This window comes from Danio aesculapii, chromosome 13 (assembly GCF_903798145.1).
Source record: "Danio aesculapii chromosome 13, fDanAes4.1, whole genome shotgun sequence".
Classification (NCBI taxonomy): domain Eukaryota; kingdom Metazoa; phylum Chordata; class Actinopteri; order Cypriniformes; family Danionidae; genus Danio; species Danio aesculapii.
Window position 1 is genome coordinate 52,834,630 of NC_079447.1, and position 60,948 is coordinate 52,895,577.

Consider the following 60,948-nt stretch of genomic DNA (forward strand, 5'->3'; position numbering starts at 1 on the left):
ATAAAAAAGAATGAAAGACTGCTCATCATTACCCTTACACCTTTACATTGGTGTGCGATTTGCAGAGAGCCATGCCAGTACAGTGCTTGTGTTTTGAGAATATATTGCCACACTTTAAAGCATCACTTTCACTGACACATTTAACTATTAACAATTTAAAGATTACCATATATTATGTTCATATAGCATTATTAATCAATAGTTTAGCTCTTCATGAGTTATACATTATCTCTTGATTATCTATGCATTAGTTAAGGATTAATAAATGAACATTAGTGCACTCGCATTATAAAGCGTTACCAATAAATCTAATGCCATGTTAAAATGATGAACTATAAACTGAGAACAACTGGTTTGCATGACTGTTAGTTAAAGTATTGCAGCTCAGTCGTTGATAACTCACAATAAACAGGTTAATTTTGATATTCATTGTGTTGCCATGCTTCCAATGTTGTCATCTAGTAGTTATGCTTATTGCTTTTCTGTTGTGTGCAATGAATAGCGATTGCATTACATTGCTTCTTGAATGGCAATGGGACATAGTTGTGTTCAGAATGTAAGGATGGACGCATGTTAAAAAAAAGACACAAACAAGACAAAGTACTATAAAGTATACAATTATTTTGTATACCGCAGTTCACATAGTCTTGGAGGAATTTAATAAGAAATGTTCTGTCTCATATCGAGAGGCTTTTACTGCAGACCTTGGTGTTGTGGATGTTACAGCTAATATGAGCAGAGGACACATAATGATAATAATAATAGAGCTCTTGAAGAAACAACACAAGAACATTGCACTACACTAAATGCTTTTCTTACTTAGAGGTTTTGTCTTGTTTCTAGTCCAAATATCTACAAATTATTAATCAATACGCATTTTTAGACAAGCAATAATTATAGTCTTGTTTTAAGAAAATAATACGACAAAAATTAAGTGGGTTTTTCCTTGGATAAGAGAAATAATCTAGTTTTTTTATTAGATTTAAGATTATTTTGCTTACAACATTGGCAGATTCTTTTGCTTGTTTTAAGGAAAAACATTTGGCAAATTTTCGGATATTTTTTTCTTAAAACAAGACAGTATTTTTGCTTGTCTAGAAAATGCTTCTTGATTTAAAAGTTTTTAGATATTTGGACTAGAAACAAGATAAGAACTCTAAATAATACATATAAGCTTATGTTTGCAATGCGGAAACAGTTTCACAAGTGTATTTTATTTCCCTGATTGTATTTTTTTTCCCTGTAAAACCATAATATCTTGCTATTGCTGGTTGGTAACAGGTGGCAGAGAGTTTAATATGTATGTATGACATTAGCAAATGTTCCTGATTACTGTGATGTTGGTACATTTGCCATTTTGAAAAGGTCAATATCCGCCCATAAACAACAATAAATCAACAGACAGTCTGCATTGAGCGCCAATAATCTTTGCAGATGATTTTCATATACATCGTTTGGCACATCCGGCTCAGTCATTTGTGTATTGATATTATAAAAAAGCTCTTATAAATAATTCTGGCAATCAAAACACCATGTACGCTTGTTTTAGTCTTAAAATAGTCCTTCTCCATGCATTTGAAGTCACGTCTTCTGTTTTGTATATCGTGCATAATGTTGAGCAGGTGGCATGGTGGCTCAGTGGTTAGCACTGTGGCCTCACAGCAAGAAGGTGCTTAGGAACTGTGTTGTTCAAACAGCTCCATTACTGATTCTCTGCAACATTATTCTGTAGTTTTTACCTCAGAATCAATAAATCAAAGTTAATACAATTAATGTTCACCACAACACAGAATAACCATCCAAATATGATTAGATCATTTATAAGGGATCTATAAAGCATAAACACTCCTCACTTTAGATTAGGTCATTGTCACGGTTGATGGGTTTGTGTGTTCTTTCTGTATGTTATGTGTCATGCCTTGTGTGTTGTCGTGTGCGAGGGTGTGTTATTTGTTTACCTTTGGTGTGGACGGCGTGCTTTCTATCAGCTGACTCGTCAGCTGACTTGATCATCCTCCAGCTGATCCTTGTTTGCTGACTATATATTTCAGCCTGTGGTATCTGCTGGTTATCAGTCCGTTGTTTGTCCTTGTCTATTGTTCCCCAGATTCCTTTGATGTTCGTTGAAATCTTCGTGGTTTCCTGTAGTATCCTTTGAGACTTTTTCCCTTTGTTCTTCATTAAAAACTTGCATTTGGATCCTTTGTCTAAGAGTCGTGACAGTCACAAAACTGGATGAGTTGAGAATAAGGCATTTATTAACTTACAAATTAACTATTAGTATATGCCTAAATAATAAGAGTTATAAATGTTAATTTGAATAGTTTATTAATTATTAACTAACTCATTCTGACTGATCTTAAAAAAACGCCAACTACTCTTAAATATCTGGTTTGTAAATAATGCAATACTTAATTTAGTAATAAAAAATAAATCATTTACAGTGTATGAAAATACATATATGAAGCACACTATAAATGTGCTTAGATTAGATTAGATTAGATTAGATTCAACTTTATTGTCATTACACATGTACAAGTACAAGGCAACGAAATGCAAGTCAAATGTTTATCAAGTCAAGAGTAGAGCATTTGCTTCTGCAGTTATAAACTGCTTACTAACGTTTAATTAGTAGATTGGTTTATGTAGAGATAATGCTTAACAGATAGTCAATTCACTATTTGCTAATGCTTAATAGATGATTCATAGTGTGTAGTTATTATAGAGTGTTACCCAAAACGCTTCTTGTTTTAAGAGCTTTTAGATGTTTGGACTAGAAACAATAAAAAAATCTAAGTACACTTTTTTTTGCAGTGAACTGAGAGAAGTTCATGTATGCATTCATTCATTTTTCAGACACTTTAATCCAGACATTACAGAAACACTCTTATATAATTGATCAGCATGTAGACTCGGCACGTCTGTCTCGACCCATTGAGTTTATTTTAAAAAGACTGTTGAGAAAAGGATAAGTAAAAGCTGACAGGAGAGTGCCTGTCTGATTTCACGGCTGCCAGTGTTTTCTGACAAGTGTGAATGTACTTGAGACGAGACGCTTTGAAACTCATGCAGACCATCTGTGCAGTACAAACAACATACAGTGAATACATATTACATGAGAAATGCTTTTAGCTAAGCAGCAGCGGACTTCTGCAGTCCCAGTGTCTGCTTGTGACTGTCTTGAACTTTAAAGGACAGTTTAAAAATAATAATAACAATAATAAATAAATAAAACAAAGATAATAAAACAAACAAAGTAAACAAATAAACAAGCATGCAAACAAGCAAGCAAACAAACAAACAAACATACAAACAAAAACATAAAACAAGCAAGAAAACAGACATGCAAGCAAACAAACACACAAACAAACAAACATACAAGCAAACAAAAATACAAACAAATGTGCAAACAGACATTCAAGCAAACAAACATACAAACAAACAAACAAACATGCAAGCAAACAAACATGCAAGCAAACAAACATACAAACAAACAAACATACAAGCAAACAAACAAACAAACATGCAAACAAACATGCAAGCAAACAAACATACAAACAAACAAACATACAAACAAACAAACAAACAAACAAACATGCAAACAAACATGCAAGCAAACAAACATTCAAGCAAACAAACATACAAACAAACAAACAAACATGCAAACAAACATACAAACAAACAAACATGCAAACAAACATGCAAACAAACATACAAACAAACAAACATACAAACAAACAAACAAACAAACAAACAAACAAACAAACATGCAAACAAACATACAAACAAACAACCATGCAAACAAACATGCAAGCAAACAAACATACAAACAAACAAACATGAAAACAAGCAAACATGCAAACAAACAAACAAACAAACAAGCAATCAAACAAACTTGCAAACAATCAAGCAAACAAACAAGCAAACAAACATAAAACAAGCAAGAAAACAGTTAAAAAAAATAAAAAAATTAAAAATAAATAAAAAAAAAATAAAAACAAAAATAAATAAATAAATAAATAAAAGTTTGTTATCATTTATTCACCGTGTACTTGTTTCCAACCTGCTTGAGTCTTATGTTAAACACTAAAAATGCTGGGTTCCACACAGTTCTTTCCTGATGATCTCTAATTGAGGGGTCGTCACAGCGGAATGAACCGCCAACTATTCCAGCATATGTTTTGCACAGCGGATGTCCTTCCAGCTGCAACCCAGTACTTGGAAACACCCATACACACTCATTTACAAACACAGTCATACACTACAGCCAATTTAGTTCATCAATTCCCCTATAGCGCATGTGTTTGGACTGTGGGAGAAACCGGAGCACCCGGAGGAAAGCCACGCCAACACGGGCAGAACATGCAAACTCCACACAGAAACTGGCCCAGCCGGGACTCAAACCAGCAACCTTCTTGCTGTGAGGCCACAGTGCTAACCACTGAGCCACCGTGCCACCTCTAACTTTGTGGTTTGAACAAGTGATTTTTTGTAAACAAATTTCAGGAGGAGCACGCGCAGAAGTTTTAGTATCAAATTCATCATTGACAATTATTCTATTATCCAATCAGTTCTTGACCAAACCCCTATATATACCAAAGCTGTCTTACCTGCAGCATCTCACGACTTTAGCATCCCTCCACCACCCTGTCACCTCACCACTTAAGCATTACAATCCCGGGTGGAGCGTTCTGGGGCCGGGCTAGATACTTCGCTCGAATCCCAATTCCTGATAAGGTGAATAACACGAGTTGGGGTGTCTTCCTCGAGCTCAGAGCCCTCTCAACGGACAGCACACCAAATACACTTTATTCTGAAACTAATGCAAGTGTGAACTCGTGAAACAACATATTTTTGAACGCATGCATGTGGTATTCATTTCCACATTTGTTTCTGTATTTTTGGTGCCACATTTACTTAGAGTATTTTGATATATACTTTAATAAACTGTATTACAGAGCAATAAGATGTTTTTTGTAGTTCTTGATCTAAAACTACATGCTGAACGCTGTGAGTTACATCATACACCCGGCGCAATAGGGCGCAAGACGTGTTTGCCCCTATGTGTTGCTTTTTTCAGACCAGCACAACCTTAATTTTCCTGTTTTCAGCCAAGTTGTTTAAGTAGCAAATCCATTTGTGCCACTTTATGGAGGTGTGTTAAGGTGGATTGTTTTGAGGAACTAAAATAGACTGCAAATATAAAACCCACTGCCTCCATGCCTTCATCTCAGGGGGCTTTTTTCAATGTATTCATGACAACTTTCTTTTGTATAATGTTATCATTATCAGCAGTATTATTTATTATCTGCATATTTATATTTGTTTTATTAAAAACAAGCTTAGATTTGTCCACCTGTCGGGTTTTGGACCATATGGGGCATCAGAACAGGACGTGTGTTTGGATATAACTCAATGTTTTGTCCACACTTCATTATTATTGTTCATTTATTCCTCTGCTGGAGATTAGAACTGAATTTAGAAATAGTTTTGACACAAATCTTTGTGCTTAACAAAGAAAATTAAACATGTGGGCTAATGGATGTGTTCAGTGGAGGGAGTACAACAGCATTTCCTTATCCATGAAAGAGAGAAAGTGAAAGTAACGAGGCTGAATGGAAGAGGCTCGTTCTTTATCCTCGCTCTGCAGATGCTCAGTTTAACTCTGTTTTCTCTTTTGAGAATTTACACTTATAAAGTCCGCCATCTAAATACCAAATGCTCTATGGCGCAGCACAACTGACTCTTAAAGGGAATAGGAGGCGAGACTCTGACTGGTTTATTCTCAAAAACACACCCAGAACTCATTAAGAGAATAAGCACAACCCTGTTAGACCATGCGCCGAGGCGCAGAGCGCATTTTCCCATCCTTAAAATAGCAAAAGTGGATACGAACACGCCCTTAATGCTTTTGCGCTCTGAGCTTCAGACTTTGCGCCTAGATCAGGGCTGGGCAAACTCGGTCCTGGAGGGCTGGTGTCCTGCACAGTTTAGCTCCAACTCTAATCAAACACACCTCAACAAGCTAATCAGTGTCTTCAAGATCACTAGAAATCTAAAAGCAGGTGTGTTTGATTAGAGTTGAAACTAAACTGTGCAGGACACCAGCCTTCCAGGACCGAGTTTGCCCACCCCTGGCCGTAAAAATAGAGGCCTTGGAGTTTTGAGTAAATTCTGAGTAAGTTTTCATTAATTTTCAAACTTTATTCATAGGATTTTCCACAAATCAGTCATTTTTAGAATATTATTGTACATTTTTGCATGTAGAGAGTGAAGGAAAGTAAACAAGGATCTAAAACGATTGTGGTAGAAGTCTTTATTTTTGTCAGTACTGTCCCTTTAAAGAGCAGACAGTAGGTGATTCAGAAAAACACTTCAATCAAAGCAATCTGTAATCACCCAGTGAGTAATGAGTATTAATTATCTTCACTGCTGTGAAAAAATAATATTACACTAATTTGCTTCACACTTGTCCTTTGCTGGTCACACTGGTTTTATGCCCTGTCCATATGAATACGAGGATTTTCTATGACAGTAGGATTCATTTCAAGATTCAGTTTTGTATTTTTTATTTCACATTTACTTACAATATTATAGTGTATAGTGTATCGTTATTCTCTATTACAGTTGAATTAGATGTCTTGTCAAATACATTCTCAATACAAAAGTAAATAAAATACTTGTGGTGGCGAAGTGGGTAGCACGATCGCCTCACAGCAAGAAGGTTGCTGGTTCGAGCCTCGGCTGAGTCAGTTGGCATTTCTGTGTGGAGTTTGCATGTTCTCCCCGTGTTCGCATGGGTTTCCTTCAGGTGCTTCGGTTTCTCCACCGAAGTCCAAACACGAAAAGTAAGCCAAATTGTGTGTAGTGTATGTGTGTGAATGAGTGTGTATGGGTGTTTCCCAGTGATAGGTTGCAGCGTAAAACACATGCTGGAATAGTTGGCGTAATTAGTACTTCATTCCGCTGTGGTGACCCCTGATTAATAAAGGGACTAAGCTGAGAAGAAAATAAAAGAATTAATGAATGTCTTTTAAGAGTTCACATGCTGTCCTGGGAGAACTCCAGAACTCCCCTGATTGCTATGGGCAAATATGCTACTGACTAAAAGCTGACTAAGACATATAAACTCTGCATAGAAATGTCAACTGGCCTGGTAAGGACTTGAACCAGTGACATTCTTGCTATGAGGCAACAGTGCTAACCACTGGGCCACCGTGCCGCCCTATCGAGGAGGAAGAGAGGAGGAGTAGGGGTGGAAGGGGGATTCTTCAAGATGAAGATAACCGAGCTAAGAAACTCTGGTTATTTATGGTGAGCTGGAATCCATCCATCCATCCATCCATCCATCCATCCATCCATCCATCCATCTATCTATCTATCCATCCATCTATCTATCTATCCATCCATCCGTCCATCCATCCATCCTCCCGTCCATCCGTCCATCCTCCCATCCATCCATCCATCCATCCATCCATCCATCCATCCATCCATCCATCCATCCATCCATCCATCCATCCATCTATGGTTCTTTCTATCTATCTATCTATCTATCTATCTATCTATCTATCTATCTATCTATCTATCTATCTATCTATCTATCTATCTATCTATCTATCTATCTATCTATCCATCCATCCATCCATCCATCCATCCATCCATCCATCCATCCATCCATTCATCCAAAATGATTATTATTATTTATTATTATCAGTTTTTTGTTTTCATTTATTTGGTAAATAATTAGTTAATATATTTGATATTATTGTTAATGATTTGCTTTTCCAGCACATTTGGACTATATCCTGGTGGTTTGTACATTATTTGTAAAACTTGCCTCTGGTTATATTTCTGGAAGCACATTGTACATTCATCCTGATAACTTTAAATTAATGTCAAAAATAAATAAATACATAAATAAATAAATAAATAAATAAATAATTACTTTGAAGGCTTTAAAGGCATTAATTTTTCTCTCTTTTTTTGATAGACATTAACATTCTTACTTTCCAAACATGAGCAAGAAAATCAGATTTATTAAATACCCCCATGTACATTCATATCGATTACTGCAGTGAAAATAAAATAAATGAGTTCAGTTAATGAAGCTATTTTGTCTGCTTGTCTGTCACTCTTCTGACCCGAGTGAGGAGATACTTAAACCTGTCATTTAAAGCAAAGTAAAGCCAATTTGTGCAAATGTTCACTAGTTGACTTTCAAGTCATTGTGTCATCACGTGCCATTACCTAAGACATTACTGTAGGCATTAACCAAGAAGTGCATTACATAAAATAATATCATTATTTTTCATCTCAGTCTCTTTTAATAAGCTCCATAACCACTCCATTCAGTGAAATGCAATCAATGCAGCATGTTTGCACATTTTCATCATTGTCCATTAACCAGAGCTTGTGCACATTAAACTTTTATTACCACCAAGTAAATAAAGCGGAAAGAAGCCAGACGTTGCATAATGTTACAAAACCTTTTACGCATAATGTTTTTAAACACCGTACAGTGAGGAAAAGCACATTATGCATGTCACTGAAATGCCACAGTTTTAAAATTTGCTGTTTTTTTTACTTCTGTTTCTGCACTTTTGCATTAAATGGACATATTAGCATTTAAAAGCTACTTTGCATTCCAGGCACACTCACAGTCTACAAACAGCTCAGCTCTGAACACTCATTTCCCCAAACCTGGACCTTTAATATGACAGATAACATGAACAAATACACACAAATCACCACTCATCAAGTGCCAGATTCGTGCTACAGCGAGTGCGTGATTAAATTTGAGCAATGCATGAAAAGTTGACAAGTATTTGTGTAATTATTCACTTTAAGAAATTGTGTTTAATTCCATATATAATGGGAAGTGGGGCAGCACAGTGGTCCAAACACGTGTGCTATAAGTGAATTGAATAAACTAAACTGGCTGTAATAAATTAGTTTTGTGTGTGAATGAGTGTGTTTGGGTGTTTCACAGTACTGGATTGAGACTGGAAGGGTATCCATTGTGTAAAACTTATGCCGGAGTAGTTGGCAGATCATTCCGATGTGGTGACCCCTGATAAATAAGGGACTAAGACGAAGGAAAATGAATGAATGAATCATGCAAAAAAAAATATATATATATGTATAATAATAATAATAATAATATATTCCCAGAGATGGGTTGCAGCTGGAAGGGCATTCGCTGCGTAAAACATATGCTGGATAAGTTGGTGGTTCATTCCACTGTGGCGACCCCGGATTAATAAAGGGGCTAAGCCGAAAAAAACAAATGAATGAAAAATAATAATAATAATTAGTAGTAGTAATTTTATGAATTTTACGCAATCACAAAGTATTATACTGATAATATTAATAATAATTTAAAATGTAATAATTATTATATGATGATTGTAAACAGTATTGTTTGTAATGTCATCATTTGTTCACCGTCACTTCTATTTTAGTTTCCCCTTTCACATAACATGAGTTTTGCTGCTTGTTCAAACTACTCAAATAAAATGAGCTGAATTAACACAGTTCTTGAGGTTTTTTTTCCAACAGCTTTTTTTTTCAACTTAATTGTTTTATGTTCAATCAACTTAAATATGTAAAAACAATTAAGTTAACTTAATCTATTTGTGTTGGGACAACATGAACTATTTGCGTGGAATCCTCCATTGAACATTCACTTTTTTTTCTGAAATGTGCAGCATGTAAATTTGACACCCAGTGGTTGAACTTGGTATTGCATTCCTGGATTAAGACACACGCAGATGCAGGATGCCAGATTGATGACACCAACAGGAGCATGCCTGACTATCGAGCCTAAAGGCTGATTTAAAGCTAATTTCAATTGTGTTCTAAATAAAAGCAACGGCACAAGTATTTTCTATATTAAAGAAGTTTTTGTCCTAACCAACACCTGAAATTTATGTTTTATATTTATTTATTTATTTATTTATTTATTTATTTATTTATTATTTATTTATTTATTTATTTATTTATTTATTTATTTATTTATTTATTATTTATTATTTATTTTTCTTGCAGCTCAACAACAGACAACTGACAATGATCACCTCAGGTACACCTCGTGTGCTTTCTTCAGTGGTAAATGCTAATAATGTGAGTTCAAATGCCATTTTACATGACATTTAAAGCAGCAGCAGATCTTGAAAATAAAATAAACCATTTGAGATGAAACCTTAGAACTGTGACTCAAAACCAACACATATCAGTGATTCAGCATCTACATTTAATAGTGTTAAAGAGATTTAATATGTATTAATGAGATTATTAACCTTAGCATTTCTCTGGAGTGCAGTGAGTGCACTATTCTGTGCTTCTGTTTTTACATTTCTGTTGCGTTTCGTCTGGTGCAAATAGCCAAATTTCTCATCACTGCAAATATCATCACATCGCGTGTTGTTAGGACCCGCGGTTACAATCTAACCTGCTCACCTAATGTTTACATTTGTAAAAATATATGTTTGTAATTATTTGCTAATTAAAAACCACCTGGAACTCTGCATCTTATTTTGGAGTCTGCTACTGTCCACCGGAGGTCACAGACACATGCTTTCAGAGTCTTCCTGACTGAATGAATGAAATACACTGTTTTCCACCAAGGCAACCCGGGTGCTGAGATATAATTGGCTTAACTAGCATTGGATAGGTTAAAGGGACCAAAACAAATACAGACGGCACAGAAAACACGTTTTCAAAGCAGAATATCTGACTTCAGCATTGTTTTTCAGATAAACAAGAATGTTCACTGAGCATGTTTCTGAAATATCTGCAAACATATCATGGTGTATTTATAATTTAGAAGAGTTAAAAACTGACGTACAGCCGCTTTAAAAACAAATCTTGTAGAGTAAGACAACAGATCAAGCAATGCCATCATTACACTGTGATGAGGTTGCTGGATCAATATGATTAAAATCTTCATATCACCATTTCTCATCCATCTGTGTGTGTTTTTAATGAGAGCATATAATGCTGTTCATTTCTGTCCTGCAAGTGTGGCTCTACAGAAAGCCCATGCTCAGTGTAAAAGCTGCCAACAATGATCCAGACAGACAGAGAGCGTTGAATGCCCACATCTGTCAGATAAAATACACTCAGCCTCGCAAAACGGCCAGAAGAAATGAAGCTGGCTGACACTTCAGGAGACACAGGCGAGAAATATCACTGACACCAATCAGGCTGGAGATGAGCACAATCACACAAGTCTGATCTACAGTCTGCAATCTGAACCAACACACTCGAGTCGTATCGCTTTAGATCTGTTCTTGATTTGCAGTGTACACGGGGAGAAACTCTCGGAGAAATCGCGCCACAAGTTAAGTAGATTTGATCGCACACATCAGCTCATTTACTCACGCAATTGACCATACTGTGAAAAAAAAGTCAACTTTGAACCGACTTTAAAAAGTCGTTTGAATCATTATTTCATTTTCCTTCGGCTTAGTCCCTTATTTATCAGGGGTCGCCACAGCAGAATGAACCGCCAACTATTCCGGCATATGTTTTACGCAGCAGATGCCCTTCCAGCTGCAACCCAGTACTGGGAAACACCCATACACACACACTCAGGCCCTGTTTACACTAATGCGGTTATGCCGGAGTTTTCGAGCGCCGAAAATGAAGTGTTTTGGAAACGGTGATCAGGCCGTTTTGGTTTTAAATCGATGCTGCTCGTGTCAGTGTGGATGGGGATGCAGACATTCACCTGACTGGGGCTTTTTCTCAATATTCACTCTTGCATCCTTCCCCTAAGTTCAGACTTCACAAGTTTGACATGGAAAACAAACTCCAGAGGACAAGTCAGGTGAATCTTCAAAGGGAACAGTGTACTCTATAACCTCATTCACATCACCCAGGGTATGCTGTTTCACTATCTTTACAATAAAATAAAACATGATATAAGGAACTGCCTATTTTCATTTTGATATTAACACCATAACAGACACTAAAATGTTGAAGCGTCGTGTAGCTACATGTTTATACGATCGTCATCTTCACTGTATATAACAAAACTGAGCCTATACATAGGCAAGAGATCAGTCAAATGTGCAGAATCAGTGTACGTGGTTACATAAATTAATAAATTAACTTATCTTTGCTCAGCCAAAACATAGAGAACAAGTAACAGATTCAAAACACCAAAGAGTCGTTAGATAGAGACATCACGAATTAAATATCACGTTTAACAACTATAGTGAGATGAGATCCAGGGGTATATCCTGCTCTCATCTGGGGAGGTGTCTCACCTGCTGTCTGCCTGGAGCTCAGACGTGTGCATGCGCTGCAGCGCTTCCCAGAATGTGTGTGTGGTCATGTGATGTGCATTTTCAGAGGTGCAGTATGGACGGAGAGCTGTTCAGTGAAACGCAAGTGGGGAAATGAATCGTTTTCATTATAAAACGCTGCTTTAAAACTAAAATGTATTAGTGTACACGGGGCCTCATACACTACGGCCAATTTAGTTAATGTCTGCGCATGTGTTTGGACTGTGAGGGAAACCGGAGCACCCGGAGGAAACACACGCCAACATGGGGAGAACATGCAAACTCCACACAGAAATGCCAACTGGGCCAGCCGGGACTCAAACCAGGGACCTTCTTGCTGTGAGGAAACAGTGCTAACCACTGAGCCACTGTGCCACCCCAACAAAATTTCTGATTTTAACCTGCTGTGGATTAAATAAAGAACAAACATTCAAACTCTACATATCATTCTTGCTCTAGAATTAGCTTTTTTCTGAAACATATTTTGCAATATTGCCATTTTCTTTCATATTGGGCCTGTTTTTAAAGACAATACGCCTCTCAGATCCATATAATCATGTGAGTTTACCACAGTTAAAGGTATTTTAGACTTTCCACATCTCACTGTGCATAACAAAACACCCTTAATAAAATAATCACAGCTGATTACATCTCATTTGTGCAACAGACTAATGTGTTAGCATTAGTATTATGTTACATTTTCATTTCAACCCGATAAGGATTGACCTTTTAAAGAATTGTCAAGCATTGAGTGTGCTAATGTTGCCGAACCATTTAGCTGTGTTTTTAACCTAATGGGGTTTGTAGCTCGTTATGCGGGAGATAATTGTGTAAATCTCTGAGCTGATCATTTGTTATTGTCGTAAGCGTCTGGTATTGCTCATGCCTGTCCTTCTTACTTTCAGTCATACTGCTAATTAACACAAAAATAGAGCTGATCGTGTTTTTGTTTTGTTTTGTTTGTTTTCATCCAGTCATGCGCTGACTCACAAAGCAACAGACTGATGTCAGAAGTAACTCTTGGCTAAGCTGGTGGGTCACAGAAAACTGCAAAAGCTTTGAATTATATATGAGTCTTGTGTTAATTATCATGCTCTTTTCAGACTCACTGACTGACTAAAAGTTCCCGGAGAAAAAAAGTTCACAGCTCTGACGGCGAGATGGGAAGGAGGATTTGTGAATTTTACGTGGAGCACAACAGTCGGGGTTTGAAAGTCAAAACTTCTCCATTTTCTCCAAAGAAAAATGGATCTTCATAAATCACAAAACACAAATATTATGCAAAAATGAGCACAACAATCTGAGACTGAAGAGGGGGAAATGATTGCTTGGCGAAGTTTTAAAAATAAACTGAATAGCAGAATTCCTGATGTAGAACAACACTGCACATAATGCTGCTCCTCAGAGAGGGTTACTGTTGCCATGGAGATGTCAAAATAGCCCAGCGGTGACCTGGTCGCTACCATAAAACACTGCACATGAGGTAATTGCTGTTCTTCACCCGTCCAGACTTGTAAGACTTATAATTTACCACACTTCAGTTTTACCTCATTGCAACAAAATGAACAAAAATGCCCCTGATTTTAAAGATAACATGCTAAAAAAATACCTTGACACTATTATACTAAATCAATCACAGCCATTGCAATTAAAACAAAATGTCAAAATATGTGCTGGGCAAAAATTAATCGCAAATAATTGCTCTAAATATGTATATTGGAATATAACAAAAACACAAAGCTGACAGTAACTAAAACAGCTGATGGAGTATACACTAACCTGAGCATTATTCAGACACTAGATGGCACCAAACAGTCAAAAACACAAAGCTGACAGAAACAGCTGATGGAGTATACACTAACCTGAGCATTATTCAGACACAAGATGGAGATAAACAGTCAAAAACACAAAGCTGACAGACACTAAAACAGCTGATGGAGTATACACTAACCTGAGCATTATTCAGACACAAGATGGCGCCAAACAGTCAAAAACACAAAGCTGACAGAAACAGCTGATGGAGTATATACTAACCTGCGCATTATTCAGACACTAGATGGCGCCAAACAGTCAAAAACACAAAGCTGACAGAAACAGCTGATGGAGTATACACTAACCTGCGCATTATTCAGACACAAGATGGCGCCAAACAGTCAAAAACACAAAGCTGACAGAAAAAGCTGATGGAGTATACACTAACCTGCGCATTATTTAGACACAAGATGGCGCCAAACAGTCAAAAACACAAAGCTGACAGAAACAGCTGATGGAGTATACACTAACCTGCGCATTATTCAGACACAAGATGGAGATAAACAGTCAAAAACACAAAGCTGACAGAAACTAAAACAGCTGATGGAGTATACACTAACCTGCGCATTATTCAGACACAAGATGGTGCCAAACAGTCAAAAACACAAAGCTGACAGAAACAGCTGATGGAGTATACACTAACCTGCGCATTATTCAGACACAAGATGGAGATAAACAGTCAAAAACACAAAGCTGACAGAAACTAAAACAGCTGATGGAGTATACACTAACCTGCGCATTATTCAGACACAAGATGGAGATAAACAGTCAAAAACACAAAGCTGACAGAAACTAAAACAGCTGATGGAGTATACACTAACCTGCGCATTATTCAGACACAAGATGGCGCCAAACAGTCAAAAACACAAAGCTGACTGAAACTAAAACAGCTGATGGAGTATTCACTAACCTGCGCATTATTCAGACACAAGATGGCGCCAAAGTTAAAAACACAAAGCTGACAGAAACTAAAACAGCTGATGGAGTATACACTAACCTGCACATTATTCAGACACTAGATGGCGCCAAACTGTCAAAAACACAAAGCTGACAGAAACTAAAACAGCTGATGGAGTAGTCTTCAGTCTTATACAAACGCTGCTGATAAACTTGTGGGGCTTTATTCTGCAAAACCAATTGGCTAGATGTATATTATCCCTTCTACAGGGAGAAAAAGTGTGAATTGTGTGAATACACAGTAGGGGAATGCTTTCTAACAATCCTTCCAAGCATGTTCACAAAAAGAGAGTAATCACAGCTCAGCAAAATAGGCATTCTTTGGACCATTAATGTTATTATTATGAATGTTTGTGGGCAGTTTAAGATGATGACTCTTCAGATGGCGCATTTACTGGATGCTGAAAAGGTCTTTGTGTTGAATAGCCTTGACTTTTCTTGGGTATTTATTTATTTATAAATTGAGAAACCATTCTATAACTATAGGGCTATAACTATAGGGCTGTGCAGACTGGAGTTGTTATATGTCTGGATTTGATGTTGGGCTGCAGAAGTGGTCAGCTCACTCATTTTCTTTTATAATGGTGTATGGTCAGGGTTTTAAAAGGATCTCAGAAAACCTGATAATGTCGTAGGGTGGCATGGTGGCTCAGTGGTTAGCACAGCAAGATGGTCGCTAGTTCGAGTCCCAGCTGAGTCATTTGGCATTTCCGTATGGAGTTTGCATGTTCTCCCGGTGTTGGCGTGGGTTTCCTCCGGGTGCTCCGGTTTCCCCCACAGGACTGTTTTAATTTTGGTCTGTCCTTTGTTTTGTGATTGTTTGCCGCCTGCCTAGACCTTTGCCTGTTTGTTGGTTTGACCAAATCCAATAGGAAATGAGACTGGTTTGATTAATGCTACGCCCAAAACACACCATAATAACTCATTAAGAGAATAAGGAGAACCATTTTAGACCATGCACCTGGTGCACAGACTGTTTTTCCCAATGTTAAAATAGCAAAAGTGGATCCGGACACTACCTTAGTGAAACTATGCAGTTTAGACGTTTCCCCCTAGATGATTAAATTAGAGCCCAATGTGTCACCAGTGTCTGTGTGTGTTCATCAGAGCTGCATTAATCCCCAACACTTCAAGTGTGATAATGAATGTGTATTACATGTGACTGCTGGTCTGAAGACCCATGTTGACAATGTTTCTCATAATCTTGACACAAGTTTAGACAGGTTTAGATCAGCTTCTGTACATTTCTAATCGGATTATAAGGAAGATTTCTGTTTTAACTAACAACACTGAACAATATCATATCCAGAATGCATTTTTTAATTATTAATCTATAATATATAATGTACATAATGAACAAAATGCAGCTCTTTAGTGTTTGTTTAGTCAAAAACACTATAGTATTTGATATATGTTTTTAGTACAGTATTTAGTATAGCATTTATATATATATATATATATATATATATATATATATATATATATATATATATATATATATATATACATGAAATCGATTGCTTTAGCCGTCCTCATCATGGCTGGTGTGGTAAATGTGTGACTTCTTGGCTTTCTGACATTACAGCCTTGTAAGATAAACAACTTATCGATAAGACAAATTATACAGCCACATTTGTCTCTTATAATTTATAGATGCCTTGATTCACATTGAACTGCTTATGGTAGCACAATGGTAGGAGATGTACATGTTGTTCTTGCAGCTCATTGACACACAGGAGCACTTGGGTTTGTACAGATTAAACCCATTCGTTTTCATTATTTTCTGGTGCTTCTTTTCTACCTTCTCTAATAGTCTGCAATCTTGCGTTTGGTTCATTTAAGTGGAGTTATTTATTTGTACTGTCCAAAATACACGTTGCCTCAAAGAAGCTTTACAGACATGTTTAGCGCTAAAATCTATAAGTCTATAATTGCATTTATTTATATAGCGCTTTCATTCATTCATTTTCTCTTTGGCTTAGTCCCTTTATTAATCTGGGGTCGCCACAGCAGAATTAACCGTCTACTTATTCAGCATATGTTTTTACACAGTGGATGCCCTTCCAGCTGCAACCCATCACTGGGAAACACCAATACACACTCTTTCACATTCATACACTATGGACAATTTTGCTTACCCAATTCCCCTATAGTGCATGTGTTTGTACTGTGGGGGAAACCGGAGCACCCGGAGGAAACCCACACCAACACGGGGAGAACATGCAAACTCCACACAGAAACGCCAACTGAACCAGCCGAGGCTCGAACCAGTGACCTTCTAGCTGTGAGGCGACAGTGCCACCCACTGCGCCACCCCTAATTTTTAGCTAATAATTGAAAACATTCTTGGTTGTGGTGATTTGTGTTTGTTTACACTGCGATTATGAGGAATCCCCTCACTATGTTGACCGCTACACATAAAGCAGTGCATCGAGTGCATATAAGACAACAGCACGACCAGTTGAGGAGGTTTCTTTAGTGTGAAAAAATAAATAAATTCTGACCCAACAATGCATCTTTGTATGTATGTATGTGTATATATACAAAATTGCAGCAGAACTTGAAAACCTGTCAAAAGCAAGCATTTTCACAGTACGGCAAAACAGAATCTTGACATTTTAATAATACCTTTTTTCACGTTTCATAGAGGGGGGAAAGTGTTTTGAGCTACACGGTGGCAGATTAATGAAGGTTTGACTTAAATGGACTGAACAAACAACCAAGAGAATAGATGATTGTAGTTTACAGACTAAACCTCTTTACTATAAAATAAAGATGATTAGAGAAATAGTCGTTTTGTGACAGTTGCATTAAAATGCTTGCCAACACTTCACTATAAGCTTTCATTTGTGAACTTTAGCTATAATAAAAAAGATTAATATAGCATGCATTAATGTTAATTTCACACTAATACTCAATATTAGTAAAATTAAAATAGGTATGTGGTAATTATTACCTTTAATTCTGAAGTATTCTGAAATATGGCCCTATAAGAACAAAATACTGTGTATTTAAAATTATATTTAATATGTTTAAACATATATGTACATATTTGTAAATCTAAATGTTGAAACAACATACACATGAACAGAAATTTTGAAATATGTTGCTTTTATGACATATATGCAAAATCCAAACATTAACTTGTATGGCATATTTGTAATTTGCATATGTTGCCATATATATCACATTTCTATATGGAACTAATGAACACAAACCAGAAATCAATGGTTCTATCTGTATATTACATTAACAAAGATTCATACATCCTGTAACTAATGCAAATTGTGAGCTGATAATTGACTATTTGCATTAACATAAACCAAATTGTTCTTATTGTAAAGTATTGTCATAATGCACTACTATATTGCAAATCAATAATAAGAATAGCTGATTTAGATTTGGACATCAAATACATGTACACAGGTAAATGAACATTGACCACAATTAATATCAGGATTAAAAAAGGCTTGTTTAAAAGAGCTATGAGTTTGGTATCGACAGAATCTGTGAATCATGTACGAACTGTCCTTGGACTTGAGATAAATAGAGACCTTGCTTTAAAGAGCATGCAGAAATACAACTTGCAGATCGAAAGTCTCGACATTATCTCTAACCTGATCGATAACGCTCCTTAAATTAATATTTGAAGACTCTAAATGACGCTTGGTTTTCAGATCCAATTTTATTTGTCTAGAAAGCATGCAAATACTGTGCTAACCAACACAAAAGACAGCAAATGATCCAGAACTGGAGAGAAAACAAAGTTTTACACTGTAGAAAGACATCGCAAATCAACAAAGCCACATTATTCTGGAGAAAACTGATCTTTAACAATATCAAATGAAGCGTTTGAGTGATTAAAAAACATTTACATTTAAATGTGCAATGGCTACACAACCCATAATCCACATAAGCCCATCTACCAATCAGAGACGGGAGAGTTAACAAGACATGACAAACTTCAATAAAAAGACAAGCATACTTTCAAAGCATTGTGAACGGTGTTTAGTCTCATTACACAAACACACTACCTGACAAAGTCTTAGCGCCTATCTGAGTTTTAGGAACAACAGATTATAACTTGACTTCTAGTTGATGATTTGATATCAGAAGTGTCTTATATGAAAGGCGACCACCTCTAGATGAGGCTTATTTGAGCACAATATAATCTGATCATGTCTTGATGTTGACTGATTTGATTAGGACAGTAAGGTCTGACTCTGCTTAGACTAAAGTCTGCTCACTGAACCTTCAATAATGTCCAGTATAGAATATGTGCTCATGCTGCAGTGGAAACAGAATGAATATTGTGTCTGACTCCATCATGAGCTTGGAGGACTGCATCCATACATCTCTGACATGACTCAAATCACTGATTAATAAAGTCATCTGGAATGGTGAAGAAAGCCTTCTTGCAGGACTCCCAGAGTTCATCAAGAGTCTTTGTGTTCATTTCCAACGCCTCCTCCATCTTACCCCAGACATGCTCAATAATGTTCATGTCTGGTGACTGGGCTGGCCAATCCTGGAGCAGCTTGACCTTCTTTGCTTTCAGGAGCTTTGATGTGGAGGCTGAAGTATGAGAAGGAGCGCTATGCTGCTGGAGAATTGTCCCTCTCCTGTGGTTTGTAATGTAATGGGCAGCACAAATGTCTTGATACCTCAGGCTGTTGATGTTGATCATCCACTCTGCAGATCTCTCGCACGCCCCAATACTGAATATAACCCCAAACCATGAGTTTTCCTTCACGAAACGCGACTGATTTCTGTGAGAATCTTGAGTCCATCTGAGTTCCAGTAGGTCTTCTGCAGTATTAGTGATGATTGGGATGCAGATCAACAGATGATTCAGCAGAGAAATCCACCTTCTGACACTTTTACACATCATCAACTAGAAGTCAAGTTATTATTTGCTGCTCTTACAACTGGAATCCACCACAACACTTGTGTCAGGTAGTGTATATCTGTAAGTATTTAGCAAAAAACACATCAGTTCATATTGTAGTACTGTTATTAACTAACTTGTCATTCACAATGCCTTACTATGTGAGTTTGAGAGAAAAACAAATGTGGAAAAAAACTGCTCTCATAAACACATATGCATACAAAATATGAAAATACCACATTTTACAGAAAAAAAAATACTCTTTTTACTAAGCCCATCGAAAGCATAATGCCAGTCCTTATGCAGAATAATCAGCATATTAAGAAATCTTGGTAACACTTCAGTGTAAGTACCAATTCTCAATATTGTGTCTAATTTCCTGCCTATTGTTAAGATATTGGATGTTAATTAGTACTTATGAGCCACATATTCTGCATGATCTTACTCTACATCCTTAATCCAACACCTGAACCCAACTATTATTATTAATAATAAGCAGCAAATTTGAAGTTTTTGAGCTAAAAGTCATAGTTAAAGGTGTCATGTAATGAAAATCTGGAAATACCTTGACAAAGCTGAATAATAAAAGTTCAGCACATGGCTGTTACATACCGTAAGCCATAAACATCATTGTTTCCTCGTGCTCTTGTAAATCATATAAATGTAAATTACAAGTGAAAAACAGGCCGATCTAAACAAAGCACAGACTGTTACGTTTCACACAAGATCAATAATACACACACCTCAGACAACGTTTAATGGGCCACAACATTTCCTGAGATTAAAAAAATGACCCCCCCCCCCCCCTCTTATTTTTAAATGTATATGAGCTTATATTAAATGACTTTGAATGTGGGACTCTTATTTTGAAAACAGGAGAGGCAGTGTTCAAAACAATGTTCGGCTTATTGAATCAATGCACTCTATGGCACCTTTAAAATCTGAAATTTTTATTTTTTATCTCTTATTTTTATATGTATATAGCACTGCTTGTTGTGAGTCATGTATCTGTGCACTTCATTATTATGTAAAGATGAAAAGAATCTTTGATTAAAAATCATAACTTTCCCGACCTCACGAAAATACTTTTCTTCATTTCTGGTCACATGGAAAGCCTTTCGGGCGGAGCTAACACTCATTTAGGGCGGAGCTATCAGTCATTTAGGGCGGAGCTATCAGTCATTTAGGGTTGGGCTATCAGTCATTTAGGGAGGAGCTATCAGTCATTTAGGGAGGAGCTATCAGTCATTTAGGGTTGGGCTATCAGTCATTTAGGGTGGGGCTATCAGCCATTTAGGATGGGCCTATCAGTCATTTAGGATGGGCCTATCAGTCAATTAGGGTGGGGCATATCAGTCATTTAGGGAGGACACATCAGTCATTTAGGGCAGGGCTATCAGTCATTTAGGGCGGGGCTATCAGTTATTTAGGGAGGGTCTATCAGTCATTTAGGGAGGGGTTATCAGTTATTTAGGGAGGAGCTATCAGTCATTTAGGGAGGGGTTATCAGTCATTTAGGATGGGCCTATCAGTCATTTAGGGTGGGGCATATCAGTCATTTAGGGAGGACACATCAGTCATTTAGGGCAGGGCTATCAGTCATTTAGGGCGGGGCTATCAGTTATTTAGGGAGGGTCTATCAGTTATTTAGGGAGGGGTTATCAGTCATTTAGGGAGGAGCTATCAGTCATTTAGGGTGGAGCTATCAACCCTTTAGGGTAAGGTTATCAGTCATTTAGGGAGGAGACATCAGTCATTTAGGGAGGAGACATCAGTCATTTAGGGCAGGGCTATCAATCATTTAGGGAGGAGACATCAGTAATTTAGGGTGGAGCTATCAGTGTTTAAGAGCAGAGATCTTATTTACTTAGGGCAGAGCTATCAGTCATTTAGGTCAGGGCTATCAGTCATTTAGGGTGGAGCTATAAATCATTTAGGGTGGGGTTATCTGTGCAGGTCTTGTTTCTGCCCTGCTTTTTATACGTCAATCTTCCTATTTTGTTAGACACGGCCATCTTCCAATGATCCAATCGGTTCTCAATAGACAAAATCATACACCATCCTTTATTATTTAGATGTTATGATAAAAGAAAAAAGAATCTAAACCCTAAACTTCCATTTCGAGCCAACTTTAATATCAAGAATCGTACCCTTAAACTAAAGTGTGACCGCAGTCTCTAATCATCAGTAATATGAGTGACGCAACAGCTGTGATATAAACAAAACATTATTGGCTGTTTTTTAAAAAAGAGGAAGGCCTACTCTATGCCACACCCCTCTTCATGTTTCAGTTAAGATTACATCAAACATCAGAAATGTACATTTCAATGGAACCTTTAACTCCCGTGACTTTAACAGCAAGAATGTTACCTTAAAATAAAGCACAACCGAAGTCTTTAACCGTCAGTAATATGAGTGACGTGACAGACGCTGATTTCGGCTACCTTCCTACATTCGCTGTGCATCTGCGGGTGGATGTCCGTCTCCTCTGTGCTCTTCCTGGAGGTGTAGGTGGATTTCCAGCGCAGCAGAACGATCCGCTTGAAGTATTTCACCGTGTTATTCTTGACGCTGACGAAGCAGAAGGTGTTGATCATGCTGTTGCTCATCGCGATGCACTCGATGATGTAAAAAGCCACCAGTGAGTTCTTCTCACGTGAAATAAGCGTCGGGTGGAAGTCCCGCAGGATGGTGTAACCGTAATATGGAGCCCAACAGAGAATATAGGCCGTGAAGATCCCGATGAGCACCATCACGGTTTTCCTCCGACATCGCAGACGCTTGCGTATCTGCTCCGTCTGGAAACCCGGCACGCTCTTAAACCACAGCTCTCTAGAAATACGCAGGTAACACAAAGCCATAGTGAGCACCGGTCCCACAAACTCCACTGCAAAAATGAACAGGTAATAGGAGCGGTAGTAGAGCTGCTGGTCCACCGTCCAGATCTGAGCGCAGAAGGTTTTGCTGTGGTTCGCTCCGTGTGGGACTTTGGTCGCAGATGCGAAGTATGCCGACGGGATGGAAATGAGCACCGGGACGACCCACACTCCTGTGATTAGACAGTACGCCGTCTGGTGCTTCATCCTGGGCCTCAGCGGGTGAACGATAGCCATATACCTGAACACAGAGATCACAGTCAATCATCTGGAGGCAATAGGGATGTACACTAAAAATATATATCCGGAAATTAGCAGTTATCCGTATTTTGTGATTGATGTTTATTTATGTTTTGAATTGCATTAAGACCTTGATCTTTCTTCTGTCAACTTTTAACCTTGAAAGGTAAAAAAAAAGTGACTTGTAATAGTTTACAGTGCTATATTGTCTGGGTTGGTGTTGTTACAGTGGCCGGGAAGTGCAAAACAACATTACAAAGCCGAAGGTCGAGACAAATGTACATTCTGGAAAACATTTTTACCAATCATAAGTCACAATTACATTGGAAAAACAATTTTACCACGGACCAAACACATTTACGTGTTAGAAAAATAATTAACAAGACGCAAAACACTTTACCAGTCCCCAAAGAAATTTACAATGACAGATTCCTTAGGGAAAGGGAGTGTACCACACACCGGAAGTGACGGTGAAAAGAGTTGTTGTCGTTGGTGGTGAGCGCGGTAAACTCGTGCTGTGGAGTACATGGCGTAAATAAAGTTTATGGTGACCGAACATGGACTGCGGTCGAGGGATGTTTTGCCTGTTTTGTGGCAAACATGAGCATCTTAAAGTGGTTTTGCTTTACGTGTGCTCGGTGTTTGGAGTTTCTAAAGGACACAGACCAGACGGAAACACCAGACATACTGCATCAGTGTGTTCAATATTTTATCCAGGGCCACTCGTACGCTGTATTCGCGGACATCAAGTCTACACGGTGGAAACATCAGCTTGAGGACTTGTAAGAGTAAACAGAATGAAGCCGGTGTTACGGTTTAACTGGTGACCATGTTAACTACTGACTCTTTCCAGATGTAAACTATCCACGTTTGCAGATTGGCAGATTCGTCAATTTTTCACAGCAATAAAACAGATATACCCAAACCAAAACACAATACCCAAACCAAATAAAGATTCTTATTACTTGGTGTCTTGGTGTCTTACTTTAAAATGTGTGTGGCAGAACAGCATATAACCTAAATTAATGTAAAGAAATAATTATACATGTCATCAATGGGATTCGAACCCAAGTCAAAGGTTCAGCACGAGTTGCATCATCAACAATGTAAGCGTGCTCAGGTTCAGAATGCAAATGGCAGTGTGAGGGCAGACTGTCGGAGAAGAGTGGAGGGGGACAATCGTCCTTCGGCACAGTTCAAGGCAATTGTACTAAGAGTGAGCAAGCCCTTAGTCTGTGCAAGTTAATAAACAATAAAAAAAACTGTTTGTTTTGATCATTTTCAATCAAAATCTGTCCATCTACTTATATTTTGGAATGGCAGACCTCTGATGACTCTAATTAGGCAAAATACGCTTATCCACACCCCTAAAAACTGTTAGCAAACTCACTAGAAATGTACAAATAATACTGCGTTTGTTTGTTGGTTGAATCTTGAAAGGGTAAGCATCTAGTTGTTTAGACTTGAAATACCACGGACACTTATTCTGGAATCTACCACTGACTTTAGTGTGTGTCTCTGCAGTGGATAAACATGACCAATAATTCATTTGAAAATGAAAATCCTGATGTACCTCGACATGGTTGAGTACTAGGAGTTCAGTACATTGAGATGACATACTCCTCCTCCATCATTGCTTCCTTGGTCTTATGTACAGCTGATTTATTAAGTTTTGATTTATTTATATTTTTTGCCCTGGAGTGAAAATCAGGCCAATCGGAAACAAAGCACACAATATTACTGTCAGGACTGTGCCACTTCAGTCTTGATAACTCTTGTCTGGTCCGGACACTGGTCCCACCTTGTATAGTGTGTAGTGCTCGGCTGGAGTCTCTCAGGTCGAGTACTCATGTCCTGTCATGATCTGTGTATAAGCGATGTCTCGGTCACGCCCGGGCTGTGCATGCCTCCTCTTGAGGTGGACGTGAGGGGTCTGGGAGTGCTCGGGATGCGCGCTCTCTTCCTTGTGTCTGTGTTTGTTTTGTCTGTGGCGTGCTGTTCTTTTCTCAGCGCCTCTGTCTTGTTAGTTTCGGTTTCAGATGGCGCTGGGATGGAACATGCGCTTGGTAAGCGTCTTCAGCTCGTGTCTTGTGTTCTGTTGTGTTGGTGTCGTGTAGCACGCGGTTTCATGTTTACATTGTAGCCACGTGCTTTGGTGTCGTTTCATGTGAGCATGCGGTGAAGGAGTTCTCTCAGTGGCTGCTTGCTCTAGTCCTGTTTGTATGTGTACACATGGCTTGTGTTGTGGTGTTTGTACCATGTGCTCTTTTGTCTATCGTCTTGTCCCACCCACCTTGTTATCCTGTTTTCAATCATAATGTTCACCTGTCTGCTTGTCTATTCCCTATTTATTCTCCTAGTGTGTTCTGTCCTGTGCTGGTCCGTCGTCATTGATACAGATGTCATTTGTTGTCATTGAGCTCCTCATTATTGAGGATGTCGTTGAGTTTTTCATCGATGATCTTTTTCGGGTCTGTCATGCCAAATCCTGTCAAGTCTAGTATAGTGTGTATTAATGTTTTGCCCGCGCAGGGAGATTTAAGTTGTTTTGTTTACTTTTTGTTAAATAAAGTCCTTCATTTCCTGCAATTGGGTCCTCGCCTCATCTTCTCCAACACCATACTCTGACAATGACATTGCTAGTGCCTGAGTAAGTGCCCTTACTAATGCCCAAATTCATGCCAAAGACCTACTGATGAGCAATCTCGGGAGCTAAGGATTAGATTGAAATGCACCCATAGAAATCATTCATTCATTTTCCTTTGGCTTAGTCCTTTATTTAACAGGGGTCGCCACAGCAGAATGAACCGACAACTATTCCGGCATGTGTTTCAGGCAGCGGATGCCCTTGCAGCTGCAACCCAGTACTGTGAAATACCCATACACATTCATTCATGCACAGAATATGGCCAATTTAGTTAATCAATTCCCCTATATCGCATGTGTTTGGACTGTGGGGGAAACAGGAGCACTCGGAGGAAACCCAAACTCCACAGAGAACTGACCCAGCCGGGACTCAAACCAGCGACCTTTTTGCTGTGAGGCCACAGTGCTAACCATTAAGCCACCGTGTCACCATAGAAAGAAAACAATGATTGGTAGTATAAAAGACATGTCAGAGCACATTTTTCCTCTGTATTTAACACTAATTTGTATCATTACAAGGCAGAATGAGCAGAAAACACTATATAAACCTTTCTAAACACAGTCAATTCCCCTCTGAGATTGGATTGTGATTTGTTTGGCTTTCAACTGATCCGAATCATCACATATGGTAATCATTTTTTAACTGGCTAGCAGTTCATCGTTACCTCTCTAGTCTGGAGCAGCGTTGCGTTTAGAGGTGCCAACGTGTCTGATTGTGCCTGGAGCATCATTACAAGAAAAACCCACCACTGATTTTATTCATCAACCACCCGCGAGTCTTTTGAACCAGGCTCAAATCCTTACAGTGCTATAGTGCTGCACTTTTAATTCACTCACTGCTATTTCAGCGCCTCAGTTTTACAAAGTCAATTTAGATAATATAGAAGTTAACACTGCTCAAAGTCATTTCTCTGGTGTGTGGGATGTTAGATCATAATGAAAAATACATGAAAGCCACACAAAGATCTTAGAAATGCTTAATCAGAGGCTGTAAAATACAAAAGTGCATATCAAGAAAGAAGCACGAAGACGGGAATATCAGAGTTTGAATGCCAGCTGGTGGACAGGAATGGAAAAATACTGAGTGATCTGTCATTGTCTGATCATTGTCATACTGAATTATGACTGCAGGTCTCGTCATTCTGGTGTATACTTGAAAACTGTTAACGGAAGTACAGAAGAAATCAAAATTCATTCATTTTCCCTCGGATTAATCTCAGTGGAATGAACCACCAACTCTTCCAGCATATGTTTTACACAGCGAATGTCCTTCCAGCTGCAACTCAATACTGGGAAACACCCATACACACTCATTAACACACACACACTCATACACTACAGCCAATTTAGTTCATCAATTCCCCTATAGCGCATGTGTTTGGACTGTGGGGGAAACCGGAGCACCCGGAGGAAACCAACACCAACACGAGGAGAACATGCAAACTCCACACAGAAATGCCAACTGACCCAGAAACCTTCTTGCTGTGAGGCAACAGTTGATTTTAGTATAGGTGAGCACACCACAGACACCTATTTTGGAATCTACCACTGACTTCAATAATTACTTATTTAAGTATAACCAACAGCCAGTAGGCGGCACGGTGGCTCAGTGGTTAGCACTGTGGCCTCACAGCAAGAAGGTCGCTGGTTCAAGTCTTAGCATGTTTGCATGTTCTCCCCATGTTGGCGTGGGTTTCCTCCGGGTGCTCCGGTTTCCCCCACAGTCCAAACACATGCGCTATAGGGGAATTGATGAACTAAATTGACCATAGTGTATGAGTGAGCGTGTCTGTGGTGACCCCTGATAAATAAGGGACTAAGCCCAAGGAAAATGAATGAATGAATAACAGCCGGTCTGTAGTCTAGTGTACTATATTTTGTACAGTAGCATACTAACAGCTAAAATGAACTCATGAGCTGTTAATGCATGTTTATGTCATGACTTTACTTGGAGGGTCACATTATTATTAAGAACTCAAAATAAGCAGAAAGTTGCATTACAATTTTAAGTTGAGTCTACTTTTGATATTTTATACATTGTGAAATGACTCATTTAGATGAAGTGTCAGGGGAAATTTCAAGAGATATTTGGATTTGAGGAATATAACAGATCTGACGTCATATTCTGCTGTAGAAAATGTCTTCTTTGAGCCCATTTGCAGCTCTCTGATCTGAGACTAATTTGCACAGTCATATTGTCAGTGTTTCCTAATGCTTTATTCCATTACATGCTTTTAGAGGAGAAAGCACATTATTATTATTTCCTCAAGCCACCTCTAATACATTCACAGCAAAATATGTCAAAAATACCTGCATCAAGACATTTTTGTTTGAGGTCCTGAGGGATCCGCATATGCTATTAAGGAAATATTCCAGACAGCCTTTCTTATGCCACCATTAGCAGTGAAATGAAACACACACAACACAGCTGAGTATTCTAAATGGATGAGATGTTTTCAAAGCTGTTGAATATTTTCTATGAAGCCTGTATTTATTTTTTTAATAAAAAGGCATTTTTGCATTTTAATTTAATTTAATTCAGCATAAAATGTGTGAAATGCCATGTCACAGGTTGGATACTCACAACAACTTCTAGCGTTTAATATGCATTATAATGTTGATCATTTAAGTTATAATTGGCTAACATCATTATTCAATTCTGAGTGCGCTTCACACAGATGAGTGGGCTTGACAAACCACCTGTAGAAAACACACTCTTTCATCCCTCTGAGACTTTAACCAACACTTGCACAGCACACTTTCTTACAATCGCTCCATATTTCAAGAGTTCACACTTGATTATAAGCAAGTTTGGCATGCTGTCCCTGGAGAGAGTCCTGAGCTCAAAAGATCCTTGAGCCCTGGGCTCCCTCCCGTTTGCAGGGCGAGAGGGGAGCTTTGAGCTTAGGTACAGTAGATCCCGACAACTCCCCCTTTTTGATAAGAGCTGAGGACTAAAATGATTGCTATGAAGAGACATGCTGCTGGATGAGAGCTGGACTGTAGTGCTAAATTTAGATTGATCAGATCACCTGTAGTGCATGTTTTTGAATGTGGGAGAAAACTGGAGAACTCTGGGAAACCCACGCGAGCACGGGAAGAACATGCAAACTTCACACAGAAATGACAGTCGGTCTGTTTAAGGACTGGAACCGGTGACGTTCTTGCTGTGAGGCAACAGTGCTAACCACTAGGCCACTGTTCCGCCCTATGAAGAGAAAAGTAGAGGAGTAGGGGTGGAAGGGGGGATTCTTCAAATCGAAGACGACTGTAGTGAGAAACCCTGGCTCTTTATAATGATCATACATAGTTAATGCAGAACCAGTGTTCAATCATAATCACGTGATCCTCTCGAACTTAGTTTATAAATAAACTTGTGAAACAACAACATTGTGCATTTCTAATGCTGCATTTACACTGCAGATCTTGATGGTCAATTCCAATTTTGTGACTGTATCTGACATTTTTTATTTTGATGTCCTGCTTACATCGTGTTTTAAAAGTGACTCGTATCCGATGTCTGCATTTACACTGCACATGGCAAAGATGCAATGACGCATAAAAAAAATCACTTGTGTAATAAAAAAAGACACAATGACATGGGGAAAAAAAGTGTGGGCGCTGACTTACAGCTGATAATAAAAGAGCGCTCTTTTCTTTATTTCGCGTTGGACAGAAGCATCTGCTAAATGTAATTGTAAATGTACCATATCTAATACCTGTATGTCAACACTCATAGTTAAACATCTGCTGTTTATTATTTAACCTTATGAACACTCTCAGCAGTGGTCAGTTGAACTGGAGATGGTTATATATGTATATATAAGTATTGTTTTGCGCAATATTTATATGGGGAAACTCTTATTTTCAATGTAGATTAGCTGGGTTTTAGATGTAAAACTGCTTCCATTTTATTTAAACCTTGATTGCTATTATTAGCCCCCTTAAGAATTGCCCCCATCCCCATTGTCTACAGACAAACAATTGTCTAATGACTTGCCTATAATTACCCTAACTTTAACCTAATTAACCTAGTCAAGCTTTTATATGTGACTTTAAGCTGTCTTGAAGAATATCTAGTCTAATATTATGTGCTGTCATCATGGGAAAGATAAAATAATCAGTTATTAGAGATGAGTTATTAAAACTACTATGATTACAAATGTGTTGGGAATTAAATATATATCTAAATTTCACAGGCGAGCTCATAACTTTCTCTTCTAACTAACTGCAAGTGTTTATTTTGTGCATGATTTACTATACAAAATGGAAATCCCACTGACCTGTCGACAGCGATGGCCAGTAAAGCGTTGGTGGACACGTATAGAGACACAGTCCTGAGGTAATTAACGGAGGCGCACAAAACCTTCCCATGATCCCACGACAGCTGCTTGACCACATAGTAATCCACCAGGAATGGGCAGCAGACCACGGCCACGATGAAGTCCGACACGGCCAGGTTGGCGATTAGCAGGTTGGTCAGATTTCTGAGCTTCTTATATCGGGCCAGAGTGGCGATAAACACAAAGTTTCCGAATCCGCACACGAGCATAATGCAGACCAGAACCACACCGATGACGATGGTGGCCACAAAATAGGCTAGGCCCTGCGTGGTGTCCGGCATCTCCTCCTCCGGGACCCCATAGTCCATCATGTCGTAAAAATCTGTGGAGGAGTCATGGACATCCAGAACGGGAACGGGACTGTGAGGACTCGCATAAACCGCTGCCACATGGCTGATATTGGCATCCTGCATGGCTCTTTCGGCGAGTTACACTGTAAAAAATAAACAGTTGACTCAACTTAAAATTATGAGGCAACTTGCTGCATGATGTTTTTAAGTTGACTCAATTTATAAACCAATTAGTTGACTCAACTTAAAATTCATTCATTCATTTTCTTGTTGGCTTAGTATCTTTATTCATCAGGGGTCGCCACAGCAGAATGAACCGCCAACTTTACTAACTTATGTTCCACGCAGCGGATGGCCTTCCAGCCGCAACCCATCACTGGGAAAAACCCCAAAGACGCACACATGCATTCACACACATACACTTCGGCCAATTAAACTTGTTCAATTCACCTGTATGGCATGTCTTTGGACTGTGGGGGGAAACCCATGCGAACACAGGGAGAACATGCAAACTCCACACAGAAATGCCAATTGACCCAGCCGGGGCTCGAACCAGCGACCTTCTTGCTGTGAGGCGATCGTGCTACCCACTGCTCCACCATGACACCCTCAACTCAAAATTATAATGCAACTTATAAACCAATTAGTTAACTCAATTTAAAATTATAAGTCAACATACTAAACGTTTTTGAGTTGACTCAACTTTTGAATCAATTAATTGACTCAACTTAAAATTATAAGGCAACTTGCTGCAAAACGTATTTCAGTTGACTCAACTTTTAAACAATTTAGTTGGCTCAACTTAAAATTATAACGCAACTTGCTGCATAACGTTTTTGAGTTTACTCAACTTAAAATTATAAAGCAACTTACTACATAACGATTTTGAGTTGACTCAACTTTTGAATCAATTAGTTGACTCAACTTAAAATTATAAGGCAACTTGCTGCATAACGTTTTTGAGTTGACCCAACTTTTAAACTTAGTTGACTCAACTTAAAATTGTAATGAAACTTGCTGCCCAACACTTTTGAGTTGACTCGACTTTTAAACCATTTAGTTGAGACAACTTAAAATTATAACACAACTTGCTGCATAATGCTTTTAAGTTGACTCAACTCAATTATGAGTGAAGTCACACGTCTCCCAACTTATGTTCTTTTGTTAAGTTGATAGAGTTTTTGTAGTTCACTGCAATCCAAATGTGGTTAAAATGGCCACTGCACCCTTCATCTGGTTGAATGGTAAGTTACAGACCAGCGTGAAAGGTGCCAGTGTTTATAAATGAGGAGTTTCAGTGCTCCTCCTTCATTTTCCCCCCCAAGGAAAATCCCAAGATTTAAAAGCTTCTATTGCTTGTTTGGCTGCTATATTTCCTTGAATTCCTTTAATCCAATAGAATTGCGCATCAGTAGTTTTTCCAGGTTTAGTAATGCTGCATGTATTTTGATTATAATGCCATGCCTGTTTGTTTTCACACATCACATATGCGTCAACCACTGAAACAGAACAACATGCATGGGCAAAGTTTCTGACCAACTTTCGTTTATGTCTACTTTTTAAATCAATTCAACAATCACATCTTAGTTGACCCAACAATTGTTCAAACTTATTTTGACGGCTTTGTCATGTTTTTTGTCCAGCTTACTAACAAATACTCATTAAGGAAACATTTTTACAGTGTAAAAAAAACTCTGTTGATTTACAGTTTTCTTATTTAGTGATTCACAAGTGTTTTCTGTTTATTTGTGGTTGTGAACTGCATTATGGGATGTTGATCTCTGCTCTGTCCACATTTGATGGTGATAATTCAACTCTACAGTTTAACAAAGTGTCTTTTATTCCCATTTTAGTCACTTGAAATAATATCACGGATAAGAAACAATATGAAGAGAAATAAGTCAGTTACTTTTCAGATAAAGTAATTAGGAAAGTAATTTAAATACAAGTTGTGATTAGTAAATAACTACTTTCTTGAAGTAACTCACCCAACGCTGGTGCTGAAGCTGTGAAGTGTTGATCTTGTGGTCAGTCGGTGCTCGTCATGGTCCAGGATACGTCTTGTCTTTTCTGATCAATTCAGAAGAATCCATGTTTGGTAGGAAAAGCGTGCATGAAACACAAAACAAACACTGAGGTTATGTCAGAATAACTGGATCATCGACCTTAATCTGCAATGCGAAGTCTGCTTGTTTTAGTGAATACAAAATGATTAAGATGTCAGTTTACAACAAAAGGACGTCTCAACCAATGCACATGTGTAGCGCTGTGGTTTAACTTGACTAGTGACACCAATAAAAGGCAAGCGACTTACATTATTATGGTAACCTCACACATGTAAATTCAAACAACATTTATGAGTGGCGATGGCAAAAAGAAAATAAATATATAAATTGTCCTTTCTTAATTTATTATATTTGCTCATTTTTAAGTTGTGCATGGACATAAATAAAGGGTTTGTTTATAAATAAATAAAGGTTTTGTTATATACACACACCCCCAATGGCTCTTTAAAAAATGCATTTGATAAAAATGCTGAAAAAAGGTTCCTGACCCCTGGTATAGCATATACAACAGCAAAGTGTGAATACTAGTACTAAACACTGAAATATACTACAATCTGACAGATAAAACATTATGCACTGAAAAAAATATTCATATGATTTACTTTTTGTTTTTTAGTACTAAACAATTGAGATGGGCTGAATTTAATCAAGCATATTAAATGTAGTAATGTTCAACTTCATTTGTTTGTGTAAATCCAGCCTATATAAATAGTTTGCTACCACTTACCTTAAACAACTTGAGTAAATCCAGTGAAGCATGTTTTCAGTTTGTCACATTATCTGCTAGGTATAATAGGAACTTTAGCTTACCGACTTTGAGGCTGTGTGATTGAGAGTCATTGTGTCCGCTGCGGTGCGTCCGTCTCTTTCAGACGCTCAGTTTCTGTGCAGAATCTTCATCTTCTCTCTCCCTCTTGTGGCAGATGTGAAAGTCTCCAGATTTCCAGCACTGATGTGTTTATTCCTCGCCTCTGTTCACTGTGCTGCATGTGAATGTGTGCAGCTCCTCCAAATGCCTGTTCATGAGCAGCAGTGACGCGCTCTCTAAACTCAAGAGTCCGTAAGAGAGGCGTTACAATACAGACAAATATAGCAGCTGTACACATGGAAAAAATACTATATGAATATACTTATTATACTGTGTATAATCATACTGTATACCACTGAAGTCAGAATTATTCATCCTCCTGTGATTTTTGATTGGATTTCCCAAAATTGAACAGATTCAGGAATTTTTCACAGTATTTACTACTGTGTAATATTTATTCTTCTGGAGAAAGTCTTATTTGTTTTATTTCGGCTAGAATAAAAGCAGTTTTTAATAGTTTTAAACCCATTTTAAGGTCAATATTATTAGCCCCCTTCAGCAATATTAGTGTTGGATTGTCTCCAGAACAAACCACTGTTATACAATGACTTGCCTAATTACCCTAACTTTACCCTAATTACCCTAGTGAAGCCTTTAAATGTCACTTTAAGCTGAATACTAGTGTCTTGAAGAATATCTAGTCTAATATTTGGAGTATCTGTCTTGTTTCTAGTCTAAATATCTACAAATTCTTAAACCAAGAAGCATTTTATAGACTAGTAAAACATTGCTTTGTTTTCAGAAATAATGAGTTAAAATGAAGTGAGTTTTTCCTTAAAATGAGCAAAATAATCTTGTTTTTTTTTTCTTTTGACAGAAGATTAATTCACTACCCCCATTGGGAGATTATTTTGCTTGTTTTAAGGAAAAATTCATTTTTACGTATTGTTTCAGGAGTTCACACTTAGCTGATGATTAATTATAAGCTTGTTTGGCATGCTGTCCCAGGAGAGAGCCCTGATCTCATAAGATCCTCGAGCCCGGGGCTCCCTCTCGTTGCAAGGCAAGGGGGGAGTTTGAGCTCAGGTAGATCTCGAGAACTCCCCCGCTGTAATAACTAATGAACAGCCAGTGATTGCTCTTGAGAGATAACCATTTACTAGGAGCATGTCTATAGTGCCGGTTTGGATTAGTCAATCAACTTATGTTGCATGTTTTTTGGACGGTGAGAGGAAACCGGGGAACTCGGGGGAAACCCACGTGAGCACGGGGAGAAAATGCAAACTCCACACAGAAATGTCTGCTGGTTTGGTAAAGCCTGGAACCAGAGACGTTCTTGCTGTGAGGCAACAGTGCTAAGCACTGGGCCACCGTGTCACCCATCTAGGAAGAAGGAGGAGTAGGGGTGGATGGGGGGATTCTTCAAAAGAAGATAGCGGTGGTACGTAACCCAGGGTATTTGTAGTAGCTTAGCACTCGTCTGATTGGTGCATTGAGAATTGGATAATGCGGATCCAGCCGCTAGCAATCATAAGCACGTGATCCTCTCGACATTAGTTTAGAACTAAACTTCACTTCTTAAAACACAATAATGTTTTGTTTGTCTAGAAAATGCTTCTTGATTTAGGAATTTATAGATTTTTGGACTAGAAACGGGTCAAAAACTCTAATAGACAAGCATATTTGGCAGTGCATTAGTTCATGTTAGTTCAAGTAGGTTTTTGTAGCGTAATGTACAGCACCAACCCAGACAATACAGCACTGCAAACTATTACAAATCTTCATGTGACTTTGAGCTTTTCAAGGTTAAAAGTTGTCCCTTAATGTGATTCAAAAGCATAAATAAATGGGAAAAATAAAAGATCAATCACAAATCTGGAAAACTGCTAATTTCTGGATATTTATTACTCTATCACAGGTTTGCTTAAGCTGTAAAAGCTCATGCTAGCCTGAGATCTTCTCAGTCATTGGAGTTTTCTAGCACCATCTCTCCACATGAACTCCAAATTCACTCGGCTGGATCTGACGCTTCGATGCCTTTCGAGCAACAGGAGTCTATCGAGCTTTTGTGTCACCGCACATTTTGCTTTAATTTATGCACTCGTGCTCATTGTATTGAGTCTTTCTGACAGAAACCTGCAAATCTTCATTTAGAGGTTTTTCCTTTCACTTTTTTGTTTTCAAGGTGATCAAGATTATTAGTTCTTTTGATTCAGTGATCAAAATATGGGCGTCTCAATCAGCATCCTTGTTCACTGCAGTTGTTAGTGCACTGATCAGGGCATCAGCCTTTTTTAGTGCTGCCAAAGTTGCTAAATTCTCCCAGTGCTCTGAAACGTTCGTGGCCTGAAAAATCACACAATGCACCATGAAAATAAGGACATATGGATGTGCACTATATAGGTGCCCTTAACGGATGTTCAGAGGTGCAAAATATGAATCACGTGAACCAAATCATCAACGAGAGGTGTTTTTTTTTATTTCTAAAATCAATCAATTTTTTACATAGCTAACATAGCTAACAATAACAATCTAGCATGTATAGTTGCTTAATGGTTGAAATGTTGCTGGTAAATGAAACAATCATATTATTTTGCTCTAATATACTTTTTTCAAAGTAATTTACGAAATAAAATACTTCTGCTGTTGTTTATGAATTGATTTTTCAGTATGACTCTCATGTCACACTCAATGGGCTCGTTTTTAGCAATCTAGGGGCAAAGTCACCTTGTGCGTGTCTGAATCCACTTTTGCTATTTTTACGATGGTAAAATACGCTCTGCGCATGGTCTAACAGGGTTGTGCTTATTCTCCTAATGAGTTCTGGCTGTGTTTTGAGTATAACCTGCATTAAACCAATCAGAGTCTCGTCTCCCATTCCATTTAAGAGTCAGTTGCGTCACACCATGGTGTATTTGCTACAGGCGCGTTGCTGTTTTGAGGAACTTAAATCAAAGCTGGTCTATTGTCCAGCGCAGAGCGCGTTAGTTGTATGCCTCACTTACACATTGCTTAATACACACAGGATGTACAGCAATACGCCACTATTTTTACAAATGATATAGAATTAAAGGATTGAAATATTACAAACATTATTATTTTCTAGCCTACATAAATATAAAAACCCCCACCTCCATGCCTTCTTCACCTCAGGGGGGCTTTTTCAGTTTATTCATAATTTCCTTTTGTATAATGTTATCATTATTAGCAGTATTATTTATTATATGCATATTTATATTTGTTTTATTAAAACAAGCTTAGATATGTCAGGTTTTAGACCATATGGGGCACAGCATGTGTATTAGGATATAACTCCAAATACCACACTTCATTATTATTGTTCATTTATTCCTTTGCTGGAAATTAGAACTGAATTTAGAAATAGTTGACACAAATCTTTGCGCTTAAACTAAATTAATTATGCATAGGCTATTAGATGTCTGTACGTACAACATGTTTCACCATCCACGAGAGTGAAAGCGAAAGTAAACAATGAGGAGGCTCAACTCTCATTCTCGCGCTGCAGATGCTCTGTTTAACTGTTTTCTTGTTAGTGAAGCGTTCAGTTTTTCCACTTACGAGGTCCGCCATGTAAATAGCAAATGCACTATGGCGCGGCACAACTGACTCTTAAAGGGAATGAGAGATGGGACTCTGATTGGTTTATTCTCAAAACACACCTATAACTCATTAAGAGAACAAGCTCAACCCTGTTAGACCATGCGCCACGGTGCAAAGTGGATTTTTCTGTCCTTAAAATAGCAAAAGTGGATTCTGACACACCCTTAATGCATTTGCGCCCTGCTCTGTGGACTTTGTGCATGGATCATCAAAACAGAGCCCTTAGTGTTTAGAGTAGCTTCACCAACACTGCTAAATTCCATTTTTATTAGCATAGAGGTATTTTTTTTATGTAAAATGATAGAGTAGACAGTAGGTGATATGATAGTCTTGTCTAGGAAGTCTTTTTTTGTCTTGTTTCTAGTCCAATTATCTAAAAAATCTATATAAAAAAAAATAATAATAATGTCTTGTTTTAAGAAATAATGTGCCAAAATTGAGTGTATTTTCCATAAAACAAGCTAAATAATCTGCCACTGGGATTCTATATCAAACAGAAAAACAAGAGTATTTCCCTTCCCTCGTTGTCAGATTATTTAGCTTGTTTTAATGAAAAACTCACTTCAATTTGACTCATTATTTCTAAAAACAAGACAATATTTAGAGCTTGTCTTGAAAATGCTTCCTGATTTATGAAGTTTCAGATATTTGGACTAGAAACAAGACAGAAACTCCAAGTAAGAAAAGCATTTTTGCAGTGTATTGCAGTGTAAAAGCAGGCAGATTTTGTGTTCTGCAGTGCAGTCTGAGTTTGGGTGCAGACGGTGTGACCCAGCGGAGGCTTAGTAACCCAGTGGGCGAGTGCTAAAATGTCAGCAGGCATTACGATTACAGGGTCAGACCACAGATCAACTACCTCCAGAGGCCAGCGGCAGCAACACGGAGAACTGATCATGCTAAAAATAGAAGAATGCACTCAAAATGACGCTCGTCGCTGGAGTAACTTTGGGAATGCATGAAAAGATCAAGTCAGAATATGTCATATCAGGTTAGGCCAAAGTGGCATTGCAAATAATGATTAGAAAAGGTATTGTTAGCCCTTCTGTGACTTAAATTTTTTTTTTTTCACGTATTTGTGCACCAAATAAGTTCTATATATAAAACAACAAGGACATTTGTTGGCTGCACATCCATGATGCGAATCTCCCATTCCACCAAATCCCAAAGGTGCTCTATTGGATTGAGATCTTGTGCGTGAAAATCGCAGTAGAGCAGCAGTTTCTGAAATACTCAGACAAGCCATCTGATGCTGCCATCTTTCTAATATCATTTGATTGTCATTATAAAACAATGAACTACTCATTAATAACTACTGTATGTCCTTACATAGATATTAAGTACAGAATTGGGGATCTCTGACCGGCGTGACACAGATTTAAAGTTTCGATCATGGCCGCTTTATAGTTTTAACCATTATGTTATGTAATTTCTCAATAAAGACTGACCTTTTCCACTGTAAAAGTCTCATTGTAACCTTTTACAGATGGACTGGTCGATTTTAATTCTGTTGTTGTTGTAATCAACATGTTCCTGCATGTGCATTGAGCTTAACTTGAATTGAATCTGTAATACAATAATGATTTATCACCGAACCATTTATAAACCAGCCAGGTCTGCTAATTAGTTCTGTGATGAATGCCAGATTATTGTTGAGTCTGAAAGTATTCGAGCAAACAGACATTGTTCACTTTTTCCCAGAGAGTTGCCAGTTTCCTAGTAACAGTGTTAAGCAGGACACAAAACTCAATACATCATCACAGTGTTTGCAGCTTTTTCAGACATGCAAAATATAATTTGGTGTCAAAACAAATTGAACCAGCAAGAAATGTATAAATCCTGAAAGGAAATGAATAATGGCAGAGATTTGTTATTGTCATCACGGCAAAATATAGACCCTGAGATGCTGTTCAAAGACGTATTGAATTTCTACTTACATCCACAGCTGAATTCACAATGAATAAAGTGTCCTGACTGATTTTCAATTCTCTTCAAAGAACAAACTAAAATAAATAAACAACACACACTGCAAATAAAGGCTTTTCTTACTTACAATTTTATAAGTAATTCTTACAAATTATTTCTAAATATCTTACTGTCCTTTTCTTACAACTCATGCTAATAGCACAGGACACAACGGACATGCTTCAAGGGAACCCAAAAAGTGACAAACCCGACTGGGATATGTTTATTGTGCCGTGACTATTGCATGTTCACCAAGCACCAGACACACTTAGAAGAGGTCATAACTGTGTGTGCTAAATGCAAATGTGTCTTTAAATATGGCTGTGTCCAACATTAATAATCAGCTATTTTCAGAATTACTTAGGACATCTGCTGTATTCATATATATCTGCAGTCTGGCTGTTAACTGCACACACAATCAGCATCATTCATTTAGGCTGTTATTAAAGCAGAGTAAAGAGCGCTAATGCAGCCGTTTACTCAAGCATTGACGTTGATCTGCTGTAAATGTGTTCATCCGCTCTCTCTCTCTCTCTCTCTCTCTCTCTCTCTCTGTGTGTTAAATGCTGCCGGTTCAGCTGTGATGTTTCCACACATTTCTGCAGATCTCAGTGAAAGCCGACAGCAGCAGACACACGAAGATTCTGCATTGTAGAATATCAAGCACAGAGGACAAAAGACGATCTGTGAGAGGCGTGATCACACACACACACACACACACACACACGCACACGCACACGCACACGCACACACACACACACACACACACACACACACACACACACACACACACACACACACACACACACAAACAGTCAAACAAAAGCAGAAATACACACAAAACACATACACACAAACAAACAGAAACACAAACAAACACTCACACAGAAACACACACACAGACACACACACAAAAACAAACAAAAAAAGCACACACACACGCACATAAACAAACAAACACAAACACACACACACACAAAAACAAACAAAAAAACATACACACACACACAAACAAACAGTCAAACAAAAGCAGAAATACACACAAAGCATATACACAAACAAACAACAGAAACACAAATACACACACACACAAACACAAAAACACAAACTCAAACAAACAATCAGAATCACAAACAAACACACACACAGACACATACAAAAAAACAAACAAAAAAGCACACACACACAAACAAACAAACAAACACACAAAAAAGCACACACACAAACACACACACAAACAAAAACAAACAAAAAAGCATACACACACAAACAAACACACAAAAACACATACACAAAAACATACAAAAAGCACACACACACACACACACACACACACAAAACAAAAAAGCATACACACACACAAACAAACAAACACAGAAACACACACACACACAAACACATCCACACAAAAAAGAGACAAACAAACAGAAACATACACACACACACACACACACACACACACACACACACACACACACACACACACACACACACATCCACACAAAAAAAAGACAAACAAACAGAAACACACATACACATATAATCTGAGTAATAAACAAAATAATAATAAATAAGATACTTGTTTTAAGGAAACACTCTCCATTTTGCCTGATTATTTCTGAAAACAACACTATATTTTGTGCTCATCTAGAAAACGCTTCTGGATTTAAGAGTTTGTAGATATTTGGACCTGACACGAGACCAAAACTCTAAATCAGAAACCCATTTTAAGCACAGATTCTTCAGGGTGTGTGTAAATGTTCAAGCGCAATATGTCCATGCGGTGACTGACAATATAAAGCTTGATAAGTAAAGGAGAGGGCAGTTCTGCGCTCGGAGCAATGGCTTGAGGATGCTCCACTGTGATAATAATCCATTATGACAGCGAGTATCTCAGTACGGCAGAGATGAGGATGATTCAGCCCAGCCTCGCTTCACCTGAGCGGGACACAGACCCCCCGCTGGGACAGACACATCACCGAGACTTACAGCTGATTAACTCCTGACGCCTTTTAACCCGAGTGGACACTCATTCTGACCGGACGCACCAGCAGCACGCACGCTCTAACACAAAACCAGGAGGACTGTCAATTACAGAGTAAATTTAGCTCAGTGGTTAGCACCTCACAGTAAAGGTCGCGGTTCGAGTCCCGGCAGGGTCAGTTGGTGTTTCTGTGTGGAGTTTGCATGTTCTCCCCGTGTTGGCGAGGGTTTCCTCCGGGTGCTCCGGTTTCCCCCACAGCCCAAACACATGCGCTATAGGGGAATTGATGAACTAAATTGGCCATAGTGTATGAATGAGTGTGTATGGGTGTTTCCCAGTACTGGGTTGCAGCTGGAAGGGCATTCGCTGTGTAAAACAGCTGGAATAGTTGTCGATTCAGGAAAATGAAGAAAGGAAATAGTGCTGTGAATAAATTCTGCTTCCCACAGAAACAGTGTGCTTCAGACAGTTGAAGACTCTGCTCGCATGTATTCCACCTTCAAATATCTTTTAAAGCAGCTCCAGTATTGATAATACAGTGGGCTTATTGTATGTCTTCCACAAATCTTTTCATACAGTACAAGAATTCAAACAGCACAAGACAGACAGTATATGACTTAAAACTGATCTTTAGACAGTATGAAACATTCAGGCAAAGCTTTTCAATCCAGTATCAATACAGTCAATACAGTCTCTCTATTAAACCATGTGTTATTGTTAGGATTTTATATTTTATATCTAAAAATAAAAGTGGTAAGATGTATTTTGAGATTTATTACAAGAAGGCTGCTGGAAAGAGACCAGCGAAATGTGAAATTATACCAAAAATAAGTGAATTTATTTACAAAAGTGAATTCAAATTGCAAAAAAATAAATAAATAAAATAAATAAATAAATAAATAAAAATAAATAAATATATATATATATATGTATGTATATATTTATATTGTTTACCAGACTATGTCCACACCCCCTGTGGCAATGTTATGTCTTGTCTGTGTGTTTTTTGTGCTAGATTGCTGGGGCTTTTTTATTGTTCTCCCTGATCTCACACTGCTCTAACTCAAGAGCAAGGTGAGAGGGAGTTTTTTTTGCCTCTCTCTCCTGAAATGTATCTTATTTCCTGTTCTAAATGCCACCTCCTGTGACCTGTCTTCCCCTGGAATTGTGATGTTTGTGTAGGGTTGGGGGAGGGGGGTGGTGTATAGTGTTCAATTTCACTATACGAAAGTGTATGTGACGAATAAAGGCCTGATTTTATATATATATATATATATATATATATAAAATGAAGAGTTTAGATGCAAAAACCTCTAAAAGCCATTTGATATTGTCTTCTAAAATTAGCATTTTTCTCTGACTCCTGTGTGTAGGCTTTGTAATTTTACTTTTATAGTGACAAATAAGTTCTTTATATTGCCTTTAAAGTAACCGAACAAACACAGGAGGCTGAGAAAAATGTTTATTTTAGGAGAACATTTCAGGTGGCATTTACAGGTTTTTGCATCTGAACCCTTCATATATATATATATATATATATATATATATATATATATATATATATATATATATATATATATATACACACACACACACAGTTGAAGTCAGAATTATTAGCCCCCCTGATTTATTCGCCCCCCCCTGTATATTTTTTTGTATATCTGTACTCATTTCAGATAACTGATTTGTTTTCTCTTTGTCATGATGACAGCACATAATATTAGACTAGATATTCTTCAAGACACTAGTATTCAGCTTAAAGTGACATTTAAAGGCTTTACTAGGTTAACTAGGTTTACTAGGCAGGTTAGAATTAGCGCTCAAATTTCCGCAGAATTTCCGCAGATTTTCCACAGAATTCCACAGATTTTTAGCCCATCATTATTTCTGTTTATTTACTTGTGTAAATGTGTGTAAATCTACATTTACATTTACATTTAGTCATTTAGCAGACGCTTTTATCCAAAGCGACTTACAAATGAGGACAAGGAAGCAATTTACACAACTATAAGAGCAGCAGTGAACAAGCGCTATAGACAAGTTTTCAGGTGTGTAAAGTCTAAGAAGCAAAGCATTAGTAAATTTTAATTATTATTTTTTTTTTTTGAGAGAGAGTACAGTTAGTGGTATAACCAGAGAGGCAGTTACAGATTAGGAAGGAAAGTGGAGACTAAACAGTTGAGTTTTTAGTGGTTTCTTGAAGACAGCAAGTGACTCTGCTGTTCTGATGTAGTTAGGGAGTTCATTCCACCAACTGGGCAGATTGAATGTGAGAGTTCGGGAAAGTGATTTCTTCCCTCTTTGGGATGGAACAACGAGGCGACGTTCATTCACAGAACGCAAGTTTCTGGAGGGCACATATATCTGCAGAAGTGAGAGCAGATAAGAAGGAGCACAGCCAAAGGTCGCTTTGTAAGCAAACATCAGAGCTTTGTATTTGATGCAAGAAGCGACTGGCAGCCAGTGCAAATAAATCTATATTTATTCCGTTTTTAAATGAATTAGAGTAATATTATTGACTAATGTGAAAATGTTCATCTGATTTATGTACATATGTACATATTACTATAGTTATTCTGTTACCATAGCAACTGTAGATTCAGCACAGTATAATTCAAGTGCATTACTACAGTATGGTTCAGAAACACTATAACATTTACTATAAATTACTTATTTTTTCATGTGGAGTTGCCGGATTGTTGATAAGCTGTAATAAATTCTGTAGCATACCTTAGTTTTTACTATAGTTGTGGTGGTGTAGTGCAGTATATTGTGGTGTATTGCAGTATAATACACCTTATAGTTTATTCTAAAAACTACAGTATTGGGTCATTTGTTTATATCCCTCTGACCACAACAGTATAATTCAAGTGCTTTACTATAGTATGGTTTAGAAACACAACAGAATTTACTATAAATTACTGCTGTATTTTTTATGTGGGATTGCCAGATTGTTGTAAAATGTAGTAAATCCTGTAGTATACACTATAGTTTTTACATACAATATAGCTTATATTTATTTCCAGTGATGGGTTGCAGCTGGAAGGGCATCCGCTGTGTAAAACATATGCTGGATAAGTTGGCGGTTCATTCTGCTGTGGCGACCTCGGATTAATAAAGGGACTAAGCCGAAAAGCAAACGAATGGATGAATGAATGCCTTATAGTTGTAAAATAAACTACAGTATTGGGTCATTTGTTTATATTACTATAGTCATTGTGTTACTATAGCAACTGTAGAATCACCACAACATAATTTAAGTGAGTTACTATAGCAGGTAAACACTACATTTACTAAAAACTACTATAGTATTTGATCATGTGATACTGGCAGATTGTAGTCTAACAGTTGTTGTTGTTGTCGCTCCATGCAGTGTGAAACAGCGGGTTCTGCAGTTCTTCATTGTCGTAGCGAGTCTCGTAGAAGCGCATCATTGTGAACAAAGCTGCTGATCTGGAAACAAAAGAAGAACATCATTGAAAACAGTCAGCAAAGCCCCTCAACAATGCCACTGTTTTTTTTGCTGGCCTTGTGCGCTGGAAGAATCCACACGGGGGTCTCTGCTGTGTGAAAAGAGTTTGAGCTTTTTGGCCCCGGGGCCCGCGCGGGCAGAGTTTAGTCTAGCATGAGACAGCAGAGGGTAAGCACCCTGGTTTTCACACACTAAAGGCGCCAAGGCCTAAAAGCACTGGTGGAAACATCACCGCCGGCATGTTCAAGACCAGCTACCTGCGTGAGGTGCGCAAGGAGAAATACGAGCGCTCCGATGTTTTCGAGGAGCCCAGCAGCCCTGAGAGCGAGTCAGCTCCGGCTGCAGGGCCCTCAGTTCCCGGCTGGGAGAGCCTGCAGGAGCTGAACAGCAGATTTGCGCGCTACATCAACCGGGCGCGTGTGCTGGAGCAGCGCAATGCCGTGTTTCGCAAGCAGCTGGAGACCCTGCAGTACATGGAGGAGGCGTCGGGACTGGAGGAGGCCTTCAGCGAGCAGATCAGCATCAACAGGCAGAGGATCCGGGAGCTGCTGTCGGACCGAGCCAAGCTGGAAAGAGAGCTGAAAGATGCCGAGCGCATGCTGGACGAGTATAACAGCAGGTCAGGGATGAAGCCGATGGAGGGGGGTTTTGGAAGCATTATGTAGTGATGGTTATAAAGTTAATTCTGTTGAGGTGATTTTTGAGTTGCTATGGTAACACTAAAAATATTGTATTTTATTTTTTTATATAGCAATTAATGTGTTTTAGTGATTCCAAACTCAACAAATATAATAATTGATCTGTTGTGGTGATTCCATAGTTGCTATGGTAACACAAGAAATACAGTATTTTATCCTTTATATAATAATTAATATGCTTTGGTTATTTTACATGGTAACACAACAACTATAGTAACTAACCCCTAACCCTAATTAATTTGTTGTGGTGATTCCATAGTTGCTATGGTAACACAATATCTACAGTAATTGATTTGTTGTGGTGATTCCATAGTTGCTATGGTAACACAATAACTACAGTAATTGATTTGTTGTGATGATTCCATAGTTGCTATGGTAACACAATAACTACAGTAAAAGATTTGTTGTGGTGATTCCATAGTTGTTATGGAAACAAAACTACTAAAGTAATCAATATGTTGTGGTATTTCCATAGTTGCTATGGTAACAAAACTACTTTAGTAACCGATCTGTTGTGGTGATTCTGTAGTTCTTATAGTAACAAAACTACTATAGTAATCAATCTGTTGTGGTGATTCCATAGTTGCCATGGTAACAAAACTACTATAGTAGATAATCTGTTGTGGTAATTCCATAGTTGCTATAGTAACACAACAACTATAGTAATCAATCTGTTGTGTTGATTCCATTGTTGCTATGGTAACCAAACAACTATAGTAATCAATCTGTTTTGGTGATTCCATAGTTGCCATAGTAACAACAACTATAGTAATTAATCTGTTGTGGTCATTCTGTAGTTGCTATAGTAACAACTACATTAATTGATCTCTTGTGGTAATTCCATAGTTGCTACTGTAACAACTTTAGTAATTGATATTTTGTAGTGATTCCATGGTTTCTATGGTAACACAACAACTATAGTAATTGATCTGTTGTGGTGATTCTATAGTTGCTATGGTAACAACAAATATAGTAATTAATCTGATTTGTTGATTCCATATGGTAATATGACAACTGTAGTAATTGATCTGTTATGGTGATTGCAGTTTCTATGGCAACACAACAACTATAGTAATCAATCTGTTGTGGTGATTCTATAGTTGCTATGCTAACAGAACTTTATTAATCGCTATTTTGTCATGATTCCATTGTTGCTATGGGAAGACAACAAATATAGTAATTGATCGGTTGTGGTGATTCTGTAGCTATGGCAACACAACAACTACAGTAATTAAGTTGTTGTGATGATTCTATAGTTACTATGGTAACACAACAACTATAGTGATTGATCTGTTGTGGTAATTCTATAGTTGTTATGGTAACACAACAAACATACTAATTAATCTGCTGTGGTGAAAGTTGCTATGATAACAGAACAAATTGGGTTAAAAAATGTCATTTAAGTTTAAATTGTGGGTTTATCATAACTCAGTGATGGGTCAAATATGAAAACACACAACCACTGGGTTGAAAAAAGGTGCAATTTAAGCTTAATTTAAAAAATGCTGGGTTATAATAACTCAATATTGGTTTAAACATGAAAATATCCAACCATTGAGTTAAAGAGTGTCTTAAGTTTTAATTTTAAAATGCTGGGTTGTTTTCAGTTAACAGTTCTATACAGAAACATGTTTTAGTCTTGGTGGGGAGAACATGAATTAATTATATAAAGAACACAGTTCACTGTAGTTCATAATTAATGACCCATGAGTATTTCAGTGAGTGCACTATAAAGGGTTAAGAGTGAAATGTTTACAGGCTTCCTGACACACACAAAAAACCCACTGAACTATTGATGAAAAAGACTCCCCAAAGCAGATCAATACTGAAAGCAATGCACAGAAAAACCTTGAGATGAAGTAAAGCCACATACATGACCAATCCTCTCTGTCGTCCACAGATACAGAAATGAATGTGAATATCAGGAGCAGCTGCGGCAGACCCTGGAACAGCTCAATAAGGTACAAATAAACTCTGTCGTTCACTGACCTGCAGTTTCTCAGGTGGTTAGAGAGCAAAACTTCAGAGATCATGCTTTCAGGGATTAAACTGTCGAAGGCCTCGATGTGGAGTGCCAGAATGCCCTTAGAAGAACTAAAATCAATGCAGAAACAGACTTTTAAAACTGCACACTGCACAAAATGCTTGGAGTCTCATTTCTTGTGCAAATATCTAAAAACTTTAAAATCAAGAAGCATTTTCTAGACAAGCACAAAATCTAGTCTTGTTTTAAGAAATTAAGGGAGTTTTTCCTTAAAACAAGCAAAATAATCTGCCAATGGGGGAAGAGAAATAATATTGTTGTTGTTTTGATATAAACCCCCACTGCTTGTTTTATATAAAAATACACTTAATTTTGCGCATTATTTCTTAAAACAAGATAATTTTTTGCTTCTTGATTTTAGAATTTGTAGATAAATGGACTAGAAACTCGAGCCACCTTTTAAAAATTACTGCAATTTTTACAGCTAAAATCTGTGTTTTTTTCTCAAAGTATAATTTAACTTAGTTTCAAACTTTAAAAATGTAATTGTATCTAAATCAAAAATATTTATTGTTGCCAAGAACTTTTTTTTTATAATTGTTCCTCAAATAAGAGTTAATTGTGACACGGTCGAATGTGAACTGGTAGGGCATACTCTCATGAGACTTTGAACACACTGGTGAGGGTATTGCGCTGGTTCAGTGTACCACGGCCTGGACAAAAACCGCATGGTTCCTCCTGGATCCTAGGTTCAACCTTTAGTCAGATCCTCCTCTCCAGTACCCTGGCATACACTTTCCCAGGGAGGCTGAGGAGTGTGATCCCCCTATAGTTGGAGCACATCTTCTGGTCGGCCTTCTTAAAAATGGGAACCACCACCCCAATTGCCCCTTAGAAGAACTAAAATCAATGCAGAAACAGACTTTTAAAACTGCACACTGCACAAAATGCTTGGAGTCTCGTTGCTTGTGCAAATATCTAAAAACTCATAAATCAAGAAGCATTTTCTAGACAAGTAACAAAATCTAGTCTTGTTTTCAGAAATAATGAGACAAAATGAAGAGAGTTTCTCCTTAAAACAAGCTAAATAATCTAACAATGGGGGAAGAGAAATAATATTGTTGTTGTTTTGATATAAACCCCCACTGCTCGTTTTATATAAAAATACACTTAATTTAGTGCATTATTTCTTAAAACAAGATAATTTTTTGCTTCTTGATTTAAGAATTTGTAGATAATTGGACTAGAAACTCGAGCCACCTTTTAAAAATTACTGCAATTTTTACAGCTAAAATCTGTGTTTTTTTTCTTAAAGTATAATTTAACTTAGTTTCAAACTTTAACATTTAATTATATCTAAATCAAGAATATTTATTGTTGCCAAGAAAAAAAAATGTATAATTGTTCCTCAAATAAGAGTTAATTGTGACACGGTCGAATGTGAACTGGTAGGGCATACTCCCATGAGTCTGAGCACCCTGGTGAGGGTATAGAGCTGGTCCAGTGTACCACGGCCTGGACAAAAACCGCATTGTTCCTCCGGGATCCTAGGTTCAACCTTCAGTCAGATCCTCCTCTCCAGTACCCTGGCATAGACTTTCCCAGGGAGGCTGAGGAGTGTGATCCCCCTATAGTTGGAGCATATCCTCTAGTTGCCCTGCTTAAAAATGGGAACCACCACCCCAATTGCCCAAGAGGAGCTGGAGGAAGTGTCTGGAGAAAGGGAAGTCTGGGATTCTCTCCTAAGACTGCTGCCCCCGTGACTTGGCCCCGGAAAAGCGGTTGAAAATGAATGAATTAGTTAATGAATGAATGAATAAATGAATTGAAAACTAATTTACTGATATTTTTTCAGTGCAGTGGAATCTGAGAGAGGAGAAAGCTCAGACTTTTGGTGACTGATTGTCAACATTGTTCACAGCACAACTGCTTTTTCCTTTTCTGTTTTTGCTCCAGAAAAAGCGTCTTTATAAGTAGAATGCATTTACTTTTGTGTCTTCAGGAAGCCGACACGGTGCTTCTGAGAAACCTGGAGTATCAGATCCAACTGCAGTTTCTGCAAGATGACGTAAACGCCACCAAGGAGAGACACAAAAAGGTACGAGGTGACGGTAACCTCTATTTACACTTCTATCTGTTCAAGTGTCTTCTGGAAAGCTCTTGTGTGAGATTGCCATTTGCCTGCAGAAGTGTCTCTGCATGACAAAACACAGAGGAGACGAGAAAAACGCCTGCTAAAAACGGTTGAAGCAAATACACTTGTGCTGGAGATCAAACTGAAATTACAATAATTATTCCTTCACAAGAGACCGGCAGTGAATCATAAATTACCCTTTTCTGTTAAACTTTTACAGCTTTTTTTACTCTTTTTGCTAATGATTCACCACTGGAGTTATTTGGAATAATAATAACAATAATAATAACAATAATAATGTTATTATTACCATTATTATTATTATTATTACTACTACTACTGTAGTCTGTTGTTGTTAAAATAATAATAATAAATATAATAAAATAATAATATAATAATAGTAATAATAATTATAGTAATAATAAAAACGTTTACTCACTGTACTATTGTTTATTATCATCATTATTATTATTATTATTATTATTATTATTATTAAAAAACTCAAATGCCATCTTTAATTCAATATGTTATCTGCTTTTTCTTTGTCTAATTTACTAGCAATTCTGGTCACAATATTTTCTGTAGCTATTAGGAATAATAATAATAATAATAATAAGAAGAAGAAGAAGAAGAAGAAGAAGAAGAAGAAGAAGAAGAAGAAGAAGAAGAAGAAGAACAACAACAACAAATGTTGTTATAATTATTATTAATATTAGTATGATTATTATTATTACTGTAGTTTTTGGGGTTGTTAAAATAATAACAACAACAACAACAACATTAAAAAAAAATAATAATAATAATCACACAACAACAATAATAATATTGCTTTTATTATTAACATCCACAATAATAATAATAATAATAATAATAATAATAATAATAATAATAATAATAATAATAATAATAATGTCGTAGTTGTAATAATTATTGTTATTCGTATTATTAGTATTATTACTGTAGTTTTTGTGGTTGTTAAAAAAAATAATAATAATAATAATATTCTTTTTAAAATAACACTATTTCATTAGCAAATATATGATAAAAAACCCTCAAAACATCATATTTAATTCAATATGTTATCTGCGGTGTCTTTGTCAAATTTACAAGCATTTCCAGTAAGAATATTTTCTGGAGTTACAATAATAATATTAATAATAATAATAATAATAATAATAATAATAATAATAATAATAATAATAATAATAAGAGGAAGAAGAAGAAGAAGAAGAAGAAGAAGAAGAACAAATGTTGTTATAATTATTATTATTAGTATTATTATTATTATTACTGTAGTTTTTGTGGTTGTTAAAATAGTAACAACAACAACAACATAAAAAAAAATAATAATCACACAACAACAATAATAATATTGCTTTTATTACTAACATCCAAAATAATAATAATAATAATAATAATAATAATAATAATAATAATAATAGTCGTAGTTGTAATAATTATTGTTATTAGTATTAATAACAAATATAAATACAAATGAAAAATATATATATAATAATAATAACAATAATAATTATTATTATTTATAAATATGATTTTTCAGAAAAACGTGTGCTTTTAACTGTCTTTATTTCAGTGTGTTATCTGCAGTTTCTGTCAAATTTACTGGCATTTTTGGAGAGAAAACTTTTCCAAAAATAGTTTTGTATTGCACTTATTCACATCTTTCCATATGTGTTATGAATGCTTTGTTCATTTGGCGCTGGTTCATTTATTAAATGTGAAGTCAGCAGTGTGTTTTTCTGAGCGTAGCCTGACAGTGTGTAGCAGTGCATTATGTTTAATCAGCCCTGCATCACGTTCAGCGTCTGCAAGCCAGAGTTTTTACATAAACATTATTTCAGAAAGAAGAACAGCACTGCCGGGAGCACAAAACACAGACATCTACCACAGCAGATGGAGTTTATTTACACCTTTAACAGTGACTGGAGTCTTTCTGCTATTACCTTATAAAGGAACACCATCATCATATTTTTATTATTATTATTTAAACATGCAAATTTTCCTCTAGAGTTAAACAGTTCAGTTTTACCATTCTTTAAACTCATTTAGTCGATCTCTGTGTCTGGCGGGAGCACTTTTATATTAGCTTAGCATAAGTCATTGAACTGGATTAGACCGTTAGCATCTCGCTTAAAAATTACCAAAGTTCCAATAATTTTCCTATTTAAAGCTTGACTCTTCTGTAGTTACGTTCATTCATTCATTCTCCTTCGACTTACTCCCTTATTTATCAGGGGTCGCCACAGCAGAATGAACCACCAACCATTCCAGCATATGTTTTACACAGCACAGCCTTCACACAGCCTAGTTCATCAATTCCCCTATAGCGCATGTGTTTAGACTGTGGGGGAAACCGGAGCACCCGGAGAAAACCCATGCTAACATGGGGAGAACATGCAAACTCCACAGAGAAACGCCAACTGACCCAGCCGGGACTCGAACCAGTGACCTTCTTGCTGTGAGGCCACAGTGCTAACCCTTTTTATTATTATTTTTTTTATGGAATTATTCCTCTAGAGTTGAGTTTTACCATTTTTGAATCCATTCATCTGACCTTTGTGTCTGCCGGAAGCACTTTTAGTTTAGCTTAGCATAAGTCATTGAATCGGATTAGACCGTTAGCATCTCGCTTAAAAATAACCAAAGAGTTTCAAACACTTTCCTGTTTTAAAGCTTGACTCTTCTGTAGTTACATTCATTTATTCATTTTCCTTTATCTTAGTCCCTTATTTATCAGGGACGCACTCCACACAGAAACGCCAACTAACCTAGCTGGGACTCGAACCAGCAACCTTCTTGCTGTGAGGCCACAGTGCTAACCACTGAGCCACCATGCCACCCTTATTAATATTATTATTATGGAAATATTCTTGTTTTTCAGCTCCTCTAGAGTTGAGTTTTACCATTTTTGAGTCCATTTAACTGATCTGTGTCTGGCGGGAGCACTTTTAGCTTAGCTTAGCATAAATCATTGAATCGGATTAGACCGTTAGCATTAAAAATGTTAAAATGTGAGCGAAAAGTTACATTTTTACATGACAAAAGTACATCTTATTTAAAGCTTGAGTCTTCTGTAGTTAAATATAAATACATTCAAAAATAATGTCGGGAATGGTTATGTTGGGCTCAGTGGTTAGCCCTGTGGCCTCACAGCAAGAAGGTCTCTGGTTCGAGTCCCGGCTGGGTCAGTGAATTGATGAACTAAATTGGCTGTAGTGCATGAGTGTGTGTGTGTGTGTGTGAATGAGTGTGTATGGGTGTTTCCCAGTACTGGGATGCAGCTAGAATGGCATCCGCTGAGTAAAACATATGCTGGAATAGTTGGTGGTTCATTGCGCTGTGGTGACCCCTGATGATTAATGGACTAAGCTGAAGGAGAATGAAATGAAATGCTGTCAGAGCGATGCGGATCGTGTTCAGCTCTCTCTGCCACTGTACTTTAGACTATCGCTCGCTCTTTAAGTCTGCCTGACTAGATGATTACTGCGATATAAAGCTCTTCTGCATCTTTGACCCATGAATGATGATCTATTAGTGTGCGGTGGTCTGTGTAGCGTGACTGGGGCGAGTGTTGAGATCCGCTAAAGGTCTGTGTGTAATCAGATTGACCTTTCGCTCAGCACTGACTCCTGCTGTTCCTCCACACAGAATCTGGCGGAGATACAGACCTATCTGAACATCCTGCAGCAGATCAACCAGACCATCCCTCTGATGACCAGCGTCTCCGTGCCTGAGGTGTGTGTGTGTGTGTGTGTGTCTGAGAGAGAGAGAGAGGGTGAGTGAGTCAGTGCGTGTGCGCCAATGAGAGTGAGAGAGTGCATGTGTGTGTGCATGCGTGTGCGCAAGCAAGTGCGAGATTGTGTTTGAGACTGTGTGTGTAAGTGAGAGAGAGAGAGAGAGAGAGAGAGTGGGCATGCGAGTAAGTGAGTGTGAGTTTGTGTGTGTGTGTGTGTGTGTGTATGCATGCATGCGAGCAAGCGAGAGAAAGTTAGTGTGTAAGAGAGAGAAAGAGTGTGTCTGTGTTCAAGCACGCGAGTGTCTGGATGTGTGTGCATGCATGCGAACAAGTGAGTGAGTTTGTGTGTGAGAGAGTGTGTGTGCGCGTATAAGCAAGCATGAGTCTGTGTGTATGTGAGGGAATGAGAGTGTGTGTGTGTGTGTGCATGCACGCAAGTGTGGATGCGTGTAGGTGCATTCATGCGAACAAGGGAGTGAGTTTGTGAGAGTGCGCGTGCATGTGTGCACGCAGGTATGCAAATGAGTGTGAGTTTGTGTGAGTGTATGTGAGAGAGAGAGAGAGAGAGAGAGCAAATGCCAGCATGCATGTGTCTGTGCAAGTGTGCATGCGCACAAGTGTGTGCGTGCGTGCATGTAAACGAGTGTGTGTATGTGAGAGAAAGTGAGTGAGTGTGTGAGTGTGAGAAACACAGAGAGTGCGTGTTGTGTATGAGCGTGCGTGCGTGCGTACGTGCGTGTGCGCCACATTGTGCTCTTTCTGCCTCTGTGTCACAAGGAATAAGAGCTGAGCTGCGGCGCTGACACTGAAATTAACACTGCGCTCTCAATGTGCCGAGAGTGATCAGTGTCTGACGCTCACACCCTCTGAGCCCTCTCACACACACTCACATTCTCACAAACACACACTCAGACTCACACAAACACATACACACTCACAAGCAAATATATTCACAAACATAAACATTATAAAGTTTGTAAAGTCATATTTTCTGTCTTTCATTAGATATATTATACACTCACTGGCCACTTTATTAGGTACACCCTACCGGGTTAGACCCATTTTGCCTTCAGAACTGCTTTAATCCTCCGTGTCAGATTCAACAAGCTACTGGAAATATTCCTCAGAGATTTTGCTCCATATTGACATGATAGCATCACACAGTTGCTGCAGATTTGTCGGCTGCACATCCATGATGCCAATCTCCCGTTCCACCACATCCCAAAGGTGCTCTATTGGATTGAGCTCTGGTGACTGTGGAGGCCATTTGAGTACAGTGAACTCATTGTCATGTTCAAGAAACCAGTCTGAGATGATTGGTGCTTTATGACATGGTGTGTTATCCTGCTGGAAGTAGCCATCAGAAGATGGAGACACTGTGGTCATAAAGGGATGGACGTGGTCAGCAACAATACTCAGGTAGGCTGTGGCGTTGACACCATGCTCAATTGGTACTAATGGACCCAAGTGTGCCAAGAAAATCTCCCCCACACCATTACACGACCACCACCAGCCTGAACCGCTGATACAAGGCAGGATGGATCCATGCTTTCATGTTGTTAAGGCCAAATTGTGAGCCGAGCATCCGAATGTGTCAGCAGAAATGGAGACTCATCAGACCAGGCAACGTTTCTCCAATCTTCTATTGTCCAGTTTTGGTGAGCCTGTGTGAATTGTAGCCTCAGTTTCCTGTTCTTAGCTGACAGGAGCGGCACCCGGTGTGGTCTTCTGCTGCTGTAGCCCATCTGCCTCAAGGTTGGACGTGTTGTGTGTTCAGAGATGCTCTTCTGCAGACCTCGGTTGTAACGAGTGCTTATTTGAGTTACTGTTGCCTTTCTATCAGCTGGAACCAGTCTGGCCATTCTCCTCTGACCTCTGGCATCAACAAGGCATTTGCGCCCACAGAACTGCCGCTCACTGGATATTTCCTCTTTGTTGAACCATTCTCTGTAAACCCTAGAGATGGTTGTGCGTGAAAATCCCAGTAGATCAGCAGTTTCTGAAATACTCAGAGCAGCCCGTCTGGCAGCAACAACCATGCCACGTTCAAAGTCTCTTAAATCCCCTTTCTTCCCCATTCTGATGCTCACTTTGACCTGCAGCAGATCGTCTTGACCATGTCTACATGCCTAAACGCATTGAGTTGCTGCCTTGGGATTGGCTGATTAGAAATTTGCGTTAACAAGCAGCTGGACAGGTGTACCTAGTAAAGTGGCCGTTGAGTGTATGAGGGACTGACTTTATTTACCAGACAAGTGGATATAACTGGATTTGTACTGCAAACCTTAAAAGTTAAAAAGTTATAATTTTTTAATTAATGTTTTAAGCTATTAGTTACTGTAGTCTCAAAAGGTCATTCCACATTAATCCACAGATTTTGTAGGAGATTCTGTGCAGAAATAGCAAAAATTGTCCACAGATTCTGTCTGGCCCTGTGTATGAGTTAGAAACCACAACCAAAAAAAAAACACTGTCCAAATCAATAATGCTTTTCTTACTTGGAGTTTCTGTCTTGTTTCTAGTCCTAATATCTAAACATTCTTAAATCAAGAAGCATTTTCTAGACAAGCACAAAATATAGTCTTGTTTTCTGAAATACTGAGTCAAAATGAAGTGAGTTTTTCCTTAAAACAAGCCAAATAATCTGCCAATGGAGTAATCAGAATAATCTAGTGTTCCCCTATTGGCTGAATATTTTGCTTGTGTTTTGCTTGTTAAAACCCACTTCAATCTGACTAATTTCTGAAATCAACACTATATTTTGTGCTTGTCTAAAAAATGCTTCTTGATTTAAGAGTTTATAGATATTTGGATTAGAAACAATACCAAAGCTCTAAGTAATAAAAGCATTTGTTTGCATGATGCTTACGGCTGTGTTCTGCGTTTCCAGGATCAGGAGCGTCTAATTGCACAGCGAAGGGTCCCAGCCCTCAGAAGTCAGCTGGAGGAGTACAAGAGCGCCATCTGCCAGCTGCAGACGCAGAAACACCGGCTGCAGACCGAGGTAAATTCTACTCCACACACACTGTAAACATTTTTTTTTTGCTGCTTGTTCAAACTGCACCCTTTAATTGATTTCATTTGATTAGATTTTTCCTGTTAAACACATAAAAAAAAGAGATTTTGAAGAATGTTGGAAACCACTGACTACCATAGCAGGAGAAACAAATACTGTGGAAATCCAAGGTTTCCAACATTATTCAGTGTATCTTTTGGTGTTCAGTAGAAGAAAAACCTAAACTGATTTAAAACCAGTGGAGGGTGAGTAAATAATGACAGAAATTTCAGTATTGGCTGAACTATCCCTGTAACAGGCTAATAACATTGACCCTAAAATGATTTACAATATTTTAAAAACTGCTTTATTTCCAGCCTAAATCTCCAGAAGAAAAATATAATAGGAAATACTGTGAGAAATGCCCTTGCTCTGTTAAACAGCACTTGGGAAATATTTAAATAAGAATTCAAAATTCACAGGACGGCAGATCATTTTGCCTTTAAGTCAAGTATACTTAAGTGCAATATTAAGTATATTTCTGAGAAGTACCTAGAGTACATTTCAGAGAAATACTTAAAGTAGACTAAACATATACTTCAGTATTTTTTTAAACAGTAGCTAAGAATACATAATAATAATAATTTAGCCTTCGACCAGTCAAGTATACCTAAGCGCAATATTAAGTATATGTCTGAGAAGTGCCTAACTGAACATATACTTTAGTTTTCTTAGTTAAAAGAAAGCAGCATAGAGAATACTACTGTCTGTGTGTGTTTTTTGTAGACCTCTGCATTGGAACAGACCATCAAGACCACACAGGAGAGCTACGACGATGAGATCCAGCTTTACAACGAGCAGATCGAGACTCTGAGGAAGGAGACTGAAGAGGCAGAGAAATCACTGGAGAAGTACACCAATAAGTGCCGTCAGCTGGCCGTTTACCAGAGCTCTCTGGAGAATGAGCTGGACAGATACAAGAGGATCATCGAGAACGAGGACAACAGGTCAGAGCGGAGGAAAAACACACACTAATCATCCTCCACATGTGCAAATTCATTAAAAAAAAAAGTTTTTAGATTTTAGAGTTTAGATTAATACAACAACGACTGCAGTAATTAATATGTTTTGGGGATTCTACAGTTGCTATGGTAACATGACTACCACAGTAAATGATCCGTTGTGGTTATTGTACAGTTGCTATGGTCACACAACAACAATAGTAATTGATCTGTTGTGGCGATTCTATAGTTGCTATGGTAACTCACTAACTATAGTAATTAATCAGTTATGCTGATTCTATAGTTGCTATGGTAACACACTAACTATAGTAATTAATCAGTTATGCTGATTCTATAGTTGCTATGGTAACACACCAATTATAGCAATTAATCAGTTATGCTGATTCTATAGTTGCTACAGAAACTCAACTACTGTAGTAATTGATCTGTTGTGGTGATTCTACAGTTGCTATGGTAACATACCCATTGTAATTGGTATGTTGTGGTGATTCTACAGTTGCTATGTAAAATGTATACATAAAATTAAGATGAAATTAAACTAAAGCCTAAAATAAACTAATGATTAAAAACTACAATAGTATCTCGTTTGCACCAAAATACCACTGATTTGTGTAGATTATATGCATATAAATATTTTTTATATGTATTAATTGTATGATGTCGCATTATTTTATCATGAAGGAACAGTTCATCCAAACATTATCTACAAGCAGTATTTATTAGATTTAAGTATTAAACTAATTATAATTAATGTTATATTAATTATTTTAATTATACATCTAAGATATATTCAAATTAAATAATTAATAATAAAGCTAAATTAAATACATTTCAAATTTCAATCTGAGTAATGGCAGGCGAGTAATGGCAGTCTCCACACAGTGGCAGCATTGCTATATTATTTTTTCCCCTCAATAACTCCAAGATTTATAAGCCCAGTTCAATTCTTGTTTCAGGATGATTTCTTCATTTCTTCACAGTTCATTTGAAATATATGCATTTAATCACCAATGTTGTAAAGCTTTGTCTATCAGTATTTCTTTAATATAGTCTTTAAAATGCTCACGTAATGTTCTTTCTTCCTCTTTCCGTCACAGACTGAATTCAGCAATAATCGGGACACCCATTACTCTGCTCACCAGCAGTTATAAATACACCCATTGTCCGAGCATGACACGGACTGGAAAAGGTGAGAGTCTGGGGTCGGGGCTGTGTGTTATATAACATTGCTTCATCACTGTGATTGACAGAGCAGTCAGCCAATCAGCAGGCAGCAGCTGTGAAGATTTACGCCCACTCAGCTGTCAATCAAGCCCACTCTGTCTGTCTCAAAGCCGAATAAACTGCCTGCGAGATCCCACATTGGCCCTTTAAAGGGATAGTTCACTCAAAAATGAACATTCAACAACTGCCTACTGACTCTCAAGTGGCCATCCATAATATAAAAATCTGTTATTTGCTTTTCCAGATATCACCCAAGTCATTCAGGACATCACCAACGTGAAGCCCCGTCAGAAGTACTTTGCTAAGAAAGTGCTTAAAAAGAAAGAGATCACGTCTCGAGGAGCGAGCGGCGGGCTGGAGGAGAAACCAGCAGAAGAGCTTGAGGAGGAGGAGAAAGGGCTGACAATGGAGGATCAACAGCAGGAGGCGCCAAAACAGGAGCGTCCGGATGTCCCAGACGGAGCACAGATCAGCAAAGCATTCGACACGCTCTGCAACATCATCCGGGACCGCATGCGGCGCGTCAGGAGGCCAGAACCCATCGCTGATTTCTTCACCAAGGGACGATACGTGCTGGTGACCGGAGACTCCAGCTATCTCGACCCGTGCTTTTTCTCCACCACTCCATCAGCTAGTCATGTATTCGTCACTATTAGGGATGACATGATGCCTTACGATTCCTATTGGAGAGGCACACCCACTCCTAGCCCCCTACCGGGACCTCCAGCACCACCTTCAGATCCTGGAAAAGATGATGAGGGAGGCGGAAAATCCAAAAAAGGAGATCCTCATCCAAAGAGGAAGGAACCAGAACCAGGTCCTTCTCCTAGGCAACCTTCACCCCATCGTGGAGGAAAAAATAAGGATCCTAGTGAACCTCCACCCATGCCATCCTACAGCTCCATCCCACCCGATTCTATGAGTTATGAGAAGGTGGAGGTGGTGGAGTCGGTGGAGAAGCTCTCGCCTGATAAGAAAGTCAAAGGCTATGAGGAGACCACTACGGTGGTGGAGACCATGATCGAGAAAACCAGCAGAAAGAAGCACGGCGATCGCTCAACTTGAGCTCAATGCGATCCTGCTTTACTTTCCAGATTACTCACAGTTGAAGGCTGAATTATTAGCCCTCCTGTATATTTTTTTTCCCCTCGATCTCTGTTTAACACATTTCTAATCATAATAGTTTTGATAACTCATGTCTAATAACTTTATTTTCTATTCACCATGATGACAGCACATAATATTAGACTAGATATTCTTCAAGACACTAGTATTCAGCTTAAAGTGACATTTAAAGGCTTAACTAGGGTAATTAGGGTAAAGTAAGGGTAATTAGGCAAGTCATTGTATAACAGTGGTTTGTTCTGGAGACAATCCAAAACTAATATTGACCCTAAAATTGTCTTTAAAAAATAAAAACTGCTTTATTCCCGCTGAAATTAAACAAATTAGACTTTCTCCAGAAGAAAAAATATTATAGGAAATACTGTGGAAATTTTCCTTGCTCTGTTAAACATCATTTTGGGAAATATTTGGAAAAAGAAAATCAAAATCACAGGAGGGCGAATAATCCTGACTTCAACTGTTAAGCGCTGATGTTGACTTCTTGGACCTTTACTGTCTGAAAACTTGGCATTGTAAACATCTCCCCGCCTCATGCAAAACCATATTTTGATTTACTAATGCTGGGTTCATATCAAATGCGGAAGTATTTGTGCAAGTAAATTTTGAAACAATTATAATGTCTGCCGCATTGGCATGCCTATAAATGGAACTCAATAGGGTGAAACGTGCAGCGCGGCTTAATTTGTACGATTGTCAGTATTTACATACATTAGAAACACAGTCAGTATAAACACAAATGCAGAATACTTGTCGTGCAGGATTACAAATGTTAAACTTGCGCATTAGATGTGATCAAGTCGAATTTCAAGTGTTTAAATATTAAAAATCCCACCAAAAAAAATTGGCGGAGGGAAAAAACATTCCATGAGTAAACTAGTGCAAGTGACAGCAATTCTCACTGCAATTTGGAACTTTTAGCGGTCTCAGTCGCAATAGGGTGTAAGCATGCAATGTTCTCTTGGACGGCACTGCAAAAAGGGGCGAGATAAAACTAGATAATGCGACACTGATTGCTCCATATTTTAATTTTATGCAAAATAGGGGGCTCGTTTTGATCTTTTATTGGACTTGCACAATCATGTGATGTGAATTTGCAGGTCAGAGTTCACCAGATTAAAATTTCAAATGCAGCGACACGCGAAACTTGTTGCATGAGTTTTCGTTTCCAGTCTGCTGCATTCATATACATATTAATGCACCTCAATAGAGTGAAATATTTGGTCAATATTTACATACATTAGAAACACAGTCAACATAGACACAAATTATCAGCAGGCGACACAAATGAGGCAGAAAAGTCATCTTGCAGGATTTTAAATATTAAAATATTATAATAAGGTAAAAAAAAACATCCTGTGTGTAAACCAGAGCAAGTGGTAATCTCACAGCAATTTGGAACTTTTTAATTTAGTGACTAACTCATATTAAAGCCTCAGTCAGAATAGAGTTTGAGCATGCAAAGTTCGATCAAATGTAAAAAGAAGCGGGTTCGCCAAATTAAAATTTCAAATGCAGCATCATGCGAAACTTGTTGCTCGAGTTCCCATTTACAGTCTGCAGCATTCACGTGCATATTAATGCAACTCAATGGAGTGAAAAGTGCAGTGACTGCGGCTTAATTTGTACGAATGTCAATATTTACGTACATTAGAAATAAAGTCAATATAGACACAAATTATCAGTGTGCGACACAAATGATGCATCTTGCAGATTTTAAATATTTAAACTTGCACATGTTTGAATATTAAAAATCC

General features: G+C 37.9%; 2 protein-coding genes across 2 annotated transcripts; one reads left to right on the top strand and one right to left on the bottom strand.

The window, feature by feature from the left end:
* Window positions 1-22,268: 22,268 nt before the first annotated feature.
* Window positions 22,269-32,410, bottom strand: prokr1b (prokineticin receptor 1b). Its single transcript, XM_056471359.1, has 3 exons — window positions 32,331-32,410; window positions 29,993-30,485; window positions 22,269-23,064 (listed from the first exon to the last, which is right to left on the bottom strand). The coding sequence occupies exons 2-3, from the start codon at window positions 30,463-30,465 to the stop codon at window positions 22,344-22,346; spliced, it is 1,194 nt and encodes a 397-aa protein (XP_056327334.1). The 5' UTR covers window positions 30,466-30,485; window positions 32,331-32,410; the 3' UTR covers window positions 22,269-22,343.
* Window positions 32,411-44,494: 12,084 nt separating this feature from the next.
* LOC130239914 (filensin) lies at window positions 44,495-59,210 on the top strand. Its single transcript, XM_056471290.1, has 8 exons — window positions 44,495-44,874; window positions 46,854-46,914; window positions 48,940-49,035; window positions 52,741-52,827; window positions 55,719-55,832; window positions 56,610-56,830; window positions 57,943-58,034; window positions 58,314-59,210. Exons 1-8 carry the CDS (start codon window positions 44,495-44,497, stop codon window positions 59,132-59,134), a joined length of 1,872 nt encoding a protein of 623 aa, XP_056327265.1. The 3' UTR covers window positions 59,135-59,210.
* Window positions 59,211-60,948: the final 1,738 nt, after the last annotated feature.

Coding starts and splice junctions, on each gene's coding strand:
- LOC130239914 (XM_056471290.1), top strand. CDS start 44,495: ATGTTCAAGACCAGCTACCTGCGTGAGGTGCGCAAGGAGAAATACGAG. Junction 52,828..55,718: donor CCAGCGTCTCCGTGCCTGAG/GTGTGTGTGTGT, acceptor CTGCGTTTCCAG/GATCAGGAGCGTCTAATTGC. Junction 56,831..57,942: donor ATCGAGAACGAGGACAACAG/GTCAGAGCGGAG, acceptor TTTCCGTCACAG/ACTGAATTCAGCAATAATCG.
- prokr1b (XM_056471359.1), bottom strand. CDS start 30,465: ATGCAGGATGCCAATATCAGCCATGTGGCAGCGGTTTATGCGAGTCCT. Junction 23,065..29,992: donor CTGGCCATCGCTGTCGACAG/GTCAGTGGGATT, acceptor CTCTGTGTTCAG/GTATATGGCTATCGTTCACC.